Here is a 72,089-nt window from a genome sequence, read left to right as displayed (position 1 = left end):
GAATTATTTTGTAAAAAAAAACAAAAAAACAATTTAAGCTGTCGTTTGTTACAGTTTGCACTGTATGTACACTGAACTATTAAAGCTGATTTATATGTAAATGAGCATCCTCTCAATTCAAGCTACTGTCAAATAAGTTCACAAAATGCAAATTAAGCACATCACCAGGTCAGCCTCCCTCTTTACAGTATTTGTGTGTATTCTCACTCATCCAGGTCGTCCTAATTCTCAGCAAGGATCAATACAGCCAACTGGATTCACCTCTTGTAGTGCTCTCATCCAAGAAGCTTCTTCGGTTCTAAATATCAGCTGGGAAGTATCAGGTACATCACCACCCAGGTGAGTGGTGGCAAAAAAAACAACAACAAAAGAACAAGTGGTCGTAAGGCCAGAACAGTAGCCTCGTTAGGTGGTCATGTGAGTCGTTGGCCTCTTTACATTTCACGCATTAAGGAGTCCTCCGATTTTTTTGTTCATAGCAACACAGAAAAATATAACTGTGTCTCTGCCATTACAAAAGCCTCAACACCAACTCTTTAACAGCTAAAAAACACCTCTACACGCCTGTCACCGGTGGACACGTTTCGATATTTCACCTGTGTCGATGCGGTTACTGTCAGTTCCAGAAGGGGGCGACAAAGAAACGCACTAAAGCTTTAAATGGAAGGACATAACTGTAATAACGTGAATGAGTAAGAGTCCGTGAGAACGTTGGTGAGGACACAGGGTCAGAGAACCGCCCAGCCCTAACCACCCGGAATGTGAGGGTTTTTAATTAATCATCGTAAACATTAAGAACATTGTTTGTCCTAATTTGTCACAAATCCTGTAAAAACCCGCAATTTCCAGAGGACAACAATTTTATATAAATATATTCTAGAAGAATTTTCATGCTTCTTGTTTCTGCATATTATGTGAATTTTGGATGTGATATTCAGATTTTCTTAAATTTACTCCCAAAACGTGCTTTCGTCATCAGCCTTTACTTTTCGTAGAAACGGTTTTAGAAAACTCCACACACAGGACCTCGGCTAATCTCATCTTCTGCTCCACCTGCTAATGTGCTGCTTTTGGTATGTATTTACTACTGCGTTTAACCTCCACTGAACCTCATATCAGCCTCCTTCTTCTCCTCATCTCCAGTCTTCTAACCTCCATCTTCCCTGCCCCTCCACTACCACCACCACCACCCGTACATCCATCAGGGGGCTGTCATGGTAGAGGGGCTTCGATGCTCCTTCCTGATGCGGCCATCAAGGCCCTCGATCTAACACAAGCCGACACATCATAATAACAGTAAGAGGCCTTTCCTGTCCACTGTCATGCTTGGAGAGATTAGTTCCCCTCCACAAAACCCAGGTAATTTGCTTTTGCTGAAGCACATTTGTAGATGGTATTCTTTCAGGTTAACTAGTTCGCGAGAGGAGATGAGGCACTTGCTGCGCAGTGTTTGCTTTTTTTATGCCATTATTCCTCTTGAATGCAAACCAGACAGATTCTCTTACATATGAGATCAGCATCCGCGTGGAGGTGAACGCAGACATGTAAGAAATGCATTATTACTTCTGACTGGCATCCATGCATTTTATATTTGAATAGTGCACAGAAAAGCACTCAGTAACTTTCTGTAGCGTCCTTTTATGCAAGCGTGTTATGGCATCAGAAACTTGGGCTGCAGAGCTACACAACATGTTTTATGTGAAATCACACACAGCAGAGAAGATGACCACAGAGGGACAAATCAGTGAAGCGTACTTGTTTTACGAGTGTCATTATCTCCCACTGAATTATTGGGCAGGTGGGTTACGGACAGGTAAGAGTCCGAATATGTCTCAGACTTAAACGGCCGTTAATCCACCGAAAAATCTGACATCATGTCACATTTGATTACCTGTTGTTTTTTTTGTTTTGTTTTTTTAATTGGTAAAAATATGTGTAAAAACACTGCAATAAACAGTGAGATGCTGTAAAAGTCTTTGAGCAGGAGTTAATTTCTGTAGGTCTAATGTCTGTCTCATCCTTTATTAATCACAGAGGGGTGCTCCAGTCCCCTCAGTGTATGAATGGGCTGTGTGCTCTGTGTCTTCTCACATTTGCTGCATGATCATATTTCATAAACTCTGCATTTGAATTTTTATGTACAGAGCATGCAATATTCATGATAAACTGAATATGTAAATAGGTAACCTTTATTTATGAGTCCCTGCCAGATTTCGTACTCTTAAGTATTACTGTGGACGATAAGATTGATCGACAAAAATGTTAGTTAAGGAAAGGCTGGTGGGGCTGAGGGTGATTGATAATTAACACCTCATAATTCCTCTGCCCTCTTCTTTTTTTTCCCCAGGAATGAAACATTATATTTGTAATTCTAAACAATGACAAAAATACTTTTAGTAATCCTACTTAAAATTATGTCTTTATGCTGCTTGATGACTTCCATCAGGATTTATTGTGCTGCTGCACTGAGCTGAAATAATCTATTTTGAATATATCACCCAAGAAAAGAGCCTCGAACTAGTCAAGTCTGCATCTTTTAGTCACACATTTATTCCTAATGCTACATTCCATTACATTTCCAGCCAGTAAGTGCCTTGGAATTACCTGTCCCATCCTGAAGGAGTCCTTTTTCTTATTGTTTAGAGAGCGGTTAGCATGCCGGAGATGCCCCAAATACGATTTTACATCCACTTATGGAAATCCATTGTTCCTTGAACATTTCCATATACAAACCAATATATGCTTTTCTAAGAGGTCCAAGACCTCAATTACATCAAAGGCAGTTTGTCCTGCTGCTGCTGGGCTGCCTGCTAAAGGGCTTAAACAACTGTGTCAATGCTACCCCCTTGTGACCACACTGCAGCAGGAGAAGAATTTCCAAACAGACGTCTTTCATTGCAAGGACTGGTCCACTTCACTAGCATGAAAGACAATCTACATACACCACTTTAGCTCAAATGATATATATATATATATATATATATATATATATATATATATATATATATATATATATATATATATATATATATATATATAAGATTTATATCTTAAGAACAATTTCATCTATAATGTCCTTTATTCTCCTCATTTTAATTACAGTAGATCTGCAGTCCCTGCCGTGTGCCTCATGTGAAGGGCAATTGTCTGATGTCTTCATTGTACTTTCGGCTGTGAAGTAAATAATAAAGATTAGAATAAAGTCTGAGAGATTCTATTTGCACAGTGGAAGTGAAATGTGTCACCGCAGGACCTATTGCATGTGTAGCTCCCAGATCTCGTTCATTAAAAGCGAAGATGTCTACAGACTTGCTACACTGACATGTAGACAGATGTGCATGTCAGAGGCTTGAGAGAGAATATTTTGGAGGGCACTCCTCCTGCTGTCCTAACCCTGGCAAGAGGAACGCATGAAGTCTTTTATTGTATGGACTTGAAAAGAAATAATTAGACACACAGATATATAATTCTGCAAAGCTGCATGGCTCACTTGTCACATGTGGCAGAAAGAAAAAGGGGTTGGATTCTCTGAAGTGCAGTTTGCCTTCAGCTGCCACTTTTATTCCCCAAGTTTGTTCTACCTTCAAAGACGCAGAGGAAGCTTGGGAAGTTGGAACGCTGGATTCTTCTTGTTTATTGTTGTGGTGGAGCTGGTGATGATTTTACAGATATTAGTTATTAATTTCACAATCAAATAGAGGAACTATTGAAATTAGATCAAAACCTCAGAAGTGAATAATACATTGGATTACACCACTGTCATGTATGCGCATGCAAAGTGTATGTTTGGATTGTAAAAAGCACCTTTGTGCTTTAAAAGTATGATCATGCTATGGGCTGAGGGGGAAGAGCGGCGTCTACCAGTCGATCTGCCACATTTTATTCATGTAGCATTTTTCACACATTGTGTGCTGCTCAATGGGCTTCACATTTCAAAAAAAGATGAAAAGGAAGATTAAAAGGAATAAGTTAAGTCACTTCTATTCATGTAGCGATAAATCCAAACAAAAATCGCCACACACGAGCTCGTCCAGAGCCACACTCTTTAAATTAATGACATTTAAAGAGACCCAACAGTTTTGTGACAGCAGACCCTGGTCCTATGTGGCCGGCCATCTGCCTCGACCGGCTGGTGTGGAAGAGAGAGAGAAGCAGATGAGGACAGAGGGAGGGAGGGAGACGGGGGGGGGGGGGGGCGTGAATACACAACAAACAACAAATAATACCAACAAAGAAAATGCAGCTAAAAATAATATCTACCAACTGGCACAACAACATTAACCAGTGTAACATCAGCATTAAGATAATATTAACACAGGACCAATACTGATACTAATACAGAAACAATACCAGCTATGCTAATAATAATAATATATGAGAATAATAATAATATCAACATTATTAATATAGATTTTAATGCTACTAATAATAATAAAAATAGAAACAGTAGTAGTTGTAACAGCAGCAGCAGTGCAAGATCGTATACTTAGGGGTTTTTTCGTAGTAAAAACATCAAACCATGTTGCTTCATTGTGCTCTAAAACTATAATAATCATATGAGAGTCAAAATAAAATTGGAGTATATTTTTAGTTTCTGTGCAATGTGACATCATCAATCAGAAGGGATACACGCATGGGCGGTTCTGTTGAAGTCTTGAAAGCGTGTCACCATATAGATATACTCAGCTCCACGTGGAAGTCCTGTAGACTGCGTTTGAAAGACCCTCATGTTGGATCACGTGTTCTCTCTGTAGTGAGACGACGTCAGCTGGGCCGCACTAGAGGGGCAGCGCCGTGCAGGTTAGGCCATGTCAGTCACGGGGTCCGGCGATGGCAGGATGGCCTGCCCTCTCATCGACACCTCACATTGACTTCCCTTCATGCACGTAAGTGAGCCTAAACCGTTTCACTGAGGCTAACCGTCGTCCCCCGCCGTGGCTGGACAGGTTGATTAGTGCCTCGCTGGTCACCGTCAACACTGCTGCGACTTTTATCCGCTCAAGTTTGCAGACTGCAGCTAGTTTGATCTCTCATTAATACTCAGCCCACATGGAAACATGGCTGCAAGCAGGATGTAGGTACCCAAACAATGTTCACCTCAAAAGAGGAAAATTAATGTTTGATTTTCTCTGACCTTAGCTCCATATATGTAAACATGTGACCCAATACTGCGCTGCAGCACTGTTATATATGTCATATAATCTTTTCAACCCCCTCGGGATGCAGTCGACACACAAACATGACCAAAATACATATTTAGATTTATTTGTCTGCAACTGTCCAATAAAACATATCCTTTGCATTTCCATCTCCGGGCTCTGGTCCCAGTGGGAGTAGCTGGCTGAGAAATGTTATGCTTTCAAGCTTCAGGGAACAGCGATGTGAGCAATGTTCAGGGTGGGGGGAAAAAAGTGGTACACTGCCTAAGTGTTGTACTATAAAGAGAGAAGAAGTAGGTTTTCACAAAGCGAAAGCCTCCGAGGGTTCTAGCTCTGCAGTGGAATGTGGCTGCAATTATCATACTCATCTCAGGAGAGACTCCACCGTCTTCGTCTCATTTTCATTTTATTTCTCTGTCTGGAGCAGAATTTCCATGAGCCCTTTTGTTTGTCCATCCCTAAACTAAAAGGAGCCATTTGATTAGGGTTTTCTATCAATCTTCAAATGAGCTGTGGTTGTGTCATTCCTGAGTATAAAAACTTTATAATGAAACAAGTTGATGGTAAAAGAGGAATGACATATTTTATGGTGTGCTTATGAAGAAAAAAAGAGGCCTTGATGAAAGCGGTGCCCTTCAGTGCATTGTGGATTTCATCCCCATGCCATCCGCACATGTTTTAGGGTGTTTGTGGCGGGCGAGGCATCCCCTCTGTGACCAGAGTCATAAATGCATTACTATAAAAAGGGTTACCCGAGGGCTTGATGGCTTTTATGTAATTGTGCGGTGGTGAAAGGGGGCAGGGGTCTTTCCATAAAATTTCAATAAATTGTGCATTTTCTCAATGACTTGTTGCCCCGTGACTGCATGCTAAGACAGCCTGACATGAAGGAATGAGGTGAAAATGTCTACAAAGGTCATTGAAATGGGAACTTTATTTATTTTTATTTTTCTAACATGCGTGTTTTTCGTATTCTTTTCTGATACATCAGACGTCGTCGTTGGTCAGCTGCTCAGGTGATGTCTTTACATCTGCATCAGCTGTTAGTGCAGCTCATGCTCACAACATTACAGTGTGAAATTAAATTCATGACAGGCCCGGCTTTTCTCCCGTGGGCAATACAATAGCCTTTCCTATTTAACAAGCCTTTAATATAACACCAAGTTAACTAAGTTACAATATAATACATCTGGTGCTAAACGCTCCCATCCATCCATCCATCCACTCTCTGTACAGCTTGTCCTCCAAAGGGGTGACTGGGGGCTGCAGCCAATCCTGGTTGGTGAGAGGCAGGTTATAACCTGGACAGGCTGCCTGTCAATCACAGGGCTGACGCGTAGAGAAAGACGAGCAGTCTCACTCGCAGTCACTATCATAACCTAACCTGCTGATTTTTGATGTGTGTGTGTGTGTGTGTGTGTGTACGTGTGTGTGTGTGTGTGTGTGTGTGTGTGTGTGTGTGAGAGAGAGAGAGAGAGAGAGAGAGAGAGAGAGAGAGAGAGAGAGAGAGAGAGGGGAAAACCCTGGAGGAAACATGCATGCGTACGTGTGGAGAACATTCACATCCTTTACTGAAGTAAAAGTACTGTTACACTATTAAAGTACTCTGTTACAAATAAAGTGCAGCACTATTTAAGCATAATCAGGAAAATCTACTTCAAGTCTTGAAAGAGAAAGTATCCAACGCAGAGAACATTTTCCCTCTACTATTATTTCCTATCATTAGATTAGCACTGTGCACAACTATTAAAGCAGATTAACAAGTTTGTGGAGGATTACAACCAATAATTGACCTACTTTACCATGGATTATTATAAATTACATATTCTAAAAATAGTGATGTCATAATTGGCCAAAGCCCAAAGTGGCACTTTCACAATGTTTGTATTTTCTTTAATTGAAAATAAATGAAATAATCGCAGTCATTAAAATTACTGGATCAAAATGTTTTCGCGTGCTTTTTGACTACCTGATAAATCCTCCAAACATTTTAGCTGCACTCGTGTAAGGTGCTGGGTACTTCAATTTATAAGAAAAACAAAATCCTATTTGAGATCATTAACAGGATGTGAAAACAGAAACACAGAATCTACTCAACATTTGTCAGAAACATACAGTGAACCAAAAAGTACATTTTCTCTGCAAGCATTGCTCAAATAAAACAAGAACAAAACAAAAGTATCTTGAAGTCACATCCAAGTTGTGTGTAAATGTATGAATGTGCAAAAGCTGCATGTTTGTGAGGCTCAAGCCTGCTCGCTGGTAGTACCACACGGCTCCTCCGCCTTCCCTAATGTCTCACGTTTGCCACAGAATTAAAGCAAATGAAATCAAATGATTTTAAAGCAGGCTGTCTAGACAGGAAGTCTCACAATATAATGCGACTCCTTAAAGCAGTGCCTTTATATAATACATATCATTCTTTAAACCAAATGATCTACCTCTTTGGAACGCCAGGCAGCAGCTCTCTCTCTCTCTCTCTCTCTGTCTATCTGGAATATTGGTTTCTCCCACTTTCTGTAATTAGCAATGATCAAGAGGAATTATAAGCGGCGGCTAACAACACTGGACTCCTCAATGACCCTGATAGATGGTCAATTATAGTGATCAGGTCGTGGCGTTTATTGGATTTAAAGTGGCAGTGATGGGCCCTTTTGGCCTAGTGTGGGTAATTATCACGTTTATGCTTGATTTAAGACGACAGTGCATAACGAGAAAGACTTGACTTAAATTTAATCATTTTCTTATCTATGTATTTATGCAGGAGTTAACAATGGACGGCCATGAGTGGAATACTGCGAAGATGCTTGGATTAGAGTGATATCCACGTAGCATGTAGCCGCCATGCAGGACACATCATATCTGGAGGAAAATGTGCTCCCAGGACATTTCTGGCAATGTCTTAGTTTGTCCATTTTGGTCATATATTTGTATAATTCATGTCAGGGTTTCAAAGATCAGTTTTACAGTACATTACACTCATATTGCAGCTCTAGTTTTTGTGATTTATTGTGAACTCCACGAGGAGCTACATTTTTAAAGAATGCTCAGACTAAAACATTTCACGGTCAACCGCCTCTAGTTTTGCTTGCAGCGTAAATATGCCAATAGAGAGCAGATGCTATACACACCAATCGCAGTTGTCAATAAAGTTTTCTAGGCCTTCCTGTTACAGCAGACAAAAAGCAGCTCACCACTGTTTCTTTGGCGGTTTGAATCCACCTGAATATGATCAACTCTGCCGCTCAGCTCCTCCAGTAAGCCAGGGAATACATCAGTGCCTTGCTTATTTACTTTTTTTCCACATGGCAGAAAAGGTCAGCGTCGGAGGATTACACTGCACGGCTCAAGTAGAACTCAATAAAGGCCCGCCAATGTAAACAATATCATTCATATTTTAAACAGCTGGCACCAAACAGAGGGGGCTTTACACCAGGGTGCCAATTATTCTACTTCTCAGGGTTTTTGCAGCAAATCACAGTAGCTTACATAGGTGGACTTCCCAAATACAATCCTTAGCTGATAACATAAAAAAAGTCTGAGATGAGGACGCAAATATGATTACGATGAATTTTAATTGTAAAATTAGCAAATGAAGTCATAATCTAATGATGCCCACCAGCACAAGGAAACAGATCCTGGTATTCTGGAGGAGTTGAGCATGTGATGCTCTTCTTGAGGTTATTTTAATCATAAACCACAAACTAATGCTTAAAGCTGGGGTTGGGGGTTGGGGGTGGGGGGTGGGTACAGATTTATTACTGCTTAAATGCAGATGTTTTTCAGGCAGCGAGTGTGCTTGTTTAATGTCTGGGTTTGTTTTCCCTCCACGGACTTATTAAAGTCAGCGCAGCACAGTCTGTGCTCTATAATCCTGTTGTATTATTAATCATGTCTTCTCATGCAACTCCTAAAAACTTCCCTTCTTGATTTGTGAAAATGCACTGATTTTCAAAATGAGCCGGGTTCAGGGTGACAGGAGGCTTTATTTTTCTTGCTGTTACAGAATCCAGAGTGAGTGCAGCGCGGCGTCTGTGCTGCTTGCTCCGTGGTTCAGTCTGAGCTCCGTCTGTGTGCAGTATCACACGTGTATCCAGCGTGGTGTTGCTACCATCTAGCAGTGTAAGCTCACCAGCGCTGTCATGCTATAGAGAGAGAGACGCTGACAGGTCAGAACACATAAACAAGACACGACATTCCTCTGGTTGTGTCAGGATTTTCTAGCATTATCTTAAATTGTCATGTAAACAAAAGTTCAGCTCCAGTAAGGCCTTTACTCATCACTGAGTCAAAGAACCAGTGCCAGTCTGAGCACGCGAGGTGCCCGAGGCAACCAGAACTAATTCTACATTCAAAGTGCTGCATTAGCACCAGGCAAATAAGCATATTAGCTAACAGTAGTAGATAAGCAATGAAAGATGTGCAAATTAATTCGATCAACAAATCATTCAATATATGTAGCAAAATAATCTTTTGTCCTGTGCTTCTATCATTTTTCCTTAATCATTATTTTATCTTTTGATTGCCTGGATAATTTTTTTGTGTAATTGGATCGTTGTTTTTTTTTTACATCATTTTTATATTTGTGGAGCACTACATAACCCATTCATTGAATGGTGCTCTTTTAATAAATTATTATTTTGAACTTTCAATCTTTTAGCATTTCCATCTGTGGAATCAAACTAAAGCTACTATCAGCGATGAGCGGCTCATGCAGCCCTGCAGCCATCCACGTGTTCGGCTGCTCTGTGCAGCAAAACCGAAGTGAAACTTGATAATATTTTGATTTGACATGAAGAACCGCACTAGTGCTGCACTGTGATGCAAATAGCACTTCCTGAATCCGCTAGGTGGTGCTAGAGAACACAAACTTCTTAAATGTGAGGTTGCAGTACATCATGTGAAGACAACACATCGATGTAAATCAACAGATGTCTTTGAGTGGTTAGCTTGCTATCTGGTACTACTACACTGCGCAATAAATGAAATTCAGTTCCGAGGCAGATTATTCATAGCGCCACCTGGTGCTGTGGTCAGAAGTGCCTTGGGGAACTGGGTGAAGAGTTACTGTGAGGAGGTTCATTGACTGGTGCAACGATGGTGACCAGAACACAAATTGGATCCCGCAAATTAAGATCTTTTCCAAACTTCAAGGGCTTGATGAGAGTCTGAAGGCACCTATAAGTCATATTTAAGTCGTAGCGCTACCGAGTGGTTACGGGACATACAGTAAACCCGATGTAACAAACATCATCTGATTTATCGTACATCAAAATTAAAAAGAGTTGTCTTCATGTGATGTAATTAGGCTGAGGTTGTCTGCACAGGTGTGTACTCTCCGACTGCCCTCCAGGTTCTTTTTGCACTGCGTCCCTGATGGCTCACTGTATTTCCTTCATATCTTGTCAAATATGTGGGGAGTTTTCTAAATACCGCCTCAACAAAACCCTTATAATAAATCTGTAAGCTTGGCAAATCATGTTCGTTTGAAGCTGCAGAAGCTGCTGAAGTTTTGTCAAAATAAATGAAAGCTTGATACATCTGACTTTAATTACTGCAAATGTTAAAATGATCTAAGAGATTTCTTTTTTTTAACCGCAGTAAAAAAACTACAGCTGTCAGAAATGCTGAAAGTGATAGCAGCTGTTCACCTGTCCTTGTTATTTTCATGTATTTAGTTATAAACAGGATAATGAGTGATAAATAGTTGGTCTACAACAGTGAGGCAGCCATGCTCACCCTCCACCCGGCCATCATGGCAGGTGCTCATGGCTTCTTTTTCTCACTTTTTTCTGCCTCACTTGGGTAAGATGATAATCCAAGCCTAGTCCACTGACAGACTGCAACATGATTCACTTGGACAGTGACTGACTGCACATCCAATTTGTTTCAACTCCGGAGCAGCAGCTTATTATCTGAAATGCATGAGATGTCTGTGCATGAGAGGCGTGATCAGCTGGGGCATGCGCCGGGGCTGCTGGGAAAGTAATCAATAAGGGATTGTCTCTTGTAGTTTAGGCCGACACATTATGACAGAGCTGAAAATTAAACAGGCAGATATTAATAATAATGGAAATCAGAGTCTCATGGGTGAGAGTGGGGGAGGGGTGAAGCTGAAAATATGTATCATGTTTGGCTGAGGGTGCAGGAGGTGGGTGGATGGGGGGGTATACTTGTTTTTTCTTTGCTGAAAACATGAAATATGAGACAGGAATGCAACAATAATGGCGTTGGGCTGTTGAAAATCATCCTACATGAGAAGAATTGCAAAATATCTCATAGATCCTTTTAGTTTGAAAATGCTCCTTTTTAACATAATGGAGCAGGTTTAATTAAAATTAGGTACCCCCACCCCCACCCCCCCCACACACACTTGTTTAAGTCACACAATTTTACTTTTTTCTCTTGTGTAAGAGGCCATTCAGATAGATGCTCATCAACAGCTGAAATAATACTGATTCATGCTGGAGAACTTGCTGTAATATTTTTAATATTTGAAATATTATGTATGCAGGTTTACTTAATATGTTTTATGTTGCATTTGTTCACCTCATCACTGCTGAGCAAATATGGTCATGTATCCTGTTCAGACCCACCCCCCCCCCCCCCCCACGCTTGAAATGTAGCAGCAGTCATGTGCAGTAGGAGAAACAGATTCCCCGGCCGTGTCAATTAGCCTCAGCAATCCTTTTCCATTGTTTGCAACAAACGCACCATCGTGAGCGGGGGTGGGGTGAAGTGGGGGAGTTAACAAACTGCATTACAGGCCATTATAGATGCAGTGTCATTGATTATTTATACCCTTATAAAATGCCTGGCTCCCCGGTGGACCAGGCGTGCTTGGCTAGCTCTGATAAAATGTTCCCTCTAAATCACCACACCAGGACAAACAACACATTCAAATACATGAGAGAGTTGAGTGACAAAGTCTGCTGGGTAATAGATGAGAAGATCCAGAAGACCATGGAAAATGCTGTGATAGATTAAGTTTATCGCTGGCTCTTATTAAACTAATAACTCTTTGTATTCAACCTCTTTTTTTTTTTTTTTTACATTCTCCTTGTGTTCAACAGCACGTGTCTGTCTGTTATATCTCCTAATCTCCTATCATCTAGAACTAATGCTCAGATTTCGATGAAAATCGGTGGAACAATCAGTAATCTTACAAGGAACACGTGATTAACTTCTGGAGACAATCTGGATGAAATTGCAAACCCCTGGATCCTGAAGCCTGAAGATGGAAATCACCTTGGTTGTATTCAGGATGCGTGATCCAGAACGCTGTGATTGGACATATTTGCGTGAAATCCTAAAAAGTATTCCGGTCTCATAGATGGTATAGATCATATTCTGGATCAGTGATCCGGCAGACTTATTTCAGTGTAGTTGGGATGAAAATTCATGAATGGATGTTGTTGCCTCACAGCAAAAAGGTTCCTGGTTCGAGCACGGGGTCTTTCTGTGTGGAGTCTCATGTTCTCCCTGTTCCTGCTGGGTTCTCTCCAGTGCTCCAGCTTCCTCCCACAGTCCAGAGACATCAAGAGGGGACGAGGCTGATTGATACTCTAAATTGACCATAGGTGTGGCTGTGAGAGCCAATGGTTGTCTGTCTATATGTGTTGAGCCCCGCCTCACGGCAAAAACTGCTGGGATAGACTCCAATCTGTGGTATCCTCTCCAAATTCGTCAAAAATAAACCAAAACACCCATATTCTGCAAAGACCCCCCCCTCCTCGTGCTCTCATTGGCTCTAATCCATCTCAGAAATGCACTACATAGCCAATCAGAGGCAGAGTAGGGCTGTGGGTGGGTCTCCAGGGGATGGGTATGTCCATGTCCTCCTGGGTTGGCAAAATAGGACCTGTCAGCACCGAAAATGTTGCCCAACTTGCTTAGACATGGGTTTGAGTCCTGTTGTCAAACCTGTCTGCTCTGGGGCTCTGGGTACTGTGTCAGGCAGACTTAGCATTAACATTAGCAGTACTAGCATAGCTACTGGTGTGGCTAGCGCCTCCTGCGGAGGGAGGGCAGGTTCACAGCAGAAATTTGGATGTTTCTGGGGTACAGGACTTTTATCCCGAGTGGAATCGTCTGCATTCTTCTGTTCTACTGTTATATATTTAGGTTTTGTGTTGATTTTGCTGTCATCGGTATTCATGATTTGATTAATTATAGATGAATAAAGCTCCTCCTCTTCCTCCAGGAATCTCTGCTGAAGATTTTTTCCCAGTTGTTATTTTGCATTAGTTAGCAGGGGAGCAGATGGCTGCTACTCGTGCGCTCACAGGGAAGTCAGCACTTTTTTGAACTTTGGTGTTATAGGTGTCTCCTCCGGAGCAGGACCTTCTCCATCCAGTCACCGCCCCCCGGGACTATTCCCACTCGGATATTAATGGCCCTGGTTGAGCCGGCCACCTCAGCATAAAGCCTGCAGGGGCACAGCAAGGCAGCCACACCTTTCAAAGCCTTGCCTCTTAATGACACTGACATTGTGCCGCCTTCAAAAAAGTACCTGAAAAACATATCAACTGCCTCGTCAACTAAAACACATGTGGCATTTTGACATGCTGCCCTCTGTATATTTGTTATTAGTAAGATATATTGCCACTCATTAAATGCATCCTTTATCATATGGGTTAAAGGTCCAAACGCCAGATGTCTGGTACAGCGCAGCACGCAGGGAAAAAAGAAAGAAATACATGTAGAGTCTGCATAGTGACAAACGCATGCCAACAGAATTGCAAAGAGGTAAAGTAAGTCCATATTGGACACACTTCCTAGAGCACGGAAAGTATGAAAGAGAGGACAACATCTTGCATCATCTATCTTCCTTAAATGCTGAAGCCGTGACAAAGTGGATGGAGAAATTATGATAAATGATAAGACGTATTTAGTCAATAACTGTAATTCTCTTTCTTCACTCTGCTGTGTTTTTATCCTCACATTGTTTAGTCGAAAAGACACCCAGTCATTTAAATAGCACTTTGAAGGCCAGATTGTGATCAAATTGAAATGGGCACCGTACATGTTAATATCAATATCTCCATCCAGGAGATGGATTGTCAAAGTGGCTTTTTATGAATTTAGATCTTATTTACACCGGGAGGGACCTGGATGCTGCAGAGGGTAGGTGTTTGATTTAACCTGCTTCCAAGGCAGCACAACCCTGCACTAGAATGCTTTTAAGGCTAAAAGAAAATGTGTTAAGTGATTAGCCAACCTAACACTAAGAAGAATCAATAAGATGTGTTCAAGCACAGTAAAAATGTAAACGTCCAAATCCTGGACCGACCAGAACACTTAAAGCCTTGATTGTCACATCATGGAGTTTTCCTATTCAAACGTATCACTTTTTTTATTTTAGTAAATTCTTAGACGTAAAATATTGCTGATCAAATGCTAACTTATACACAGATCTGGTTATGCAGGGTTTTGATTTTCTTTTATCCGTCACATGTGACACGTAAGACACCATGATTTGGATTTATGATCAAATTTAATTTTACTTTCTGTGCAGTTTATAATTCTGTTATTTCATGCGTCCAGGTTTCCAGAGGTGAAACATTGTTTCTTGTTTATGTATTCTCGACGTCAGACGATCAAACAGCTTTTCCCGAGCTTGGAGGGGCATTTCAAATTCTCGGTCAACAGTACAAAATCACGCTCTTTTTAAAAAAGGAGAAAGGAGACAGTTGATAGTCAGAAATCACCACACGTGCCAAATAAGGAGCAATGCATTCACAACCATGCACAGAACGTGAAATCTTTGAGGGGTTATTTTCTGTTGCAAAAAAATCAAACCCATTTTTTCAGGCAGGCTATAATAATAAAAATAATAATAATAATAATAAAAATAATAATAATAATAATAACTGTAGATCATGCATATAAGCTAATAATAATCTTGATAGCAAAACTAAACTTCATTTAAAGTATTTTCCCAAAGATTGCTACAGAATGCTTTAAAATAAGACAAATCAGCAGAAAACCTGGGTAAAAATACAAATATAGAGGTAAAAACTACGAATTCACCAAAAAGCAATAAAAATAGGTGTAACATTTTTATTAATTACTAATGTCAATACCAGGAGTTCTCAGGAGGTGAGATAAAGATGTTATTGATTCTTCTGGCCACAGAGCTTCAGGCCAGTGTGGAATTGATGGGTCTCAAATGCAAAAGCCTGGTCCCTGTTCAGAACCTGGACTTAGGAGGAGCCTGAGGAGTGCTTAGGGTCAGAGGATGCTCAGAGGGGAGCTAAATGCCCAAGAGCTGACTCAGAACACACTTTCAATGGGATAAATGTGATTGTTATTGCTGATTTATCTGATATTCCAGAGAAAACAATGCAAGGCATGTTAAACCTTCTCAAGATCAGTCTAGAGGAGGGGAAACCGGACCGCAGATGCACCGCATTTGTGAGAACTATGTTTTGAGGTGGTGCAGTGGTCAGCATTGTCACCTCACAGCAGGAAGGTTCTGGGCTCGAGCCCCGCCTGGAGCACGGGATCTTTCTGTGTGAGTCTCCATGTTCTCCCTGTTCCTGCTGGGTTCTCTCCGGTACTCCAGCTTCCTCCACAGTCCAAAAACATCAAGAGGGGACCAGTTTAATCCAGACTCTAAATTGACCGTAGGCGTGGCTGGGAGAGCCAATGGTTGTCTGTCTCTATGTGTTGGCCCTGCCATGGACTGGTGACCCGTTCAGGGTGAACCCCGCCTCTCACCTGAAAGCTGCAGGGATAGGCTCCACCCCCCACCACCCTTAACAGGATAAGAAGTAGAAAATGGACGGATGGATGGATGTTTCGAAGCCAAAAGGTCCTCACGGAAAATGATGCAGGTTTTCTCTTCAGTGGAGTGAGGAGGGATTTCATATACGTTTGATTTGTTTATGCTGGGTCTAACAGACTCAAATTAAATTGTTTATCTTCATATTCATAAACAAGATACGAAAACCTGGAAAAAGACGCAAAAACGAAGCTATGAGCATCATATAAGGGTCATGTAAGAACTCAGATATTTGAAGTGAAGTACCTACTCACTGGGCAGAAGAAGGATTTTTGTCTTCTTTCTGGAAAAGGACCAGTAGCCAGTTAAGCTGGTAAAGGATGATGCTCATTAAAATGTTAGCAACACTGTTCTGAATGTACTGGAGTTTGCTGAGAGTCCTGGCAAGGATCCCAAAAACAGGAACATTACTCCAGCATCGTTCAGCTCAGCACAAAGGCCTTCAAGCTTCTCTTTTCCTCAAAACTCTCCCCCAACTTTCAAATGGCCTCAAAGAATGCTTTGTTCCTCAAATGCGGTTTGTTAATTCTGAATGCAGAATTAACAACGTGAGCTCAAAGACCTTTTCATATTTTGATGTGTAATTATCTATATGTGTAATTATCTAATTCAGACGGCACTTGTGACTATGATGTAATGACCCTCCATGGCGGTCTCATCCATCCTGTAAGAGGATGCGTTCTCAACGCCGGCGAGGAACTGAGTGAGACGTGTGTCAGAGTGAGCAGCCCTGGGAACTGAGAACATGACAGGAAGATGAGTGAAAAGGAACATGCAACACAATGCTACATCCCCTCCAAGGAGGAAGACAGTGATTGTGGCTCATCATATGTAATGTCTTTTACACTGCGCACACACACACACACACACACACACACAAATGAAATTGAAATATACTGAATCCACAAAGAATTTCAATTTCCTAAGAAAGATATATCTAATTACATGACTGACGAATGATTGAGGGACGCAGTAATGGTGACGCTGAGAAACACCTCATTACAAACTGTTTCCCGCACGCCGTCGAGTGGAAATACAGCAGCAACAGGTGACTCTGCAGGGATCTCAACATCTCTGTGTGCTTTGACAAACAAAGTAGGAGAATCCAATGCTAAAGGATGAGGACAAGGATCATGGTGAAGGTCCAGGGGATCATACTGCCCAAAAACTGTTTGCAGAGTCGATATTGAACACCGTTGTTGAGGTTACTATTTATCTCATGCCAGCCAAGTTGGCACGCACATCTGGCACCGGGTACTTAGTGCAATTATTTATGATTTCCTCCAAGATTTAAAAGCTCTTCGCCCGGCCTTGTAATGCAGTAACTGATTGCACTGCTAATGTAATTAAGGGGAGATTATGATGTCCACGTGGCACACCAGATGGTGGCATTCACAGCAATGGGGGAAGGCACAACTGGCACACCGCTGCACAAGGGCAGTGAGGCGCAGTCAGTTGGAGCAGTCCAGACTCCCCACCAGACGGAGGCAAGTATATGTGTGTATGCATGCGTGCATGTGTGCGTGCATGCACGGATGCATGGGTGTAATGTTTGATGATAAGCTGAGCTATAAAGTTAAAGCTGCTACGATGAGGATGATCATCTTTTGATGCATGAACACGCTCGCAGAAATCTATCACGTTGGTCAACCAGCGAGCTCTTGATCTAGAGGTGCTAATATACGGAGCCCTGGAGGAGTGGCCTCAGAAAGATGTCGTTATGTTTTTTTTTGTTTTGTGGCAATAGCACAGAAAAATGTGTATTTGTGTAATTTGAGGCCACAGAATATCGCTGTTCTCTCAACTTAGGGTTTTTTTTTTTTTTTTTGGTAACAAAATATAAATTCCTCCAGTTTAATTAGTTTATATAATTGGAAAGATTTTAAATTTTGATTTAGATTTAAATTAATGAAATTTAGGGAACATATCTTGTGGCCTAAAATTAACTAAATTGAGGGAACAAGATGTATGTCATGACCTAAAACAACCCATGAGGAAATGCATCCTATCTTGTGGCCTCAGTTTATATGATTCTATTTTTTCTCTCTCGTCAGCCACTCCAGGGCTCCACAATGACATCGTGGGATTACATTTTAAACCATACATGAGCCAAGGTGACCCGTGTGCCTAAATGTGATGCTGCAACAAAAAATATCATTTTCAAAAGTTAGGGAGGGAAAAACACCATCAAAATTTTTGTGTACTTATTGCAACAACCGCACAGCTATTCATGATTCCACTCAGTTCAGTGTTTTTACCCATGCTGTACATTCGAGGGGGTTTGCTGTTTGTGCTGCAAAGGGTTAAGAAATCTCTTCTTTTTTTGGATGTGGTTTATTTTTAACCACAAATTTGATGGATTGCAGGAATAGCTAGGCACTTTTTTTTTTCATTTTAAACTTGTACAATTAAGTTCATTAGCCAAGAAAACAGATGGCACAAATGGAAATTAGATCACGTTTGGCAAAGCCATCATGTTGCGGGAGATTTTCTCAGAGAAAGCAACAATGAGACTAAACTGACCTTTAATTAGGAAAAAAAGCACAATATTATAAAGCCTTGCAAGGTTGTATCCTGTGGGGGCACTAAGGCTTCTTAAAGCATGTTATTATAAGCTATTCAGGAGACACTGGGGTGTTTTATGCGTAGACAGAAAAGAGAGGCGGGGGTGAGGGTCATATATGAAATGAGACCTGCAGATTTCCTCACAGCCTATAATGGGTTCATACAGGTGACAGGGACATTGGGGCGCAGTAGATTTCCCAAGCTGATATAGGGATATTATTACTCTCAGGGTGGCAACACAGAAATCTCCATCTTCAGTCCCTAGACTAGTGTCAGCAAATTACAAAACACAGGGAATGACCTTTACACATGAAAGGAAAACCTTTCCTGTTTCTTTTTAAATCATTTGGGCACAGAGTCATTCACAGCGGTATAATTTGGGTCCAGGGTCTCTTCGGTCATCCACTGATTACCTCTCACAACTATTCTTACCAGGATATTTTGCACATGTTAGGATGATCCAGTGTTTATGAGGTCGACATTAACCGAGCTGTGTCTGAACGTGAAATAAACTTAGAAAGTACAGTTTTAATGAACATTTTGGAAAGGTTCATTAAAACCACAGTTTTAATGAACCTTTGCGAAATGCCAGCTGTACTGTAAAGCTGCACGTCCCACATTGGCAGCTCCCCCCCTGCGGAAATCTGCCACGGCCATCATTCATCTTTCCCCTCAGCAAAACACTGTTGTAGCTGATGGCGCTCACAGTTAGCATGTGTTGCTGATAGCTCAAGACGCTCAATGAGTGTTTCATCACCTATTTCATAATTAAACCATTACTTTAGCAGGTGTCGCCCCCCCCCCCTCCCCCCAAACACAGGAGATTTTTTTTTTATCATATCAAGTCTGCCAGAAATTCTTCATAAAATGAGCAGAGCTGCTTCAGGAGGTTGTCAACACCTTGATGGGAAAGCATGTGTTTGGAGGATTGTGTGTGTTCGAGGTATGATGATGTTGGTGGTGATGTGTGTGTGTGTGTGTGTGTGTGTGGGGGGGGTGGTGGTGGTGTTGCAGCAGCAGAAGGAGCAGAGTGAAATTTCTCTTAAAAAACCCCAACTCTGTTGTCACTGATATAATGTGAAGAATGCAGCTGCAGTTCTTTGTGGCCATTGCAACTACAATTATTACAATCAATGTAATCAATCGTGTGAGTGATTGACGTACTGGACAACATCCATCCATTTTCTACCTCTTAGAGGTGGGGGGTGGGGGGTGGAGCCTATCCCAGAGCCTTCAGGTGAGAGGCGGGGTTCACCCTGGACGGGTCACCAGTCCATGGCAGGGCCAACACATATAGACAGACAACCATTGGCTCTCCCAGCCACGCCTACGGTCAATTTGGAGTCTGGATTAACCTGGTCCCTCTTGATGTCTTTGGACTGTGGAGGAAGCCGGAGTACCAGAGAGAACCCACGCAGGCACGGGGAGAACCAGCAGGAACAGGGAGAACATGGAGACTCACCCAGAAAGATCCTGTTCACTACGTCTATCTGAACCCATCATTTACTGGTTACCCTTACATTTTTGCATAGAAAGCACAGTCAAGCCTGATGAAGATTGTGTCCTTGACCATGACCTTTAGAGGTCAGTGGTTCAAGGGCTAAAACCCTCCCAAGCACTTGAAAACACATCAGAGTTCTTTGAAGAATGAGTAAAGTATATAATTGTTTTTCTTGATTCTTCAATAAACTTAAAAATTCTCTGCTTTTAATCAAGTAGAATTTAGAATGAAGGCTTTAGCGGAGTCCTACTTGTCTTGATGTGTCTTCTTTTACTGAAGTAAAGGAACTGTGCTCTTCCACTACTGTTTTTTCAAACTAGTTTGTCACAAAAAATTTTAATCTTGCTTTCAAAAATCAAAAAATATATTTTTTGATAGGTAATTTTGGTAGATACTGATGATACTCACTTTAACTATTATATATATTTATTAAACAACAACAAAAAAAGCTGCCTTCAGAACAGGTTTGACATTTTGGGAGATATTCTTGCAGAAGGTGAGATGAGGGGATTGGAAATGTGGGGAACAGCTAGACCGGCTCTGTTTGAGAGTCCGCCTACAAGCACCTCAAAAGCTCACAAATTATAATGTTTCAGCTGGTTTGTTTAAACTGAAAAGCCTCATTTTTGCCTCTTCAATTAACGCTGACAGGTAGTGTGGAGGTGGTGAGGGATGTGGTCTGGAATAACTACTCACAATAAAGAAAAAGGGACGCTTGTAACTTTTTGTGCAGGGTAAAAATACATTTAACTGTGCACATCCCCTATAGATTAAGACATACCCTACCAATATAAACAGGAGTCAGAATGTTATGATTTATCTATCTGGTATGATTGGGTTTGAAATAATAAACTTGGCAATGTGAAAGCATCTGTCACCTGATGATTTTTATTTCATTTTTTGGACAGTGCACAAAGAGGCTTTTAAGTTTTGTAATCTGGGAGATGTACACCCTAATGTTACAGCTCCATTGCTCTTTATCTACTTTTATTCGATTACAGTAATGAGATGTGATTATTAGAGAGACAACCGTCACAAGGCGTGACCCTTAGATAGATCCATATAATGATATATTTAGTGAAGCAAAACCTTAATTCAGTTACCAAGGGCTAAATTGGATCTAAAAAATTATTACAAAGAAATACACCCTCCCTGAGTCAATGTGGCGCAGTGGGCCTTGGCCTTTATTCTCCATGCATATGTACCCTGATGATGGTCACTGACATGTTCTCCAATGATGGTGCTTTCATGATCTGCTCTGGTTTGTAGAGTTGTGTCCCTCTGTGCTGCGTTCGCATACTCCGTTGGGTTGGACAGTTATTTATTTATTTATTTTTTTAAAACAGTCTCATGATTATGAAAAGAAAAGAAAAGAAAAGAAAAGCATGAAAAACAAGTGAGTGGTTTCACTCTGTTAGGATAAAATCAACTTCGCTTAAAGTTGTTCAGTCAGGTTGTATTTTCTTTCAACCCTGAAGAGAGGAATTATGTTGTGAATTTTTGGATTTTGAAGTAGTAGTAGTGAGTGAGGAGTTAATAGTACTTTTCCCCCTTGCCCCCTCCTCCCAGAAAATACTCAAAAAGGAAACCCGCCATTCATGGTAAAATGGGAAGTTGTTCTCGTGACTGTTGGGAAGGTTTAAGTTAATGATTTACCGTTTGTGGTACCGGAAGTGCTCACTTGATGCAGGTGGGCGTCGCGAGGTCCAAAGTTGAAAAGGTGAGCCAAAAACATGCGTCGACCAGGTAACCGACAACAAAACTATTACTTATTTAAGATTCACCTCTTAAGAGCTCAGTTGGTTTCGGGAAATCTACAATTAATTTCTCAGTGTATCCGTCAGCAGTGTACCAAAACAAAAACATATGTATATATGTTTCTTTTTTTTAAATAAGCAAGATGCAGCTAAAGTACTGTAACATGTGCCTTCAAAACAGATGAGACATTTTTAAAGGTATGAATTAAAATGTCACGAATTAACTGCTTATCAATAATTAAATTTGCGAGACGGTCAAAAAAAAAAACGGGGTCAATAAGCGAGTATGCTAATAAAGCAGGCTAGCGCGGTCCCTGTCAGGCTATTAGCTACAGTGCTAACGTTAGCTCATGTTAGCTGTATGACAGTGTTCTGTCACATTATGCGTCTTCCTGTCCACCTTCATGGATTTAAATGAAACTGCAGGACGTGACGGAGTATTATAAGACCTAAAAGTATGTGCTATCACAGTAATTACTCCAAACTCGAAATAGTATTGATGTAGCGAACACTGGACAACACAATGTACTGTATATTACACAGCCCTGCTACGTAGACGTGAGCTAAAGTCAATTTAAGTATGATAAACACAAATAAGATGGCAAATGTTTGTTTTCACTAGCAACATTTAGCCTCCTATGGTGGCAGCTGCTCTGCTTCCTCATTGAAATGTAAGTTCTGATAGTTAAATAAATCAGAAGTCGCCCAGCTATTTTCATTTAATCATTCATGTCTGGGTCTGTTTTAAAGTAACATTTTATTCTATGGATGATACATCGTAAATGACCAATTGAAAAATTCTCCTATGATGTAAAGTCAGTTGTACACAGCAAGTTAATGCGGTTGTACCCGTTCCTGGAAAGAATACCACTAATCTTATCTCCAAAAAAAATTGTTGATCATCAGTCAATGAATTGACAAATTCTTCTGGAGCAAATTTTTATTTTATTATCTTTTTTGGGGGGAGGGGGGGCAAAATTACAAGCGTTGTTCATTCTCAAATGTCATTTTTGAATGCTATTTTGTCTCAAAAGACAGTGAACTGAATTTGTGCGGATTTTTGATCGGACCACACACACATACGTACATTCAGTTATTTAATTCTGGAAATAAACAGAAGATGACAAGATAATGAAAATAATGAAAAGGACTGCAGCTTCAACCAATATGCAGATAAAGGAATACACAGCGACGTTTTCCTTGCAGACAGGAATAAATATGAGTGGATTTGGCTTTGGTCTTCCTGGATGAGGAGGAAGAAAGCTAATTTTGGACAAATTCATGTTCCAAATAGATCTTTCATTCTATTAGCTAATTTGCCCTCCTCTTTCATTTGAATAACTTCGGCTATCTAACATTTGTTAAAGAGACAGCTCTTTCTGGACTAAATCCCCTAATTTGATCAGCTTAATTGCAATAGATTTTGCAAACATCAAGATTGAATGCAGCAACTTTGTCAGTTAGTACAAGAATGCTTTAAAGTTAATCTAATAAAATTGCGTCAGGAACCTTTGCAAAGCCACTTACCCTGTAAAAGGGTTCCATAGCCATTAGGCCAAAATTCCCTTAGACAGGAATAGATAGCAATTGATTGGGACTTCCTTGAAAATATGTGATCCCTCCCTCTAATTTGTGATTTGGTGAAGTCATTTGGTGGTTTCCAAATGCTGTTTTGTCATTGGTCTCACTTGTCATTTGATCTGGGATTAGAGGGCCAATTTTTCTTCTGGATCCTAATAAGGCTCATCAAGAAGTCAATACTGTGGCGTGCTGGTCATTTCAGCCAAGAAAAACCTTGTCCATTCTCCATGTAATGACCCTTAAGGATGCTATCCTCTATTTGTTTGTTTGTGTATTTTGTCAACGTCAGATTGAAAATTGCAGTTTTAATTTTCTTTTATGTCCCAAAGCACACAAATGTTTCTGCACCACACTGTAACTATTGCAAGCAAATATCGCTTTGAATCTCATAATGTCTGTAAAGTTCATTTTCAGAGGAAATAAAACTGTGTGTTAAGGCTCCTCTGCTTTTTCAACAGAGCTTTAACATGTCTGAAGTGAGCATCCAGCTGCCCATGGAGCCGATCTCCGCAGTCGGAGTGCTCTCTTCAATCAACAAGGCTCCTGACGGCTACGTTGTTGTGAGTATTCATTCAGAGCTGTGGGAGACTGGAAACACAGGCAGGATTAAAACTATAAATTATTCTGCAGCTTTATTGTAAAAGCCACAGGTGAAATAGATAAATAATAATTTATTCACCCTTGTGAGACTCTTACCCAAAAATTTCAAAATGTTGTTTCCAGGATTATTGCATTGCCCAAGTCCAAAATCACTATCAGTGTCTTCTAATCCTTCTGTTGTCTCCTCCCCTCTTGGTCGCACATATGATTGGCGTAAGATGCTGGCAGTCGTCCAAGGTGATTTATGCTTTCTTTAGTCAAAACTGTTAGATGACTTATTCAGAAAGTTTACTTTGATGATTTGGAGGATTGGCTTCCTGATATGGTGGCGCCAGTATTACAGACACTCCAGAGGCTTAAAGATGATCACTACAATCGTTTTGAGTCTGTCGCCATGCTCTCGAAATAATGTTTTAGTCGTGAAGTGGTGCAAGACCTGCTACATATGTGGATCGGTTTAGTTTATGAAGGGATACTTGCAAAGAGAAAGAACAGAGTGAGTTTAACAAAGCACAAAACAAGCTTAAGGGCAAGTCTGTCTTCCTCTTACTCTCTTCCTATCCGCTCTTCTCAGTGTTGCTTTCACCCTGCACCCGCAAACCCTCCCTCCTCTTCCCCCGGTCTTTATCTCTTCCTGCTCCACCCTACACACCCATCTTGTTCTAATCTCTTGCAGATGATGGTAGGTTGGCATCCGAACGGAGCCACTGGCAGGGAAGCTGTGTACACACCACACGGTAGTGACAAAAAAAACCCCTATCAGACTTCCTCCTCTTCTGCTCCAGTGCGCCAGTACATTACTGATGATATGCAAATAGTCTGCGTGAACTGGAGGCCTAAAAGCCAGTCACTGGCAGTTAACTGCTTTGTAGTGCACCAGCAGAATTACCGTTTGGTTCCGAAAAATGTTTTTAAGAAGTGTAGAGCTTCTAAGAAACACCATTTAACCAGACTTCCACAAGAACAAAGATTTTTATATCACCTCATGTCGCTGCACATGTTGGCTTTTGTAAAATTTCACATGTAAATTTAGGTAATGACACGATTAGGTCATAGTGTAAACTCACATTTGTGCGCTTCATGTATTAGGTAGTATTGTTTCAAATTCTGGCCTTCGTGCTGCTCTGCAAGTATTTCCTCCTCTCAGCATATGGATGAAGGGGGATTCTGGCTGCTTTACAGAGAAAAACGATTTTTAACTTGTTCTTCAAGTTGCAAATATGGTAGCTGGCGAGCTGCCATCTTTGATTGTTGAGAGTTGTAAACAAGCAACAGTCATAACCCCTCTCGTAGACACCCTAAAAAAGATGCGTGTTGTTGTTACCTCACGCTGGTTTTACAGTTTCAGTGGAGTTAAGTGTTTTTAAAATGTCTGATTCATTATTTTGGTTGGTTAGATCACCACTTCGGTTCAACAAGTGGGGGTGTAAATTGCAAGCTTCATTACCATAAAATATTATATTGACTGTGTGAACAACCTTGTGTGATATGACATGATTTATGTCCAGTAACAAGATAAAGTACATTTACATTATCAACTCACAGAAAACAAAAATTGGCTTTCACGTTTTATTCCTGAACTCAAAAACATGCCAATAAGGTCATGAACATGAAATTAAAAAAACACAATATTCTTTTAAAAAAAAGAATGATTTAAGTCCGACGGCAGATGCCACCCAATGCACTGTAACTTCTCTCCCAACAAGTATACCAAACAAGCAAATGCCTTGGTCCAAGGTTTTGGATTGGGACAAAATTTTGTAGTGGATGGATTGCATCATGTCCCCTCAGGTTGAACTGTTCCACATTTTGTTCCTGAGTCATTCTTTAATTTTTTATCAGATCACATGAAAGGCATACCCTTGGAGAAAGTACAAGTACAAGTCTGCTTCCATGATGTAATTCAAGGCCTTTCAGACTGTCCCATCTTCAGGAGCATCCCTTGAATGCCACTGTTTGGTCTTTCGTCAGTCCAGTCAAAGTACAAGCACAAATACCAACACTCCAACTCAGTGTATTAATGCAGTACTGAAACGGGGGAGTCTCAGGATATTCCACTGTATTGATTTGTTTTACCCTGCTACGTTTCAGAATCCTCCTTAATACTGACTGCTTACCACACTTATCACACTGTTCATAGAGCAGATCAAAGGGCTGATTAACTCTTTTGCTCTCTGATGCGGTGTGTTCACATCTCTGAACTTGAGCAGGTTGTACCAACAGAAGAGAGCACAGGCCCAGATCAAACAGCATTCCACTGGGATCAGCAGCTTTGCTGAAGCACCAGCAGCCACCCCACATCAAACGCCAGGCATATTCACGCGCACTTAGACTCCCGGCAGCGCGAGCAAGGTGTGTGTGTGTGTGTGTGTGTGTGTGTGTGTGTGTGTGTGTAATTCAAACTCGCATGACATGTTACCCTCATAAACCCCTCGCTGGAATGTAAGTTTATTTGAAGAAACATCGTTCTAGCTTCTGATTGGACTGGCTTCTTGTCAGTTAGAAGGAAGCATTTGCACTTAAAAGGAGTAGTTTATGAAAATATCCGGATTTATCTCTTGCCAAGAGTTACAGAAGATAGATGCCCCCCTCATGTCATTGCATTGAGCATGGAGCTAAGACCAGATGGCAATTAGCTTAGTTTAGCTTAGCGTAGCTTAGCTGAGAAGAAACACTGGAGGGAGAAAAGCTAGCCAAGCAATATAAATTGCTGCAGTAATAGAGCTCTAGAGTGAGGTAGTGAAAGTCCCATCCCCATTCTCCAAAGAGGAGTTAATTATTAGTCATTATGTTGTAACCATCCGAGTTTGACACCCCCCCCCCCCCCCCCCAACGATGGTACCTGCTCCTTTAGAAGCCATAGTTTTGCTGAGCTGGAACCCTGTTTTACAAAAACCCAGGTGTTTTACCAGCAATCTCATGGTATCTATGTGGCTCCCCACAATTCTGAAGAAAAACAGGGCGGTTACCATGGAAATGTTTAGCAAACTTGTGACTGTCATCCATTTCAACTTTCCTGAATTCCCACTTTTGAGAGGAACCTGGCTGCAGATACAAAATTTCTCTTCTGTTAATTATTTTGATATTGTATTCAGTTGAGATCGGTGACAAGTTACCTACCAAAACCAAGATGGTCAGTTGGTCACGAAATGTAGGTAGTTTAAACAGCACTGGGTCTGAGTATTGTTTCCAATTATTATTATTATCATTCAATCTGTTATTGCTTGGTTTTCTGGAATCTTGGGGAAATTTTTACCCCTTGATTGCTGTTATTAGGGGAATTCTGAGAATTTCTAAGTGCATTTTTGGCCTTGAATTATCATGATCACCAACTTGCATCGAAGTAATGACGAGAGAAAAAAAATCACTCCTTTTGCGTAAATAATTAGATTTTTATCATTCTAAACAGGAGGAACAATTTTTATTTCTTTTAAGTAAGAAACAAAAACGTGATCCTCATGAAACAGATTTGTTGTAAGGCTGTTATCTACTTGGTAGAAAACTGACCTGTGGTTCTATTGCTTTGGCTGATTGGTGTATGATTTCTGCAAGATATCAATGGTCACAAACTGGATGTTTCAGAGGAGAAGCCCACAAACCAAGCGCTGTCATGCTGGCTACGTCCACTCATTTTGTACAGGCTGTGCTTTGACACAGCAGAGTTTTGTCTCCATTTCCAAGAGTTTACATTGTGACTCTGGCTGCCTGCTAGCTACTGTCAATCAAACATTGACGTGTCGCTTCAACTGGGTGAGACAAAAACTAACATTTCTGATATTGCCCTGCAGATATTAGACTGCTATCTTCATGTTTAGATAATGTGTGTGATTGAAAGGTTTATGATTAACAGTGATTTAATTTCTTCAAATGTGAATCAACAGCCAGGACAGTGACGTCCCATAGTCGTGACTGCGGTATTTATGCGGAACTAAGCTAAGCTAATTGTCCTCTGGCTCTCATTCCTAATACAGCGACATGAGAGTTTAATCAATCTTCCAAGGTAGCGAAGCTCTTACTGGAAGCCAAAGGTTTGGCACTTTTAGTTCTATGATTTCTTGTCAGAAGTCGGTTGAGAGATAAAATCCAATGAAGAATTCTCTTTCCAGTTGTTCAGTTCTTTGAAGAAATGGGTTTGTTTCCCTGTGCTTCTCTTATGTATTCCCCAGGTGGTTTCCCTCTCTAGAGATTCTTGATTGTATGCCTTTATGCTCTTTTATTTACAGCTGTGCTTCACACTAAGACGTTGTGTGTCTCAAGAGATCCTTCACAAAAATATTCCTCAGCGTGCGTGTGCTTTCAGATCACTCCACCTGAGAGTTTAGGAAGTGGCAGTTGAATCTGTCATTGTGTTTTAAATCTAGGGATTTCAACACCACAGCTATGACATCTGTTATCATTGATTGAATTTTTGGAATAATAGAGCCTTGCAATAGGAGAGAGTCTTAGGGAAGCGCGACTAAGGCTTTACATGCCTTTTCCACTTTGGCTCAGCAGTTGGCGTTTCACATTCAAGCTGCGTCGCATCCTTGCTGCCGGCGGCTGTTGTGGCAGGATGATGCCTGAGGTGCCTCCTAAGAGGACCATGCCCTCGTTACTCCTCAACTTGACTTTGGGTTTCACAAAGCGAGCCCTTTGTTTACGCTGACAGGATGCGCTGGCTACTGACCTGGAAAAAGTGGCCGAGACGGGTTGTCTTGTAAAGAAGAGGGAGGCTGGTGATGTATAGGCTCCTTCTGGGACCTTTCATGGAACTGCTGTTGGTGACACCCAGCCATCCCTCTCCCTGCTCATCTGATGCTCTTCCTATCTCCCTCACCCCACTATTTATCTCTGCCCCCCCCAGTCTCCACTCTCATCCCATCTAGTCAGTGGTGGTTTTGCATGAATCTCCTCATGCCACGTTCCCCCCACCCAGTCACCGGGGTCATTCATCATTATTGTCAAGGGGGTAATGTGTGTGGGTGGGTGCAGAGATCTATGACTTCTTCATTTGAATGAACCTCATTAGATTGACTCCTCTTTGTAAGGGATCCCTTTAGAAAATAACACTGGCAGTTATTTAGGTGATTCTCACATGATGGCCAATGGAACATGACGCTTCAGCCAAGCATATTTGCTCGAACGATAGAGTAGTTCGCAGGTGATATTTTGCTTTATCACTCTGCACAGCACACCTACATCTACATAGCAATGGAGTGTAGGACCTTGAGCCTCCGATATGATACTATCTATTTTTTGACTGTTGATCTTTTAAAGCTACGAATGAGCTTATATACAAGGATTTAGACCTATTTTGGCACACCCATGAAATTGCATTTGATCCTCAGTCATTTATTCTCAGAAGACTTGTCTCATTTAATACTGGAATGAATCACAGGATGTGGAGCAGTCGACGTACATGTGCAGTGTTCTCACTTTACTGGCGTTTCACTCAGGGGATGCTGCAGCAGATTTTTAAAATGATACGTTCAACTCCGCCAACCCCCCCCCCCCCACACCCCCCCCCCCCCCAAAAAAAATATAATCCCTGCTTCCCCTCAGAAGCACGCTGAAGTTTGGCTTCCCTATTACAGCAGATCGTTGTCAGGACATCTTTAATCAGCCTGGTCTCGAGGGATGATATTTTTAGCCACCTTTTTGGAGGCTAAGACTCCTTTACCCACGCAGAGCACTAATGAGATGGAGTGCTAGTGTAGGCAAGCGTTAATTAAGGCTAGTATGCAAGGGAAGAGGCAAAAGCAACACGCTCATGGCATACATACATTAACTTTATCCCACCTCCTGCATTTTTTTTCTCTCCCTGTGTTTTTTTCCTCTTTCTTTTTTCACGTAGGTTGCACAAACAACAGATGGCTCTGACGCCGACCTGTGGAAGGACGGCTTATTCAAATCCAAGGTCACTCGCTACCTCTGTTTCACCAGAAAAACTGTAAGTGTGAATGTAAACTTCTCCCTTCCCCTATGCATCCTGCACCAATACCTCCTCTGCAGCACCTTTTTGTTTGCCTGCGGTTGTTTAAGCAGATTTCTGTTGCCAGAATATCTTAATGCTCTTTGCACTTTGATCAGTGAAAATCCCATTTAAAAAAAAGGCGAGCGTTGGCAGTGTAGCTCTGAACTTTTACATATAATGGATTTGCATGCATATTCAAGATGAATAATACCTCAGTGAGATATTTTTCATGTTGTTGGTCCTCCAGAGGATATTATTGATGTTTATTCATGAAACAACAATGAGCTGCATTTGAACTATTCCTAATTATTAAATCAACAGCGTCCCTGCAGAGAACAGTGATTCTTGAGAGTGACGCACTTATAACAGCAGAAACTTTGTTTTTAGAGCACCTTTCATAACATAGGATTCAGCTCCAAGTGCCTCACAACAGAAATCACAGAGAGGCATAGCAGGAGAATGTTAATGTGAAATAAAATTCCAAAGAATCCTAAAATGCTAAAAAGACGGACAACTTCAAATGTAACAAAAATATAAATCTAGTAAAATGAGACAGGATAAGGTCTGTTGTCTTGTGAAACTCTCACCTGAAGTTACCTGTCTGATGGGAGTTTGTTGAATTTGTTTCACCGCATCTTTTGTAAGTCAAGGTTGGTAGACTGAGCAAACCCCTGCTTGATGACCCAAGTGAACGGTTCGGAACTCATTAGGTCTGAAAAGTGCTTCAAAACAAAGGTGATTAATTTGAAATCAATGCTCAACAATACAAACAGCCCATTTAGTACTGGTATAATATGTTTTCTGCTCTTGGTATTTCTTGCTCCTATACTCCAGAAAATGGCACCACAGTAGACGCTGTCAGACTGGTTGTTCAGAAAGCTCTTATATCAGCAAGTCAATGTTCTTTCCATCTCTGCTGGCTTGCCGGTCAGTGGCCATAAATTCAGCTGCTTATATCCGCTGTCTATCCTGAACACAGACTGGATCAGACTGAAATGTGATCAGGTGATCAGGACGCCTGAATGCTGGTGCCGATTCACATACTGATCCAGATTCTGTTGTTTAGTATCAGCAGAACTTCTTTTAAATGCATCTGTGTTTATTTTTTACACACATTGCATCACTCACATTAAAAAAGATTTGCACCTCTGGATCTCCACTATTTGTCTATCAATCAGTCCGTGTGTAACTGTGAGATAATGCAGCTAGTATTGTAAACAATGTCTGCATTTTTGTTATGAAATTATAAGTGTTGTCATTCGTCCCTACAGTATGTCCTCTAAAATCCAGGCAACTTGGCAGCGGCTGCTCTGTGCCTGAGCTCAATCTGGACAGTAGCTTAGCATATAGAATACAAATAGGCTCCCGCTAGTTCCTGTATATTATCTTAAAATGTGTGTCCACATTGTTTTAAAGACTTTGACACAAATAAAACATGACAGACCCATCAACAAAGGCTATTTTGTCTGCCAGTCAATGGAGCTCCCACTCTAATTGTCTATGACAAAAACAGATTCTGTAAAATTAGCCCCTGAATTATGTGGAGGGAAGTAAATAGTTTGTGATTTATCATACTCTAGGTAGGAGGTAGATAGCCCATTTTGTCAGGACCTGATGGGGAAAAAAAATCATCCCCAGCAAAAGGGGATAGTGCTAAAAAAGGTTCCATGCATAGTAATAACATTCATCCATATTCCTCCTTAAGTTGGTATAAAAACTATGAATAAAAAATGTCTCTAATGGTAATGACTGTCGAGCAACTATAGCAGTGGAATCCAGGTTTTCGGACGCATCAAGTCACGCCTGGCTCGGCCCACTCTCTGCTGCCACTGTGTATTATTGCAATTTATTATGGCAAAAAATGAAAATGTAATGGGAGGCAGGGAAGAGTCATGCTTGAAAATGTCAACTACACAGTCCCTGATTGTTTTTAAGCGTCCCCATTCTGTTGATCAGCCTGCCTCCTCTGTCTCCCATCATCCCACCGCTCCTCACCAAAAGGTTGAGAATGATTACAAGTTCACAGATGTGTTCTCGCACCGAGAAAAAAAAAGCTGTTAGAGAGTAATTACTTCAGCTATTTTGTCAACCCTTGTCTTTAGAGACTTCACGAGCTTTTACTAAATCATTGACTCTATTATCTCTACATTTTCTGACTAACCTTTTGCTTTTCTTGTTCTCTTTCTGTTTCAGAAGTTGAATTTGAATAAATGTTTGGGCTGTTTTCTCTCTTTTAGGGGCCTGACGTTGTTGTGGACATGAAACTGACTGACATTAAGGACGCGTTGCCGGAGGGCTTCACACCTGTACTTGACACAATAGACACAAGTAAGTAAAGAGTCAAGGCTCCCCCTCTTCTTGTTTTTTTCCCTCTTCGACCAGCTCACGCGGAGGTCCTTGGGGGCAGCTTTGCTTGAGATAGTGAATGTATTATGGGTGCAGGTTAGCTTAATTTATGGTAGACTGTGGGAATAAAATAAACATTTTGCCCCGGAGGTACAAGAGAAGAGAATCATGAGTCATTGTTTATCTCAGCTGGAGCTGTGCTTTTCTTTATGAGGGGCTTATTTATTTATGTATTTATTTGGGGAGAGGGCGAGTGGATGGGGGTTATCTAATATTAATGAAATGCATTCCCCAATGCTTTAGTGCTTTTTGAGTGCTATGTATTTCCCTTTCACTATCCATGCCATGGAAATGTAATAATATTTTGGTGTGGGGAGTGAGGACAGCTTGTTTATTATTTTTATTATCATTGCATTTATGCTGCACTTTCAAGTGTTGCTGGGGAAATAAATGAGCAAGGCACAGATGCAATATAGGAAAGCATTGCAATGCTTTTTTCTTTTCTTTTTTTTTTTTTGCCAGAATGAAGAAAAGAGATTATGTTTTGTTTGGCTGTTGTGTAATTTAATGTTTTATTACTTTATGTGCATCCATGTTTAATCCAGCCAACACATGACATTATGTATGCGTTTCAACCGAGAGTATCTGGTTTAAATCCCTGTTGAACACTAAAGTTGATGGAAGATTCACTTGCCTTTGTCATTTTATCCACTAAAATCATAAAAATTATAATAATGCATGTGGATTTCATGGCTTTCTATTGACAAATTATTTCCGTAGAGTTCAGCAAGCCACTCTCTAATCTATATGAGCGGTCTTATTTTGAGGGAAGTGGACACTTAACCTGTGAATAGGTAGTTCTAGGGCAGGTTTGAAATGTCAGCTGAAATGGTTATAGCTTGAAACTTAAAGAAGACAAATTTTGAAAACATGACCACCAATTTTTGCTGTCATCTGTATCTTACTCAGAGGAAACTGCCATGAGGAAGAGGAGGCTCTGTGTGAAGGTCAGCCCTCGTGCGGCAGCTGAGGTGGCTGTATTTGACGTTCAGATTGTAGCAAAGTCCAAGTACCATCTCATTAACTACACCTGTATAGGGTGAGATATTTGACACGGGAAATATTACTGTAATGATGATATTTTGATACAATATGAAATGACACATTTTCTCACGACTGTCACTTTGTCATCTTTGCACAGAGAGATTAATAACATGGGGATATGGTATCGATTGGGAGATGTTCCTCGGCTTCAGGCACCCCAGGAGCCATCCAGCACAGTTAACACTGACGCCCCATCTGACATAGCAAGGTAATGTCAAATTATTACATCCAACAAGGAGGCCATGTTTTCAGTGGCATTTGTCTGACTGTCAGCAAGACCACGCAAAAACTATGTGGTTGTTTTTCACCAAAATAGGAGAAGGGGTGTAGTATTGGCCAAGGACGAACCTGTACACTTGTCATACCTGGACGTGTCTTTTTTTTTTTTTTTTCATACTTTGATGCTCTCCTCCAAGTGGATCGACCAGATCTACCTCTTGGCCAGAAACACCTTCAGAACGGCTTTACTGTGATTAGGTGGCCAGTTTTGATATCCATCGTCCATCCATCCATTTGCTATACCGCTTATCCGTTAAGGATCGCAGGGGGGCTGGAGCCTATCCCAGCTGACATTGGGCGAGAGGTGGGGTTCACCAGTAGAGGAGCTATTAGGGGTTCAGTATCTTGCTCAAGGACACTTCGACATGGTCACCAGGGGACGTGAGGATCAAACCAGCGACCCTTCGCCTGCTCGATGGCCATGCTACCTCAAAGCCATGCCCCAGTTTTGATATTTCAACATAAAACACAAAATTGTAGTAACTGTGCTCCACATGGTCAGATCTTTTCCAAACTTCACACACTTGATGAGAGTCTCAGTCCGAAGATCTTGACAAGTTGAGGTGGCATCATAGTCATAGTGCCAACTAGTGGAAATGAGTCGGATGCAACAAACATCTGATTGAACTCAATATTACACTGTTTTGTCTTTATCTGATGTACAACTCCGTAGCAGATGTGAACATAGATTGACGGCAAGCCAGCCCCTTTTCATTAAAGAGATACTAGTCAGGAACTTGGTGTCTCTGCAGTTTAATGACTTCTTTGACACTGAAAAGAGTGAAACTACAGAGAATTAAGGAACACTAACTATTAACTTGTATGGAACCAGAGCTGACTTTTCTTTCATTTTCATAATGTATATGATAAACAAATGAATTAAGAGAGGATTAATCACATATTAATATTACAGTGGATGCATTGGGCAACCTATACAGTAACATAACTGGGCTTCTCAAGTGTCTCTGTAAATCCTATTAAATGAAATAATCTGTGCTATAACAAAACTTCCTATTTGTTAATGAACAAAATCAGACCTCGTACAGCAAAACTAAACTAGTTTAATCATAGATTAAAGTAAATTACTGTCAGCCATTGCTTCCTTAAGTGTAACAAGCCAAGACTGCATAGATTACTTCTGGAGTTGGCTAATGTTAAACAAAGGGCAGTGTTTTCAACACAAGTACATACAAAGTCCAACAGATGGCGCCATAGCAATTGAATTACATCAGACTCAGAGGGCAGAATATACCGTAAGTGCCTGCTAGTGCTATCCTAGTGAATTCTGGAAGTGATATTTGCAGGCATTGGTCTGCAAGGTTTCACGTCCCTCTTGGAAGAACTACATGCAGCAATGTGCTGGAAGAGTGCGGGAGCTGCCCATCACCGCTTCCAGCTTTAATTATGGTCTGACTTAGCCTTCTTGAAGCGATACGCTGAGTACTTCATAGGTTTATCATGTCTTCCTACTTTCTTTTGTGTTTTATTGACCCTGGAGTTGGTTGTATGCTCTACAGTAAAAACACAATCAGCTGATCACTCCTCAGGAACCTGCTGTTTCAGCTGGACAGCAGGGTAGCAAGGGTGAACCTGGGAGACAAGCTAACTGGAGAGGAAACCCCTGATCAAGAACACGAGTTCACTGAGAGCTGAGGTCCTGCTCGTTGTGGTGTGTCTCGGGAGACAGAGGCAGGTCGCTCTCTGACTCTGGTGACAGGAGCGCTGCACGGTGCAGACAAAGCGAGGGAGATGTCGCCTGGAGAGGGAGCAACAGCTGCAGAGGAAGGGAGGAGAACTCCAAGATCTCTGCCATGCTGGGGTGTGTGTGTCCCCTCTCTGCTGGTGCTTCTCGGGCATCCTCCGCCCCAGGCCTCGCACAGAACTCAACAGCAGAACAGCTCAATTATTTATCGCAATGAAGAACTGGGGATTTCCACAGCAAATTCTAAGTAAACAATTGAGACCATTTCAGAATGGCGGTGGTGTGTTGAGGGAGCCTTGGCACAGGGTGCTGGTGGGTCTGCCAGCCGGAAGTGCCTTGCTTTGCCGTTCTTTGCTGAGCCGAGTAAATGCCACTTAAAAGCCACAACGGGCCGCAGCCGTGGATGTCAGTCAGAGTAGAACTTCTGTTCAAACTGAAGAGAGCTCTATGAATTGCCCATATTTTGGAAGTGGATGGTCAGTGATCTTTGATGTGTTGAAGTGATGAGAGCTCAGGCCCATGTGCGCCTTTTCTCAACTCTTACCGGTAATCCTCAGTTCTTTTGAAGCCCACTTTCAAGTTGGTGCGGCTCAGAGGTTGGAATAAATTGCACCTCGAAGCAACTCACACCCCCTCCCGATGCCTGCTGAGATCACAGGCTGCTGTTTTTGTATTAACATTAAAATTCATTCCACAGTTCGAGAGTCTTCTTTTGAGAGTATTTCCATCCATAATGCACTGACACATAAGGACAGGGCTGTGGGCAATTTAGACACTGGCAGGTCTTTGACTATTTATCTGGCATCTGTGTAGTTACATGTGCGTTAGACACACAGCTACAAATATTTCTGTAGTAATTTTAATGTCACAGATTAGGTGGTTTGACACAGAGATTTATAAATAGCTCTTCAAGACTCGTGATTGCTCAAACAGTACTGCAGTGTAACTGTCTAGTATCACTCCACTCTACTTTATTCATATTCAGCAAGAAAATACTCTCTCCTCCATCCCTCCTTCGGGCTATCCATAACAACTTTATGGCCTTTGGAGAATAGCACCTCTTAAATTTAAGTGCTCTTTACAGTCAGTGGAAAAGATGTTTTAAATACAGTCAATAATGTGTAAATTTTTAATGACCCTTGATAATGATAATTTTGAAAGCCGCAGTGATCCCTCTCAAATGTTAAGTTGCCTCGGGCAGCAAGAGTGTGTTGTAGTTGTGTACCGGCGTAAACTGCAAATCAGATTTTTCAGCAGCACTGAGCTTCAGTACACAGTAACCGCAGGGTGTTGCATCATGATGTGATGCACACAGTTTTTACATCAAGGCTGAGGTATTTGTTGCTTTATTTGCCCACTAAAAATTAAATCAAATGTGTTTTTCTTAGCAATTAGTGAAAGAAGTACAACTGAAATAGTTGTTTGTTATTGGCTCAGGCTGTCATGCCATATTGAGCCACTAAAACTAAGTGTGTTTGAATGCATCTGAACTGTAATGTCTCTTGATCAAGTTTGTAAGAAGCATCTTAACCAGCGACGGCGGTGCGTCGTGATTCATAGCTGCAGCCTGATGTCAACTACTTGGGCTTGTTCCCTGTCAAGAGTGGCCGTATCAGCCACTCCCTGACTTCATAATGTGAAAAACCTGCAGCATCCGCGCAGTCTTTAAATGTGTCCAGCAAAGTGTCCCCCTCCTTCCTTCCTTCTCCTGGCCACCGTGTGCCATTTGTTCTCCTGATAAATCTGTCATTGCTGAGGCTGATATCTGACCTCTACGCTGACTGCTGGCATAAATTAGCCCTGTCCTAATATTGCAGTTTCTTGTGCTTCACTCAGAATCAAGGTTTTTGGCATTTCTCTTAGAATAATAGCTTTTAGTATGTACAGAGACATTTTAAATCAAACTGCATCGTGATAAAAATGTCATGACCAAATATCCTTCTGTCAACTCAAAGCTGTTTTTTTTTGTTTTTTTCCTCAACATGTGAAACCTAGAGAGTCGTCATTGTCAGATTTGGCGTTCATATCAATACATTTTGGATTGCCGTGTCTTCTACCTGTGACAGTTTGCAGCTCTGTAGGAGTATTGTATCAGCTTACATTGCTGGCTGGTTAACCAAGACTTCCCACCGCACACGACTCTTGAGAGAAAGAGACGGTGACTGTCGGTGTGTCGCCTGACAGATCTCCCATCTGAAGTGTTGGAAGAACAATCCTTTCCAGCTCAATGTTACTCATTACTTTGTTGTGTTCAAGAAAGTTGCAAAAAGTAGCTCAGATCAAGGGAAAGGATTGGGAGCTGTGCCAGGAATGATCGAATGATCAGCTAAGATCTGATGGGCTCAGACTGTTCCGTGATTTGCCACCAAATTCAGAGAAATCCTCTTTTCAACACCTGACACTGAGCTTAAAGGAGGATAATGATGGGTGAGAAAGCAGCTCCCACAAAGCAGCACTGTCAGCACATAGAGGAAGGTGTGGGGATGTTGTCACGGGAAAGGCTGGATATGTGTCAAAACAAGAGCTTGCAGCTCTCTGTATCGCAGCTCTGGCTCTTCACTGATATTACCCTCATCCTCATCTTACCTCTCCACTGACTACGGCTTGTCTGTCCCCACTGTCTCTCCCGGTTGCTCTTCTCCGTCTCGATCCTTCTTTTTTTTAACTCTCTCCTTATTCCACATGGTACAACATAAAGAACACCCTAAAAAAAAAAATCTGTTGAACCGTAATTCATGTTGTCAAGTAATCCTCGGTGCTGCGGTTCGCTTTGCCACACTAACATGATTTTAACTCGGACAGATTTCATGGGAACATAAGACTCTTGATCTGTGTTGTAATTGCGTAAATCTTTCAGGCCGCGTTCCCAGTTTTACTATAATTTGATGAGGAACTACACTATAATTGAATATTCAAATTAGGAATATGTGTCAATATGGCTCTCCTTGCCTGAAATGAGGATTAATTGTTGTCAAAACTCCAGTGGCCACCGTAATGCGAGCCCCAACACTGCTGTTGATTAGCAAATGCACTTGCCATGTTTTTGTTTTAAGAATTAGCCGTCTAATTGATTTGCCATATGTTAGCCTCTCCAATGTAGCTAAAATTGTATTTAGAAATCACCAATTTGGACTGAGACAGTTTTGTGTTTCGAGCAGATGGGAAAAGAAACCCTAGAGGTTTCCTTTACAAAAACATTTTAACGACACATTTTACGGCGGGTGTTTAAGTACCACCTACACTTCTTCAGATAAATAGATAACTGAAGTTAATGCTTGTTTTCGTTGTTCTCTTTCTTGATGGTTCCTCTGGGTATTAATTGATCAGACACCTGAAGAGACATTTCCCGCCACTTTATCAATCCCTGAGAGATGTATGTATACCTTTCTCTCAGCAGTGGAATCAACCTTTGCAAGGTAAAAGAAGTCGGCATTGAATATGGCAATCGTTCCCACAAGATTGATGCCAACCTTTTAAAAATTCACCATTGGCCTGGATTTAACATGGCCAAATGCTAATGTAAATGAGGAAGGAGGAAAGTCGACCCTTTCATTGCAAATAAATCTGAGTTGCAGACTTCAGCTCATAAATACCACAGCCAGTCAGAAGTTTTATTTTATTGCTCCTGCTGGAAATTAATGCATTTATTTATCTCATTTGACGAGACGAGGCTTCAAAAGCTTGTACGGTCTCACCTTCGGAATATGTTCATAGCCTCAAATATCTTAAATAATTATGTTACATCTCCCAAAGCTATAATTGATGATCTTGGTAAGACTACCAAATACTGATACACAAGCAAAACACACTTCATTACTTGCAACCTGACACCTGCTTGCTTCAAAAATCCTTCTGGGCTGTTTATAGTATAGTGGGATTCTGCAGCATCCTGCCTACCTGCGCTTAAACACAAAAACTCATTGCGTCTGTTTGTCCTCTAATCATAGCAATCCCCCTGTTAATGATATCACCAGCTACTTTGCATACTCATTATAAGCCCATTTGTTTTATTCTGCCATTCTCCCGCTCATTCTTCCTTCGGAGCATGTCATGTTATGCAGCTCTCATGAAGCTGTGATTTTTTTTTCTCCTTCCTTTCTTTCGCTTGCTTGCTGTGGATTTATCGATCCGTAGGGGTGAGTCACAGGGTGTAATTCATGATAGCTTGATTGATGAGGATTTCAATCTTATATGGTTTGTTAACTTCAACTGCCCACAAAGTGCATTCTGTGCTGTTTTCTGTAATACAAGGCCATGGAATGGTAAAGGGAAAAAAAACAAAAAAAAAACAGACTTCCCTTGAATAATGGAATCTCGCAGTTCCTCCAGACTTAACAAGATCCTGCTCCAAACCCCTGTTAAAGGTCTGTGCAAGCCCCCGGGCGGTTGATGCACGGTTTAACTTTTACCATATTTTTCCTCTTTAGACTCAGCCTTTTATTTGAGAGCTCTGTTTTGCCTTTAGATAAAAAGCCTTTGTATAAGCGAAGAGTCTCGATGCTGCTATGCTAAATATTAACATATGCCAGTATATGCTGTCGGAATGTAAATGAGGTATGCGAAAACACATGGCAACTTTTAATATGATGCGCAACAAAAGACAGTTGTATTGATTGATCGATTGACAGCTTATTTTTTGTCTTTGTTCCAGCAGGGGGACCATCAGAAGGCTGGACTACGAGTGCCAGAGAAGTTTCAGCTACACCAGGACAGGTACATCGTCTCACAAGTGCAAGTCAATAACCACTCTTTTTCATTCCTCTATAAACAAATGAGCTGCTAAACTGAGTTGGAGCCAATTTCAAGGTTACAGACCCCTGACTTTTGCTTTCTGTTTGTTTTTACAAACTGTTTTTGCGCACCTTCTCTGGTACTCAATCTACAAACATCTAGATCTCATCACTACTGTACAGAGCTTTCCTTATCTGAGCAAACGTGACTTCCCAAAGGAGCTCTGCATTACACTCAAGAACATTTAACAGCTGTCAGAGGTGATCCATCACGTCGTACTTACATATGTAGCATGCTTGCACTGGGCGATTCCCTTCTCTTTGTCAAGGAGCAAGTCAACTTACAGTACAGCGACTCCATGACTAAAACAGAAGAAAGGCTAATTCGTTTAGAAGCAGAGCTTAAGCTATGACAGCCTCAGAGCCACCAAGTCAGGGACTCTGCCGAGGCGCTCCAGCCTGCAAGAGCACGAGAGCTGCATGAGGTTGAATCAGGCAGCCGGGTTTTTATTCAGCTGGAGAGAGACACCATGTGGTGAGGATTCCTCCTGCTGCTCCAGCAGAGAGCAACACCCAAGCTAAAGATGCCCTGCCTTTACAAGACAGCCTTCTAGGTGAATAGTGATGATGATGAGTCATAAGAAATATTTACATACATAAATTCATCTGGATTTTAAAGCGTTTTTTTTGTGCACCACTACCCTTTTAAAGTTACAAACTATAAAAAGTATTAATATATCATTGTGTAGCCATGACAGTGATATTGTAAGTTAGTCAGGACAAGTGTGGCCTTGAAGGAGCAGACATTAACGCATAGCTGGATAGTTTGTGGCATTTGGTGTGCGACTCCTCCGTCGGGACGGTGCGTGAGTGACAGCCAAGCACATGCATATACTGTACGCTGTATGCAGCGTTACACGCCAGCAGTCATCATTTATCTCCAGAAAAATGTCCTCTGAAAGTACACAGAAGCCCTCTTCCTTCTGCCTTCATGAGGTTTTAAAGAAAAGAAGATAATGGCCTGAGATTGTTCTCCAGTTATTGCTTGCGACTTTGTACTCGTCAGCTTTACAGTGTCACACTGTGAATGTGAGATAAGGCAACTCCCCTTCATTAACAACGCAATCGCCTGCAGACCAAGTGTGAGGTCGTAGCCAGCAGCCTATTTGTGTTAATTGTTAGTGTAGTGGTGGCTCTGGTGTGTGTGTCCTCGTGTGTGTTTGTGTGGGCTGACAGCTGGCCAGGTTCGAGTTGGTCTAAAACCATGTGCGCTCTGTCAGGGTTGTACAGGCGCCTTCTTTAGGATTGATGAATTGCCTGCTTTCTTGATTAAACCCTCCGTCACTTCCCAACAAAACAAAAAGCCCAACACAAAAAAAGAGCGAGTTGAGGGGAGGAGAGGTAACATGTCAGGGAAATCTGTCATCTGCAGTCACATCATGTACAGATGTGATGTGCGGGTGCTTTGACATTTATTACCAGAATATTAAAACCTAATTCACATTTATTTTTCATCCCTCTTTCACTTGACAGTTCAAGCTCATTTGAAGAGTTATCAAGTTTTCATAGCAGCCTCAACCTTTTGCTGTTCTTCACCAGCATTGCTTTGATCCACGCCAAGTCCCTTTGCCAATTAGCTCTGTCATATATTGACAAAAAAAAAAGAGACAAGGAAAAAAACAGTATAGTTTAAAGATACTGAAACTTGCATCCATGAAATGTGTCTTAAAGATTATACGTATAGAAAGGTTGTAAAAAAAAACAGAATAATAGTCTAAAATAAAGGGATGAGACATTAATTCTGTCGTGTATAGTTTTCACCTGATAAACCTGATAAAAACGTAAACCTAATAAAAGGTAATACATTTACATATCTATCGCATTAATCAAAAATAAATCCTGACATTGGCCCTGATCTAACGTAATATGGAGAGCAATTATTTCCCGATCCATTAGAGGAACCTCAATTAACAGACACGAGACAATTCATCCTTCGCAAGAGGAGGAGGAGGAAGAAAATAGAAGGCTCAAAATTAACTTGGGTTTGCAAAATATCTTGGCAGGATGACAGTGATTTTTGATTTTCAGGAAACAATATTAGAATTCTTATTAAACTATGTGCATCTGCTTTTAATTTGCTGCAAATAATTGGAAAATGCAATGGAGCTTTCCAATTAAAGCTCTACTTTATGCTGTTTAATAATGCCCTCATAATATTATAGTTTATGAAATGACAGGTGAGTTGGTGTATGAATAAAACATAAAGCCCCGTAATAAGAGACAGAAAAAAAAAAAAAACGAGACGGTTGTTGGGGGGCTTTTAAATGCTCCACATAATTTGCATATATTAATCTCCTCTTTTCAGCCTTATCAAGTATTCCACTGTATTTGAAGTTAAAATAGTCATGACAGGCAGGGGTACGCTTCGTTTTTCCAAGGATTTATTACTTGTATAATTCTGGATCTTTAATAAGCCAATATGACTGATCCTCTGAGTTCTGTGGAATTTGGTTAATTGTTCCAGATGGTGCTCACTGATTATGCAAAATTACTTTCTTTCTCCTCTTTTTTTCCCCCCCAACTACACCATTTCTTGATTGACTAACATGGAGAAAAAAGATTATTTTTGGCGCCGCACTTTCATTAAGAGGGTTCTCATCAGGTTTCAAACAAAAGTTCCATCTTATCTTCCTGTGTAGTTCTGGGCGAGGCGTTGCAGAGGAGGAGGAGATCAGTCCACTCTTATCTCAAACCGTGATGGATCTCAACTGCTTCTGCACCGCCGGGGTTATATTTTAGAATAACACAATTCTTTAGGCTGAGGGATTAAAAAGCGCAACCTCTGGATAGTGACACAAAAGTTATTATTAGTGTATGCTGTTCTCTTCTTTCTCTTTTCTCTTCTCTTTCTGTCCCAGAGATTAATGATATTACTAAGCAGCAGGGTTGGTCCTCCACTTGCAGCTCAGCTCCATCCACAACTCACTACGATTCTGTTTTGCATCAGCTAAACTGAGCTGAATGAATCATTTATGGAAGTGTTATGGGGGAGGTATGGGCAGATTTACTGCCCCGCTTTTAGTAGAGATGGAATGGGATTTCTATGAAACAGATCTTGATGTCTGAAGTAATGCCAAAGCTTACATCAAGACATGAAAGGAGCGCTCTTAAAATCCACATTTTGCCTCTTAATTCCCCTGGTCAGCAAAAGACAAAACAGAGAGAGAAGTTCAGCTGGAGAATCGTATTTTCACCTAACGTCAACTCACATGCACATGTTCACTGACGTTCTAATTTGAAGCTTTGTACATTTTTCAGTGTCAAACGTTTGCTTTAATTCAGCTCTTTGCTTAATCTATTCCAGCAATTATCTTATTGAAATCAAGGCGTGTAGTTCAGAAACTGTTCGAAAATTAAACGTACCATTTTACAGCTATTTCACTTTGCTAAGTAATACCTCCAAGATTTATTCTCTGTGAAAGTTTTAATTTAAATATCACTGTTAGCAAGCATTTCTAGTTTGCCAAGATGATCCATCTCTTGCGTCAGTGCAGACTATTAAAACGCTGATTAAAAGCAGGATCACCATACAGGTGTTTGTTATGATGACGCCAGTGAAAGGCTGAAGAGGGCAGATGATGAGGAAAAAAGATCACGTGTTCGATCCCACAACGCTCGGTGTCAAGGAGATTTTGGAAATGGCAAGTAGGTAGTTCACAAGCTGGCTAATGTTAGCTTTCTGTGCTAGCTTCATGTTTTAGAAAACTCTCTCGAGGAAAGTTACTAAATATCTTTTGAACTTCAAATCCACTTGTTTTTGTGTATACATGAGCTAGCTGGTGATAACCTAGTTGACATATTTGAATGCTAGTTAGCCTGCTATTCAAGTTAATGTGCCAAATAGTAATTGAGAGATTTGTGCTGCTGTGGAAGTTTAGAAAACTACGTATCGGCTTCCATGGTGACTGCTTAATCCAAATCTCTTAACGGATTATTATTTCTTCATATTACTTGGTTTTCAGAACTAGTTTTAATGAGTGTTTTCATAATAACAGATAAGAAATTGGATTATTACATTTACAGAAGGTGTGTACTATATCAATATACAACAGTTATTATGGTTATTATGGTGGTCCTAAACCCCAAATTTGACTCAGGGCCCCACAGTGGCTTGGGACGGCACTGGCTAAAGCATGGAAGCATTCATTGAAGTCTTGTACATTGGAGAAGCGATGAAAAACCATTTTTGTTGACTGTGTTTGTGGACTGTGAGCATTTTTCTGATGTGAATGCTTTCTGCAGAGTGACCTAATATCCCGGGGGATTATAGTCTGGTTTATATATGTCATAGACATCAGACACAGCTGCAGATCATCCCAAGGAATATAAATGCTGTTCGATACCAGGATGAGGCTCTTGTTTTCTTTATTTTTTTAGCCTGATAACACTCGTCGCTAGGTTGTGCTCACAGTCTCTGGTAGCTAAAAACACCCCTGTTGTCATGTCCCTTACTGAGCATCTGTGGGATGTTCTGGACCACCGGTACAGCAAAGTGTTCCTGTTTCTGGGAATATCCTTGAATGAGGCAACATTCCGCAAGTCTCAGTCAGTCATCTCATTCATTCTGTGTGAAAGAAGTGTACCACATTACAAAATGCATGGTGGTGACATTTCATGTTCCTGTGTTAATATTCTTATATTTATGAAAGAAACTTTACCTTCCCTGTGCTGTATATATGGAGAACATTGGTAGCATTGATAACATTTATTTTGGGGATTTTTTTGTTTTTGTTTTAGACTTTTTTTTTTTCCCCCTCCAAAATCATATTAGTTGTGACCATATACCAGAATGTGGCTGGAGGCAGGTGGACACAAACACAGAATACAGCAGCTGGCAAGCAGGTATTTTAACATGAAAATTTACTGCAAGAACAGGAAATACCGGCGGGGAATCCAGGAACAAAACAAAATTGAATGTGTGACACAAAAGGTGTTGACAAAATAAGCAGATGGAACCGAGGAGCAGACAATAACTAAAACACGCTAAAATGCAGCAGTGCTAAAGAAACGTGAGAGAACACAAGGGAAGGCAGGAAATAGTGGGACCAAGGCAGGAAATAGTGGGACCAGGGCCCAGGCCGACAAGGATGGGTGAACCTGGTGAAGACGATAAACAGGTAGGATGTAAGAGCAAAGAGAAACAGAAGAAGAATGGGGACTCAAGACAGGAAGTAACTACAAGAAAGAAACTATTTCCAACATGCAGAAAAACTACTTGTCCAAAGAGGACTGTGGGTCTGCAAATGTCTTCAATCACAAAGTTCTTCTGGACTCTTACAGAAGAAAGACTCTTTTCTCAGAAAAGAAAAGTTGGTGTCAAAAATCCTTCGGGATTATCAAGGTTTGGTTGCAAATCATGAACAATCCCAGTGTGATGGTTCCAGTAATTATTTTGGGATCAATTCTGAATGAATCGTAATGGAATTTTTGGCCGCAGCCGAGAGGCCCTCCGGCATTTTGAACCTTTATTACAGTCAAATGTGAGACTTTTAAATGGCTTTACATTTGCAGACCATACTGGACTCTGGAGTCTCATCCCTCATTGCTTTCCCTCCATCCCTGAGATAGAAGCAGTGCTCCATTAGTTCCAGTGTCCAGACGTGGACAGCCTCAATGGATGGGCCTGTCACAGCTCCCTCATTTGCCCCATGTACAGCAGGGTTTGTTATCATACATCTAATTAGAACTTGATAAAAAATATTTCACAAAAATTCAGTCATTAAATATAGTTTAAGGAGATTTATGGTCAAATATGCCTTAAAGATCTTTTAATGGCTCTGCTGACTTGTTAAGTTTGTAATTAATGATCTTCTAATACATAGTGTGGTGTGATTTAGAAAGCACAATGAGATTCTGGGAATGAAGTCGCTTTGGAAAAGGGCATCTGGGGCTCCCAGAAGTTATATTAAACAGTTCTGCTCAGCCTGATTCGTTTAGAGCCATGAAGTCTGCTTTGAAAAAGTTGAAACATATCAGCTTTTTTTTTCTTTTTTCTTTTTTACATGGATGGGGCCGTGTGTGTGTGTGTGTGTGTGTGTGTGTGTGTGTGTGAGATAGGGTGAAGGGAACAGAATGTGGTTTTAGAAACGGTCCTTTTATTGTTTCATAATGGTCAATTAGTGTGTACAGAGAAGTCCTGCGCTGTATTCTAGAGTGGGTGTTTTAAAGTCCATTGTATAGAAGCTTGAGAGGGAATGGAAAATATCTTTTTCTTTTTTTAAATAATACCCAGTAAAACTAATGGCAAATGCATATGCATCAAACTGTAAATGCATTATACTAATAACTGTCGGCTGTTTCACCAGGAGAGTAATGGTGTCCTTATTAGCATAATTAATGACAAATGGCAGCGCAGCATTGGTGGATTGGTTCTAGGGGATGATAAATTGGTGGATGCCCAGGTTAGTGGCTGCCAAGGAGGCCTCTTTGGCTGTCATCCCTCCTGCTTCTGCTCTGGCACAGTTCATTACTCACCATGTGAGATGCCACTTTACATTGCCTGGTACTGTGAGCATGGAGAACTTAATAATGCCACCCGCAACCACGCAGGTCCCACTGCTTTACAGTGCACAGTTCAGAGGGCAAGTAGCACAGTGAGGGCTCGGGGTGGTGGGCAGCATGGGAATCGACTCCTGTAGCCGCGCTGACCAAAAAGGATCCCGCAGTCGTCAATAAAGCAGGGCATCCAGGGCCATATGATCCAGTCTCCAGTGCTGGTGAGTGTTTCTTGTTAGGATTTCTGAGGTTCGCCACATCCATCGCATCATTACGGGTTAGTTTGCCCACAGAACCGCTAATTAAGAGGGGATTTGTGTAATTGTGCCTTCTGCTGTGTCCCATCCGGCACATGCAATTTACTGTCAGCCCTCTGCCAGCTTTAACACTTGTCCAGAGAGGCGCACCCCATTTATACACACATTCTGCTGCACATTTACCAGCAGCCACAGCTGGGGATCAATGCTGGGGATCAACGCCGGTGCCATGGCAGTGTCTTAAAAGACACCGTGAGGCTGATTGCTGATTAAAGTCTGATTGTGCATTTAATTTCATGAGATTTCTCAATCTCAGCGCTTCCCCAGTACTGCTAGAAAAGCCAAATGGGCAAAGAATTTTACACTTAATAGCCCTTTAATATAAACACAATCTGACCCGTCTTGTAGTGCCTGCATTGGGAAGTTATCACGCTACACACACCTCCTCGGAGCACTGTGTGTTATGCAGCAGTGTTTGCGGCCAACTCACCATAGGTGTTACTGGCTCTGCCCACTTTCTGGAAGATTGATGGACCAGAGCCCGACTGGGACTGCCTCCTGGCTCCCTTCCTACTACCAGATTTTAAGGACTGCTTGTCACAGATGGAAAAGTAAGTGGGTCATTCTACATAAGCTTGCCATTTGCATCCTACTGGTTATAAAAAGTTTTAATATCGTGAATCTGCCAGCTAAATACACCGACGTTATGGCATTGGAATAGTTGTATATAGAAAGGCTATGATCTTGTGGCAGTTTGACTTTTAATTTTTATTTGAAATTACTTTGAGGTGCCTGCCAGGTCGCTCCCCTGGCATTTAAACGAGTGAGTTTGTCTTATTGATCGTTGTTATAATTCAGTCAAACCGCACAAAGAGTGTAAATTCTAAACTCTCACACACTTCATACTAAATGAGAACAAAACGCCAAAATACAAGTTTTCAGTCAACACTAAATTTAAGCAAGTTGTTTTTTTTTTGTCAAAGCAACCATCAAACACATATGCAGCTTTAATCCCCAAACAGAAAAAAGTACTGGCATCAAATACCCGGACTTAAAAACTCCTCTATGGGTTTCTCTATTTAGTTCAGTTCATTTCATGAATTTGTTACAGTTCAATGTGTAATTAAGTTGGAGTCCTGGCTTTTGTATGATATTCTTTCAAAATGAGTGAACATATCCAAAGGAAAGCCAACACACCTTTTTATTACAAATTATAATAATATTTTATTTCGGATTGAAGAAGGAAGTTTGTGTCGAACGACCGATCTCTTCTCTTCAGCTCTACTTTCTCCTCTTAAACCTGAGTGGAGCAGCACCGTGCAGCCTCTCAGCTTGTAGGAAAAAAAAAAACACGTTCATCCAGCAGATGCCAGGCGCACTCTCTTACAGTAGCATTAAAAAAACATTTAAATTAGTTTACATTTTTGAGCACTCGGGTAAGATGGGATTAATATTTTAGTACGGTGTAACTGACTTGCTGTCATGAGAATTGCAGCAGAAGCTTGGGTACACTAGACTGGGGAAACACGCTGTAAATGGTAGGCAGAAACAAAAATAGATTTCAGAAACCCTCAACATCATTTGGGTGTGTGTGATCTATTTTAGAACCAATGCTATACGCTTTCTAAAATGTTAATTGACTCCCCAGTAAACAGTTAAATAATTCAAAAGTTACACTTCCACTTTTGCAAGTAGGATTTTTAACACATTGAAATTTTTTTCTATCCTCGTCTGTCAAGAGGCTTGAAAAAAACGGGGAAAAGATAAAAAGGAAAAGAATGGGTTTCATAGAGCCGTAGTCATTAAAAGAATCTGAAAATAGCAACCCGCTATCATCTGTTCTCATAGCACGGGTCAGGAGCTCTGACACCTCCAAAATTCCTCCTGTCAGGGTAGGGGGCCATTTGTATTCTCTCTCATTAGGCAATTTGACTAATGACCTGCCGTGGCTGCAGAGCTACTGAGGGACCCGAAGCCTCGCACCCTCTCTCTCACAGCAGCCTGAACACACACCCTCTATTGGAATGGCACAGATGGCATGCCCGGGCGACAAAATAAACTACAATATGTCTCCGAGATGCTGTCAGGCCTGGGCACCATTTCTCATGTCAAGAGTGCGGCTAAGGGCTGTGAGTGGGCATACGGGGGTCCTCCTCCAGCTCTCTGTTCATCTACTCACCATTATCTGCAGAGGTGACAGAGCGCTGGGTCTGCAACCAGAATAGCATTTCCATGGTCTGCATAAAGAATCCGCCTAAAATTGTGAGTCTCAAAGACAGGAAAGGTACGGCGGTGTCTAGCCTGGCTGCGCAGGGAGAAAAGGCAACATCCTTTTGTTTGGAATGTGAAATCTCAGCGCTTCCAGATGAAGTTCCAACCTATTTTTGAGCTTATTAGTTTGTCTTATTTAAGGATGCCTAACAATACATTAATCACACGTAAGAAAGTGTAATAGATGCTCATTCGCACTTGCAGCTCATTTCCTCGACTAGCGACTTCTCACCTAATTCAGGTGCTAGACGGATTCGCTCAAGTAATCGTACCAGACAGAGATCAATGCAATTCTGCTGAATTAGTGAAGTGTAAAATAAAAGTTCATCAACATTCCTAAAGTGTTACCTTTGAGTCTTGGTTCAGGTAATATGGGGTATGCTCGATCACCCACGCATATTTTTCCATCAGTCAGTGTCGGAACACAACTCGGTGTGGTTTATGCGTGTGTGTAGGTGCGTCTGCATGCACGGCCGTGTCTGTTAGAACCACAGTAATGCAATGTATGGCACTGCTGAAGTCCTGGGTGACAGTGCATCCAACAATGGAAGAGTGAGGGATTAGTGCTCAGCCCAGCGTACGAGGGAGCCCTTCCCGCCCTGAAACAGCCATTCATCTGTGCCCAGGGGCTGGAGATGACAATGCAGCCATTGCTCATCGCACCTGACGGAGCCATTAATAAGGCAATGATCCACACGGGGCCTGTGCTGACTCTGTTCTTTACACTACAATCACTCAAGCCACAGGGTCCTCCTTACTTAACGCCACCTCTGTGCTCACCACCACCACCATCATCATCATCACCATCATCATCATCATGGTCATCGTAGCAAAGATCCTGGTTGACGTTTTCATATTGACTGCTCTCATACACTCCGAATGCCAAATAAGTACCTCACACTGCAATACACTGGTGAGTTAATGGACTGTAGCCTGGCCGTTTGAGCTGCTACAACATGCCTCATAATGGGATTCCTGGTCAGAAGATTGTATTTACATTATCTTTGCCCTTTGCACCTTTGGATTTCTCTGCGCTGGGTTATCCATTTCTTACCACCAAGTCATCTCCAGCACCGTTCCATTTGTCTGGATGTGAGATAGTCGCTCTAGTATAGATGGCGGAGGAATACAGAGTGAGATCTGCTTTTAAATGTAATCCTTGAGCTATAAAGAAACTCTCCGGCCTTCAGCGATGCACATTCATCTGTCGGTGCAGCACAGATCCATCAGCAGCTACAGTCCCTGCGTCCAGTTCCTGGCTGTTGTTTCAAATGTGTTCTCACTACTGAACTCTGTAGAAACGCAGTAGCATGTTAGTGTTCACTGGTTGTTATGAGCTTAAACAAGCAATCATGCTCACCTGGTGCTCTTGGCTCTGCTGGTCCGCATAGTAATGCAGGAATGGCGTGATTATTGGCTACCTCGATTGCTCGCCATTATAAGGAACTCCAAGACTTAAATAAGAAAAATTCATTAACGGTTTATGATTTATTTTAGATTTTAGTGATCTTGTCTTCAAAATAAAAACAGCAAAGCTATATTTCTATTTTATGGAGTATCTCAGTCTCCTTTCTCATCTTTTCCGGTGTAGAAGCAGCTAAGCTCGCAGAACCTTTCTTATTTTCAGGGTTGAATAGAGTAATTGATGTTTAGCTTGTACTGTATATGCCTACAGTATTTAAGCCAACTGGAATGCTGGTAAATACTTAAATGTTGACACATCGACTGGTAGAACCAGTGAAGGAAACTGAGAGCATATCTCCTCGTTGCTATATAGGCTGAATTGATGTTCTTATGAATATATTGCCTTTTGTGATTATCTCTTAGTTGTGAGTAATGGTTACTGTGATTGGATATCTGAAGTATACTGTCAATCAAATCAAAGACACGATGAGGCGGGGTCAAAGCAGGTATGAAGGGCCTTTGGTCGATAGAAACTAGTGAGGTCCAGGAGCTGGCAGCTTTTTATTGCTACATTTTTACTGTGGTAGATGATGAGAAGCCAAGAAACAAAATAAGCTCTCTTGTGGTTGTACGGGTGAGGGTCATGCTTTGATTACAAAGATCACATTGTACTACACACACGTATGGAAAGGCGCCCAAGCGTGGATCTGTGCAATAACCAAGAAAGGAGAGCGAGTCCGTGAAGTGTCAAAGTGAAGGATATTTCACAATTTCATACTTTGAAATATTTCTATGTACGGGAAGGACCAAAAGGAGCCTCGGCTCCAAATCGATGACTCATCAACAGCTTGCATTTATGATTTCCTTTTCCTGTGCCAGCAGCCCTGATGGACTGTGGGTAAAAGAACACCAGTTGCAAGTTTGGCCTCCTGATATTTGGGGCTGCTGTCGAAGCCAGCGGCAGCAAGTTTTGCACCTCCAGATTTTGGAGTTTCATAATGAAGTTGAGCAGCTGCAGTTTTCCCTTCAGTCTGTAAATGAGGGGCTTTGTGTCCCCTGTCACCCTGTGTTAATTTGGGCCCTAATGTATTTTATAAACAAAGGGCTGCTCTCTAGCCTGACAGTCGTGACACCTTGATTCCAGTGCAGGATGCATGCAGTACAGGGTTACACCATTAATAATCAACTGGCAGCCATCACACCATTTTAACCACGATCATTATGATAAAGGGCATACACTTAATTACAGGCCTGCTTAATTATAGCTCTGTTGAAGCTCGTTTGTTTGGTCAAATGCTAATTATACCACCACGCTCTTGGCAAGTCCTCATTTCAATCCACTTTTTGCCAGCTGAACAGTGCGGCTTATTTTCATGCAAATTTGATATCTGGTGAACGTTTTGTCTCTCTTCTTTCCATTTTTCTGTGCCTAGTATGAGTGTGTCTTTGTTTGTGAGGTGAACATCTCGGAGACAAGACGGAATCGGGAATAATCAAGCGTAATTAAACTGGAAGAGGGTTGGGAAGGGCTTGCTTGGAGGAGAGAGTGTGGAGGTGTTCAAATACAACACGGAATAAAAAAAAAAAAAAAGCCTTTCATCTGCTCTCCAAAGACGGAAGGAGGGGAGGTGCCGGAGAGCCTGGGGATGTTGATAGCGCCACTGTTCTACATTTAGTCTTGTTGAAAGACTTAAGAAAAAGGAGTTGTGCTCTTTTGTATAAAAGTCATATTGTGTTTTTTCCTCATTTTTTTCCAGCCCTGGATGATGTGCCCTTTATGATCTCCCAGAAGTTCTGTGATGAACCCAAAGAGGTAAAAAAAAATAAAAAATACTAGCTATTGCAAAATTACATTTAGTATAAAGAGGGTCAGACCAGATACTTGTCCTGCCACCAAAGGCTGCATCACACTCATGATATTTGGTCCTTTCCTTTCCTTTCTTCTCATTTCCTTCCCTTCCTTACTTGTCATTTCTTTCCTTTCCTCTCCTCTCCTTTCCTTTCGCCTGCTCTGGTCCAGACTGAGTGATGAATGCGTGCAGTCAGGCAGAGCTGGCTCAATGCAGTCCATTTGGCTGGCTGGCGGCGGTTGTCACTATAGCCCCGTTTGTATTGACACAGAGGGAGAGGATTAAAGATTTTAAGCATGCTTACTTAGCCATGAGCCTAACCGCCATGTTTCTTGTGTGTGTGTGTGTGTTTTTTTTCTTCTCTTCTCCCTCCTCTCCATGCTTTTGATTTCAGATGCAGCAAGTCAATTTAATGGGCATTACGATCAAATCCCTGGCAGAGATCGAGGAGGAAGTGAGTAGAGGCTGCAACGCTCGGCTGCCGCTGCCGCCGCTGGCCCAGAATGCAAAGCAAACAGTCTTGGGGTTGTAATTAAGTGTCTGAGACAGCGAGGCCCTGTTGGCTCCACTAAGCCCCAATTGAATAAAAGCATGGCCTGGCTAGGCAGCCATTCTCTCTTAAAAGCTTCGTCTCCTGTTCCAAAACACTTGACTTTTATTCCCCAAGCCTCCTCTCGAACAGCTCAATCTAGCATCTCTCCCGAGTGGTTCTGGAGCTCCTCTGTTCAAAATGATGGCCGTATTCTGAGCGTTTAGCTTTCTTAAGTTTCTAATCAGCTGCACTGAAAAAGTTTGATCGTGTGGAGGAAGTGGAAGCGCTCCAATTTCCTCCCCATTTCTGATGAAACACTGTAGCCTGCAGGCATTCATAGGAAGAAAATCCTGCGTGCAGCTCCTTCTTAAGAGCCCATGTGTTTGTGAGAGCCAGCAAAAGAGAGCAAGTCTGTGTGTGTGTGTGTGTGTGTGTGTGTGTGTGTGTGTGTGCGTGCGCTTTAAAGAGAGTGACAACCCCCCTTCTCTCTCATTAGCACGGTATCTTGGTATCAGAACTGCCAGGAAGTGACAGACCACTGTAAAAGAACAGGTGCTGTTGGGTTTGAGATGTGTTACAGAGCAAACACTCCCTCATCAAACCGGGTGTCTGTTCTGCTCTCTGCCTCTGTCTTCTGTCACATACGATCCAAATCACACGGAGTCGCCATCTTGTCATATGGTCATCTGATTGAAGCTCATTGTCAGCGCAGGTATTAATTGTGTGTATGTGTGTGTGTGTGTGTGTCCAGGGTGGAGGGAGCCTGGCAGCTTTCCTCCTCTCCTCTCTCCTCTTTGCCTAGCCTCCTTCCTTCTTTCTTTCCTTCTTTCCTTCCTTCCTTACTCCCTTCCTTTCCAGAGAGTGTGATTAGCAGGAGGACACATGGTGAGCTGAGCTGGGGAAGGGAAGGGAAGGGCATGAGAAATCATTAATTACAGCCGCGCTGGAGCTGATGAAGTAAATGTGAGATAGTGTAACACACAGGATTTAGTGAAGTGGACGACAGCACAAGATTAATGGCGGGGCCAGGCTGATGAGGATGAAGTCACAGCTTAGCTTGATAATTAGTTTCCAAGTGGAAACATCCCTCACCATTGTGTTATTTTTACTTCTCTACACTTATTATTATCCCACGGTGATATCTGGTGAAGAAGGGGAGAAATATGCTTTGATTTTCTCGTTAACACGGTGAACATAAGCGCTTTTTATAAAAAAGAAATTGCATGCCGTTTCTTTGTGTAATGTGCACTGCTTTTAAATCATTATTGCACCATAAATTGAGTTTTCCAGGCAGCTCGTTCTGATGTGATAATTTAAAAAGAAAAAAGAAAAAAAACACAACACTGAGGTTTAAGAAAACCAGCCTTAGTGTGCAAGCACCAGTCTCTAAATCATCTCCTCCTGTTGTCCAGGAGGGGTCACTGTCCGTGCAATGACTTTTTCTCTCTCGTCTCTTTAGGAAGCAAGGAGCGCTCTCAGCAGAGTCTTAATTGCCTCATTTCTAAACCCATTAAAAATATAGATTCATGAAAGAGATGTACTTTCTAGAATTCTACATATGCACATGTAATTGAGGAAAACTGTTGTAATCACAGCCACAGTTGTAGATAAGAGCATTTCCTAACAGGCATCACTTAAACCATGTCTCCGATGATGTTGGTTCCAGCAATTAGGCATTCTTTTCATTTCCCAAATGACTCGCAAAACTTGCGGATATTATAATTGCTTTTAGCCACGCATATCTAATTTGTGTCTTTTTAAGTGTTAATTAGTAAGCGATTTAAAGTGACGTCTTTATGTAGTTTGCTCTGCTGAAAAATGTTGTTGGCGGCTGGCTAATGATTTTCAGAGGGAGAACGCTCGGGTGGAGGGAAGTGTGTACGCACACATGACAAGATTTTCATTAGCACCTACGTATGATGGGTTTTCAGTATTTGTAGCGAGCTATCAGTGTGTTTGTGTGGTTCCATGTGAATGTATGCAGGGAGAGTAGTGTACAGGGGTAGGTGTGAGAGGGAGAACTCCAAATAGAGGTGGAATTAATGAAGACAACATGTCACATATTTTTGGCAGTGGAGCAGGGACAGGAAATGAAGCTGGGCTCGTCTGGGTGACTGCCGCCCATGTTCTAGTGTGTCACTGTCCTGTCAGCCTGTGTGTAAAACTGGCAGACATTGATACATGCTCTCCCTGATAACACCCCATTCCCCCATCCATCATCCACACACACACACACACACACACACACACACACACACACCCTCACTCTCACTCTCATACACACAGTCATATATACATTCATATATATAGATATATATCTATATCTATATATATAGATAGATATATCGATATATAGATAGATCTATAGATATATAGATACAGATATTTATATATACATACACAGCAGTATTTATTTGATGTGCCAGATGTTGAGGCTGAATCTTTGTGTTGTGGAGCTGAATCTCATCACTGCTCGCAGGCTCCTGATGAGATGTGGCAGGTTTTGGGGGACTTGGAGTTTCCCATTGAGTGGACGAACATCAGGGTAGTTGGTATTTTGATGGAGAGGAGTCGGCTTCAGGCAGAGTTGCATCGTGGCTTTTGTTGGAGGTTTGGAAACTTATTTCAGTGATCATACAGCATCACCTAGTGATGTGTTGCAGTAATACAACTAATTTGAATTCTGAATGGCTTAACCTCAAATTAAAAGCTGCCATTTGTACAGCTGCAAAAATGATTCGGTTTCTTTACAAAGAGAATAATTGCTCACCATGTTGATAATCAGTTGTTTTTCAAGGAAGAAATTTAAATATTTGCTGGTTCCAACTCCTAAATATCTGAATGCTCTTCTTATTTGTCATATTATGTCATAAATTAATAGACTTTGAACTGCTGAATGGATAAAAAGAAGCAGGATGAACTCGTCACTTTGGGCTCTGGGAAATTGTGATGTTAAGTTTTCGATTGCTGATGAAAATACTTCTAGTTTCAGCCCAAAATATTTGTTATGATTGCATTTTGTTTTTATTTCTTGCCATTTTCTGTATGTAAAGCACTTTGGAACTTGTTTTTGAAAAGTGCTCTATAAAAAAAAAAAAATTATCCTGAATTATATAGATTTATAGAATAGAATTTAGAAAAATGGGATTACCTGTCTTGATTTCTAAGTTTGGTTTTGCAGAAAAATTAGTCAAATATTTATTTTGTCTACATGATGGTTTATTTAAATTTGTGATATGAGTCAAATATTAGTTTAGAATCAGTATATTTAAGCAGAAAATACAGACTTTCTGCCTTTAATGCAATAAAAGCGCAGCATGTGTGACGTCCTTCCCTGTGATGAACAGTGATGGCGGTGTTGTGCCAGAGGGGGGCAGTGTAGGTTCATTTCCCCTCATCACCCCACTCTAAACAACCGTGTCAGGGGCCACTTGAGTATTTCAAGCCACCAAAAGAAAGAATAACGGTGCAATTTTTTAAAAATCCGTTGTTCAATTATAAAAAGATATGGCAATCAAATAACTGGTAATATTTATACAGTTTTGATCCCCCAGCTAATGCAGTCCGGTGATGTTCTCGTCTTTAACAGTACGTTCTCACTCATGTATTTCTTCTTCCTGTGTAGTTTCACTACAACTTCAGCACGGAGCGAAGCATCGTTGCGTAACTTCCCTCCAAACTCCCAGAAGATGTCGGAGGACAAGGCAAGAAATAAACTGATGGACAAGAGAAGAAGGAACTGGCTGAAGTAACACAAACTGTGTTTTAATTTAAGAACAAGGAATTCTTGTACGATGATGGATTCCAGGTCAATGACTTGAATTATTGTTGTAAATGCACAGATATTTACACTACGTGCTGTGGGATTTTCTGACTTAATTATCCTGTACGATTTTTTTTGAAACCATTCTTATCTGAGTTATTTAAAGCACTGAAGATAAAACTAATGTATATCTTAAAACAGATCCGTTTGTGAAGTTGGCTCATATTTTACTCATCAGTCAGTAGCAGTCAGGGGACAGCAGAGGAACCTGAAGGAGCCTCGACTCAAACAAACACCTCTGATGTCAGCGGGACTATCTCTCAGTCTCAGAGTTCATCATGAGCAGCGTGCAGCAAGACTGAGCAGCGCCCTGGGACACTGGAGCCTTTACCCCACACGCCAGCCACCTCAGCAGGTCCTGGAGAGGGGACGTTAGATAGCGTGAAATATCTCTCTGTTCCCCAGTCCTACAGTGAATTTTCACATTCATTTAGGAAAACGTGTAGAACGACTGACTGGAAATCTGTCTCTGTAACGTGAAATTTATTACAAAGTTAATATCGACTCTGATTCTACGGTCATTCTCTTAGTGTGTGTCTAGTTGTGGTTTAAAGACTGAGTTGTTTGTTGTCTGTTGGTATTTTATGTGACTAAACACAAGAGACGAGTTTGGTTTTTTTTTTTCCTCTTTAACAGACACAGACGTGCAACTTTTCCGCCGTAGAATCAGAGGCAGAGTCTACACTTGGATACCAGAACGTCTTCTCACTCCTATTCACATGTGTCATTTGCAACTAATTAACTTGTCAGAATCCATTTGCGCCTTTTTTCCGTTGTAATTAGTATTAGAAACTTGTTACTGGATGAATGTCCCTGTTGTTAATTAGACTCTCCCCCTGCTAAGTTTGTATCGATTCTGCTAACAGCGCAGGTATCTACCCTTCCTAACCAGAATCCCTCGTGACTTTTGGTATTCACAGGTGTTAAATGAAGCGCACAGCAGATGACAACCCTCTACGAGGGCACGCGTTAACTCCTCTGTTCTGCCGCTGGGATCAGAGCGACGGTCTGAGGAATCTTCTGCAGAGGGAACAGCTTTCACGCTCCTTTGTGAAGGTGACATTCGTGTCAGTGATGCCCTGCAGCACAGTGACAGGCTCCGACAACCTTCCTCCCCACTGTGGATAAAACACACGCTGCATGCCATCTGTACCCAGAGTCACACGGTAGTGCTAACTCTGCATCATCCACTAGCGCACTCTCGCTGTGTACAAAAATACATAAGAGAAGTTGAGGGAGATGAGAATGATTATTTATTTAAGGTAACTGTGTCACTTCTCTCAGTCTTGTGTATTGGTTCCAGGTAATATGTACTGTAATAGTAAAACAATACTCAGAAATACTACAAAACTGGATCCTAAATGACAAAGCCAATGATGATCTATTATAATATTATTATTATTATTAGCAGCAGCAGCAACTCCTGAAAAAAGACCTAAAGTAACACAGAAAATGTAAAATACTTCAGTCACAATGAAATTGCCCAAAAATGATTAATAACAGACAAAAGGGCAACACCACCACATAAGGGGTTGAGGGATTCCTGTTTGTGTATTCGTATTTGCATCATTTATGTTGAGTCGGAGCCACAGAAACATTTACGTTAAACAACAGTAAGTTAGCCTTATTTAGAATAAAAGTATGCTCTTGGTTCTTAGGTGGGCTGTAGCCTGGAACTGCTGGAGCAGAGCTTTTATTTGTAACCTGACATATTTTCACTTGAACCCACCAAAACAAAGCTCTTTCGCAGTTTGTGTATCTGAGATGATGCACACCATGGTAGAACGATCATTCACACCCAGAAAGTGTGTTTGATGGCTTCAGTGTGTGTTTTTTTTTTAGGATATTTGATTTGTAACTATAACCTACTTTAGTTGATATTTACAGATAAAACAAGTTAAAATGATGTTCAAAATTTGTAAATTCCGAAAAATACATTCAAACCCTGCGAATCTGAAGAGGTCTTGAGTTATTTTACACAGCATTTTGAAAAGCCCATGAATCTCACCGCAGTCATGCAAAGACATTAAACTGCTGGCAGATTTGGTTTTGGCTGTCATGAGGATTATTGTTTCTGTAAAATATTTAAAAGAGGAGTTGATGTATTTAAACGGTTGTTTTGTAGGCTGCTGTTCGTGGTGCTGTTGGACTAAACTGGGTTTTACTGGTAGTTTATCTTATCTTAATATTTGTCCATCACATTCATTAAATGAATTTGACAAAACATTAGCAAACAGTCTCACAAGACAGCCTCCAAACTAACAGTTAAAATGATTAACAGAAGTCTCAGAAACAGAATCAGTAAATACTAAGCGTTATAATTCTCATTATTTGTTTCGTTTATTATTCTCTTCACAAACCCTGTCAGCAGTATGATACGTATTTATTGTTGTTTCCTGGACGACCAAAGAAGGAGAAACGTAAGCAAAACTGGGTTGATCTAAATATTGACCGCTGGACAAATATGGATGTAGTGCTGTATCTGCTGATACCTCTTGGTGATGGGCCGATATTATCGTGCCTCCCTAAGTTGTTTCCTTTGAGACCTGAAAAGTAACTCGAATGCAATTTGTGTGTTTTGAATTGAGTTGTGTTTGAACTGTTATCGAATTGAGAATTGATATCAAAATTATGAGATTTTCACAGTTGCGTGTCTCTGATCAGCAGCAGGCTGAGCCAGCGTGACGTTTCATCGGCAGGTCAGACGTGTGGTGTTTAGGGTGAAGTCGATCACCAGTTTGTGTTAATGGTGAGAAGTAAACGGGGAAGTCACACTGTCCAGATAAGAAAGACAGAAGAAGCACACCTCCTCACACCCAACACTTGGTTTCACTGTTCCACTCACTCTTCCATATAATAGACTTGACATTCAGAGGCCACATTTTAAAGTTTAAATGGATTTGGGTGGGTGTGGGTGGGTGTGTGTGTGTGTGTGTGTGTGTGTGTGTGAGGAGGGGGGGATTTCAAGAAGCCATTTAAGGCTGTTGGGAGTTTCACATCTGGCAGATCTGTTTCAAGGCATCTTTTAAATTCCCTCACTATCTCCAACCTACCAGGCCAACTTTTGGCTCGCTCGCTGCCGCGGTGTTGCTCACAGGATTTGGCTCACTGAAGCTGAGCTGAACTGCAGAGCAGCACATCAAAGCCCCACCCTTTGCAAGCCTGCCAGATGTCCCGTGGTCATTTTTAAACTCACACCCTGGTGCATGACATGGAGCGGTGTGTAAGCATGTAGACAGAGGTGGATGGGCCGCTTGGAAATTGGAAAAGGAAGCCTGTATTTATGAGGTGGTTGGAGGTGCTGTGTTAAGACGGGCTTAGCCTGCCACTCTCCCTCTGACAGCCCTGTTTCCCCTGAGCTGGGGTGACCAGAGACAGATAGAGGTGAGGGAGTGAAGGCAGGAGGCCTGTCAAAGCAGGTCCAGACCAGACCTGGACCCTCAGTCAGCACAGGTGATGCAGGAGATGACACATTAATGTTTGTGTGATTGGTGTTTTATCAGCAAGAAGACGCATGAAACATAGATATTGTTCATCCAAACGAGATGCCTTCCACCCAATGCATGCTGGGACAGGCTCGAGCTCATTAGCCTGGAAAGGAGAAGCTTGTGAGAAACATGAACTCACGTCTTCCAGGAAACCCACAGATAAAAGGCAGTGGAGTCATTACTGTACCAGTGAAATCCAGCGGTCCCTCCTTTCTTCGCTGCGTGCTGACGTCATCAAACGTCCCGCTGAGACTCCAGGAGATTAGATGTGTGGCCTTCTCCACACTGCCACCTTAACAAGCCCCCGGGCTGCACTCAGAGGGGAGCAGCACATCAAATCTATCTTCCCCAGCTAGAGGTAACATGAGTGATCTCCCAGAGCAGGGATCCCCTCTCCTCCCCCACGCGGCGTCTCCCCTCCCCTCCCCTTGCTCCCTCTGCCATGGCGGCCAGCCCATGTGAGTCAAATTATTGTAATTGAGCAGGGATGTAGTCGGGTGTGAGGTGATCTCTCTCTTCATCCCCTCCCTCCTGCTCTCTCTGAGATATTTCGGCACATGTTGTGAAATGACCAGCAAACATCTTTTCTTTTTTTTTCTTCCCTTTCTTCCACCTAACACTGCCTGTAACACAGAAATCAATTAACTCCTTTCAAGTCAGATCAAAGGCCCTAATCGCCATCCAGGTCTCTCCACAACCTGAGGGACAATTAGGTCTCTTTGGACAGCGACAGGCTGGACAGATGAAGGGAGGCCGCTGCCGCTATCGCCACCGCCGCTCATATAAACAGTACCTGTGAGGGAGACAAACAGGACGGGATTGGCTGGAATTTCCACCAGATTCACCGGACTAAAACGACAGGATAGTAGTTTAAACCATTACCATCTAAAAGTTGATTCACCTCTGTGTATATTTTAGAGGATGCTGGCACTCCAAAGTCAAACATAAGTGCCGCTGCGGTGATACAAGAGAGATCTGTTTGGGCTTTGGGGGGCAAGTGGAGCTTTCGTCCACAGACAGGTGCACTGACCCTGTCCACCCCTGAAGGTGCCACTTGCATTTTATATGACATTAATGGCTGGCTAGCATTTTTTAACAGCCACCTGGATGCAATAAAGGGGCAGCTCCTGAGCTCTGGCTGCCCAGAGGATTTCCCAGCAGCTCCCGCGGGACCTCTGGCTAGTTAAGATGTTTATTAAGCTGAAAGTGGTCCAGTGGGAAAACACAGCACTTCTGAGAGATTCGGGCCAGCAGTTTTCTTGTTAGTCGGAGCGCTCCCCTGAGAATTGGGTTTCTTTTCCTTTCAAACCTCAGAGGGAGGACGGGGTCAGTTCACGGGGCCGTGAGGTTGACCGACTGGTAGTTACCAGACGCATGAACCCAGGAATTGAAATATCCAGAGACATTCCTCATCTGAGCATGTTAAGCAAACATAGTTAGCTTGAAGTGCAGTTGTGTAGCCATTTTAAAAATGTGGGAGCAGCTAAAGGAAGTGGGATTCTGTGAGGACGTTTGCTCTCGTTACAAGACGTGAATCTCCAAGCTCTTTCACAAATGGAGATGGCTGTAGTTTAAATGTATTTAAACAGAAGTCATCTCATGAGAAGGTTTGGGGATCCAACTGTTGCCTCAGTGCAGATCTTGGTGATGTTAGTTCTACTTTGACCTCAGTAAGCTCTGCTGGACCTCTAGTTCAAAGCCCCGGCCTGTAGCCCGAGGCGCTGGGCCCTAATAACTTCAGCTAGCCTGTTAGCCCTCGCCTTGTTTCCTTATCCCCCGCTTTCTGCTGAAAGGAGTTTGGGAGAGGAATCCTCCAGTTAAAATAATATCTGTAGAGGTGATACTTTTTTCTTTCGTGTCCTCGTTTTGGTCTGAGAGCCAGCGGGGAAGCACATTGTGAAGCGAGCAGCAGCACGTGCAGCCAGTGATGGGTTTTTAGTGCTCTCTGCCTAATGTTCAGGACAGATTAGAAATGCTCGCCTGTGACAGATGCTGTCTAGATCTTCACTACCAGATCCAAGCAGCTGCAAAACATATGGTGGATTTCTACCTTTCCCTCTGAAGTGCAGCCTATTAATGACAAACTCGCAATCATGCATGCGCGCGCACATACGCTCACAAACCAAATCAAGCATGTCTGATTGAAACCGAGAAAAAAAAAAACACTTGTGGCTGAAACCCAGTGATGTTTTATAGCTGCTGCCACATTTTCCGTATCATTCATCTGAAATTGTTCACCTCTGTTTATGTTTTGTCATCATCTTACATCCAACGGCTGATTCCAGATATCAGACCCTGATTCTGTAGTTGCATCTGCGGTATCTTTCACTACTTCAGCCACAAAGACTGCAAGCACATTCAATTTATTCAGCCGACAGAATTCCACATGAGGAGCGGGCAGCGGAGGTCCACGCTTGTTGTTCCTGGCACTCGTCCTAAAATCATGCTCCCGGCCTCCTGCAGCCTCCACTTTTTCCCTCTTTTTTTGTCTGAGGAAACATTATTTTTGTGCAGACAAATCCACTAAATAACATGATCATCTGACGAAAGGGGCTGCAAATCTTGCACCAGCTGAGGCGCTTTTGCTTGCATACATGGGAGGTTTCCTGCTGCGACCGGGTAAATAATGCTTCCATCAGATCTTTTTTTTTTTTTTTTTTCTCCAAGTTTGTAACAAGTTTTTGTTTTTCTTTCTGTGTGACCCGTCCGCTCAGCACCTCTGTGGTGGATATTAAATAATCCTCATTGAAGAAAGTTAGAAATACATGGGTTTTTTTTTTTTCTCACGGGAGACCTTTGGGTCCTTTTTGTTTGAAATTACACCGAGCAGATTTAACTGGCATTGAGTTTTGACTGGCTGTCACTATCAGGGAAAAACAAATACATTGTATTAAAATAATTACTTTAATTGTAATTGTCTTTAATTTGTTTTTTAATACATTTTAATAACAGTCTATTAAGAAATAAAATTTTAATGACTTCAGTGCCCTATGAATGACAGAAAACCCATTATGGGACCATATTGTAGTACACAAAAAAATGTAGGACTTCTGGTAGGACTACAGTTGTGTTACTTAAAAACAATGTTGATAAAGATGTAATTTATGCAACGCTTTTTGTTGTCGTGTAATCATACAGTAGGTGATACATATTTGCACGTCTTTTTTTATCCAAAAAAAGTTGCCGAAAAGGAATTATATGAAAGTAGAAAACTAACTCAGCATTTTAAATCACCGACACTGAAGTAGGAATGATAAATATACCATAAAGACCTCCTTTATAATAATAATTATCTCAGTGTGCACTAAATAACAGGAGGTTTGATGTTGAATTTACAGCTGCATCAATATTGGTGGTCACAGTTGTGTTTTCTGTTTACAGGAGCAATGAATCTCTGAAGGAGTAGCAGCTCTTTAGAGTTCATGCTCATAGAAACTCTCATGGTCAGTGAGTTTTTTTAATGAATAGAAAATTTAAGGCAATAATAGAAAATAAGTCCGTAGGTTCCTGTATTGTTACCTAAAACATCACAATTATTAAGAGGTAATGAAATAGAAAAATGTAATAAATATGAAATTGAAGTCTACCAGTAAATGCTTTTAAATTACATCATTCGCCCAAAACAATATTGAAAGGCAAGCTGATTATCTAATAAATACTATAACAACTTTAAAATTAATATTTTTTTAAGCAAACAAAATAAAATCACTGTTGACCTCAATTTAAATTCTTTAAATAATACAGTTTTATTTTCGTGCGACTCGATTTTATACAACTTGTTTTGAAACAGTTTTGTCTGTTTCCAACCCCGTTACTGGCAATTTGTGTGTGTGAGTGTGTGTGTGTGTTGTATGTGCGTGCGTGCGTGTGTAAAATGGATGAGCAGAATGAGTTGTACTGCCTGCCTCTGCCCAGCAGGGGGCGGCGTTGTAGTTCGGATGGAGCAGCGGGTCCTGGGGGGTCTCGGGTGTCATCATCACGCATCCGTGAGGTAATTTGTGTTTGGCCTGTCAGGTGACACGTGACTGTGTCCTGTATCCGTGACATCAGCAGGAGCGCTCCCCGGTGAGGAGCTGAGCTCAGGAGGATGAGGGACCTCCTCACATTTACCGGACTGTTGTTGTCGCGACGGTGTGATGTCACTATCCCGTTATAGCCTCATTTCATTTTATCTTCTTGTTCGATCGGCTTCTGATGTTTGTGGGGGTTTTTTTTCTCTTGGAAATGTATCGGTGCCTTATCTAAATAATCAATGAGAAATAAAAGAAAATCTGAGGCGACTGGAAAACTTCGATGTAGAATATTTTCCTCTCCCGGCCGCAGAAAAGCGTTTAACTTGGTTTCTCTTGAAGCGAAACATGGAAACGATATTTAATATTTATGGAACTTTCGTCCTATAAAGGCTGTGTTTCTATAATTTAGTCCAAGCAGAGATTTGTCATTTTCAAAAATGAGTCGGGGTGTTTTGTTTTTTTTATTTTATAATGTGTCTGTTAGCAGTTTCTATCGTAGGCTCGATAATTGTATTATTGTCCGTGTGAGTTCTTTAAATTTAAAATAATTTTAATGTTTATTTCATCACAGTTTGCAGTAACTAACAGTTTTCCTACGTGTATCAACTCATGTCTGTCAGATACTTCCGTTCAGCACTCAACACACACACACACACACACACACACACACACTAAAAAACCCGCTGAATCCAATAAATGATAACATAAACAAATGTAGGCCCGTCTGGAGGGACAGTGCTGTGTTCTAATCCCCGGGGAGTCGGGATTGTCCCGCGCCATCGTTCCTCTGGCAGTCGAATAAAAGGGCCCGGACGCATAAAAACCAGAAATATGAATAACTTCACTACTGCACCTGTGAATTTCGACTCTACCAAAATAAAGCCTGTATACATGCGAGCTTTCTCAGCGTCAGATGGAGTCCAGTTGTCGGCTGAATATTTTTTAATCAAAGCGAGTTGTTAAATGTGTGTGGAGGAGCCCTGCGGCCTGCGGGGCCCGGAATCTCATCACCCGCTTGTTATGAGGACACGACAGTGGCCCTCGGTGCAGTCACAGTGCATCACAATATTAAAAACACACGCACACACGCACACACACGTCCAGTTACAGTAGATTCGGCATGAAAACACTCCGTTTGACCGAAGAAAAAAAAATTATATGAGAAGTGGAGAAAAAAAAAAGTTCTGCTGGAATGCCTGTGTTTTCCAGCTTCTTTTTTTTTTAAGTAAAAACAGGAAGAAGTAGCACGATGGCGACTTGAGAAAGGCTCATTGCAGATCAAAGTGGCGTAGGCCTACAATTTGGGGGCTCCACTCTGTCCTCACCGGCGGCGCTGCCGCTGCTGCTGCCGGCCTGAAGCGGCGCTTTGTTCCAGGGAGGACCGGAGTACCTCTCGCCGCCGCCGTGCGGATCACCGCGGAGGTACACGGGACGCCTGCTCATCTGAATAGGTTTCTGACTTTGGAGATGATTGCTTTTCTCGGCTTGTGGGTGTCGTAGCCTCCGGGTTTTGCAGCTATAGGGAGCAGGTCTGACATGTGCCGGGTTATTGGAGCCCGTGAGCCTTCAAAACGGACACGTATAATTACCTGTAATAATATAGTCCGCGTTAACAACTGTACTTTACCTTAATTGAAGTGTTACGCCAGGCGCTTAAATAATTAAATTTAGTCAACTCGTGTCTGTCGCTTGTCTCTTTGAACCTCCAGGTATGATCAACATGTTGACTTCAATGATTACTTAGGAACATTTTAACGACTATTTCTTTCATTTGTAACGCTCATGTTCATTAAGGATTTTTGCTTCATTGCACATTTCAACTATTGAAGGCCTCTCGTTTTATTTATTTTTTTCTTTTCTCTCTCTCCCTGTCTCTCCTTGATAACTAGACTCACCGTGATAACTGCCACGAAGGAACCTGCCTCATTCTGGTGTCTCTTACCTTCTGATTCCACTGGATGCAACAGCTCTGGATGCGTTAGAGTAGTAAAATAAATGCCAAACTTTAGGCACCAGGGGTTTGTGAGCTACACGCACGCACACACACACACACACACACACACACACACACACACACACACCTGCCGCAGCCTTGTTTCTATAAAGTGAGGGAGGGCCTGTCATGTAGGGGCTCATTAAAACACCGCCGGCTAAAGTTGCTGGATTGATTTATTGAATGAATGGTTGATGCTCTCATTCACATAAGTGACCCTGCTGATAATTACCGCTCAATGAATGGAGGGGGGGGGGGGTGCAGGTTCTGTAGTCTAGATATAATTGTTGTTTAAAATGTATTGACTGTATGATATCGATGCTGCTGCTCGGTGAGATAATCTAATAGGCTACATGGATAGGAAGGAGTGACTGCGTCCGTGCTGATGGAAGTGTTCATTACGGGCACACATGAGTCACTTTATGGGAATATTTGATGAAAAAAATATAAAATTACTCCCCCACGGCAGTCCTGTGTGTTTTAAACGCTCCCAAGTTTGTAAAAAAACAAAACAAAACAAAAAAAACTTAATATGTCAACCGCTTGAGAGACCCTCTGATATCTGGTGCAGTTCCCCCAGTGGCCACCAGAGGTCAACACCAACAATCTGCTCTCTGTTCGCTAAACTGGGCTACAGGTCATCATCGCCTTGATGCTCCACAAAAACCATCAGAGGCAGGCAGGCAGGCAGGCAGGCCGGCCGGCCGGCCAGGCGCCGGGGGTGCAGGCCGCCCGTAGTCAGTGTATGATTCTGATCAGGCTGATGTACGGGCGGAGCTGCTCACCTTTAATGTCCCTCCTGCAAGAAATTGTTTTTGCAGAGGAAATGTCCAAAATGTATTATTATTATTGTTATTATAATTGTTATTGTTATTATTATTATATAATTGCCATTATTAATGATTTTATTAATATAATAATAGTGATTTTTACTGAGGCATGCTCTCAGGTTTACATGCTCTCTACTATCTTCTCTTAAAAGCTGGATGGGGAACATATTGCATAAGACACATATATATGTATAAATATATATGTAAATATGTGGATGTGTATATATATATGTGTATATGTATATATGTGTGTGTGTATATATGTGTATATATATATGTATAAATATATGGATGTGTATATATATGTGTGTGTGTGTATGTTTATATATATATATATATATATATATATATATATATATACACATATACACACACACACACACACATTCCGTTGTTTGTTCTTATTTTTTATGCTTTGCCTTTTAGCTTTTTTTTCAATTGTATTTTTGTTGCGTTTCAAAGTTCATTCAAGTGATCTTCATCCTTGCTGCGTGACGTCGCAAGCAGCAGCAGTGTGATATCAGCCAGGCCTCAGCGCATCAACCCTCAACACGACACAAATGTCCACGGTTCTCGCTCAGTTATTCTGTATTTTCTGTTTGTTTGGCGGATTTAAAGAGGCTACCACACGTCTAAATCCACGGATCATTCCTCACTACTATAATGGATCTTTTAATCATATTATTTTTTTCTTTTTGAAATCATATGTGTGTGTGTGTGTGTGTGTGTGTGTGTGTGTATGTATATATATATATATATATATATATATATATATATATATATATATATATATATATATAATGTGTACATTTGTGTGTGTGTGTTTAAAAGTGTCTATTTTCCCAGTTATTGGAGGAAGGATTTTGTAGTTGTTGTTATCAATGTTGTCCCTGCCAGAGGTGAGCCGCTGGCCACGCCAGGCCGCTGTTATCGCCTCTGATGTCCAGGTGCATCAGCAGCTTCACAGGAAACGATAGACAATAGAGAGAGAAGGGGGGAAAAAGGTTACACACACGCACGCACACACACACACACACGCACACTCAGGCTGCCTGTCTGGTTTTAATTGCAGAGAGAAATGTAATAATTTGTCATCAAACCTTTTCAGTAGCTTTGTTTTTTCTTTTGTTTTTTGAAGTTGAAAAATCTTCACTGGATCTTTTTTTCATAAAACGGCGTTATTATCATTATTGTTGTCATTATTATTTGTATGATTGTTATTGTGTCGCTCACTGCGGTGCTCTTGTGTACGGCTTATGTGAGTGTGTGTGTGTGTGTTTTTTTATTGGACTGTATCTGCTCCAATAGCATCCCAATGGCGCTGAATGAAAAAAAGTGCAGCCATGCATGGCGGAGAGGAGTGGGAGGATCCACGGCTTCGCTCTCCAGCTCAGACTTCTGCAGCGACAGGGGCACAAGCAGCCAGCCAACCGTCTCTCTACTCCGAAGAGTTACTGCCGGGACACCTGCACTCTCCTTTCTTTGGATTTGTTGTCAACTCCTTCTTTTTTTTTCTCCTTCTCGTTGACAAAATCGTTATTTGGTGGAGAAGACGAAGTTGTCCCGCTTTCTCCCGTCGGTGTGTGAAGAGAGCTTCGTCAGTCCTGAGAATAGCAGGTGACTGTACAGAGACTCTGACTCTTGTCTTTCTGTCACTCCAGGCCTCCGGGTGCGTTTATACAGAGCTAAGAGCAGTTTCTCCTTCTGTCATAAGTTTATTTTCTCCCCCCCTCCTCCTCTCCTCCTCCTCCTCCTCTCCTCCTCCTTCTTCTCTCCCAAGCTGCAGACTCTTACTCGGAACGGTTTCAACAGGTTCCGAGCTCGTCCTCTCCCTCCAGCCCGCTCTGTGTTGGGGCTTTTCTTGCTCAGACTGACGCTATTCTTATGGATATCGCAACAGGTCTGGTGTTACTGGAGCGCCTCTCCGCGGGAGAACGGTCCGAGACGCGCGTCATGCTGGACGGAATAAAAATTGAAGATCATCCCCTGCGATCGGGACAAGCCACGCTGGGAGTCATGCTCGGTGAGTCTGTCAGCCTCACTCTCTCTCTCCCTCTCCCTCTCTCTCTCCCTCATACACACACTCTCACACACACCACACTGGCATTTATATCTGGATGCCTTTACCCTCTAGTTGGAATCCTCACACCTTGGGTCATAATTTTACACACGCAAATGGATTCATCGTGCAGATGTGTTCACTTTTATCACCGTGTAATTAACTCTTGACACGTAACGTGACACTTTACACACACCTTTTATTCTTAATTTAATAATCCACCTGAGCAGATGTTAGGCCCGTTAATCCCTCATCCCGGGCCCTTGTATTTCTGACGAGGCCCTGCCTGCTGTCGGTGGTGGTGGCGGTGTTGTTGTTGATCCAGGGGCCGAGTGTCACCACCCGTCCGTGTGTGAAGGCTGCCACCGTCCCATCTCCGACCGCTTCCTGATGAGGGTCAACGACTCGTCGTGGCACGAGGAGTGTTTGCAGTGCACGGTGTGTCAGCAGCCGCTCACCACCAGCTGCTACTTCAGGGACAGGAAACTTTACTGCAAACACGACTACCAACAGTAAGCGCCGTCCTGCTGGGGCTGGGGGTGGCGGGGGGGGGGGTGTCTTTATTTTTCATTTCACGATATGATTGTTGCACTTGAAATCAGGACGCTGCTGGCTGGGGCCTGCCTGGAGGCCGACTGATACACACACACACACACACACACACACACACACACACACACACGTCTCACTCCTTTTGTGGAACCATATTAGAATTTTACTTTTATAAACGTTTTAAAAATTTAGGGAATTTAATAATAATCCGTTCCCATCAAGTTCCGGGTTGGGGTTTTTTTTTGCAGCTGAATTGAGGCCTGATATTTACGACTACAAGTAAAATAATATTTAAAAAAAAGGGGGAGGGGGGTTGCAAAAGAAAGTAAATTAAATGTAGAATTTTACCTGAGAGAAGATTTATGAATGTGAAATATGGCGACGCTTTAGGGGCTTTCACGACCACATTAGTGCTCGTATTTTATGATATTGTCACGGGTTTGGTTTATTATTGTCACACTCGCCCGCGACATTTCCACCTGGGTGAAATATTATTATTTACAGCAAAATTCCGTGATCCTACCGAGGCCCGCTAATGTGCAGGATTAATCCCGGGTTTTTTAGTTTTTAGTTTTTAGTTTTGTTTTGATCGTATATTCCGGGTTTGGCCCTCCGCGTCACCGACTCAGTCGTGCAAAACGTTAAAAACTTGTCAGTTTGAAGTTTTTGTGCGCTGCGCAGTTTGGATCTCCCCTCCGGTCCAGCAGTGTTCAGTCTATGTCTCTACAGTCCCCATTTAAATTACCTTTAAATTCGGTTTCAGAATCTGTACGTCTCAATTTCATTTTATCATATTTAATTTTATTTCATTCTGATTTATTTATTGTCTAGTATTTTATTTTATTGCTTCAGGCATTCGGACACCGGTGTAACATTTTAACGGCTCGTTTCATTGTTATGAATTATGTCAACCAACCCGCAGCTGAAATATCATCAAAGGTTTTTTTTTTTTTAATTATTTTTCAAGCCAAAGAAAAAAAAAATGTAAACTCCATTCAATGGCGCGCGCGCTACACGCTAACACACCCACAAGAACGAACTGCACTCGCGTGCGCGCACGTTTTTATTGTCCTGAATAAATTGTTGTTAGATTAAAAACTGATTTAAAAAAAAAAATTTTTTTTCACCGAATTTGTTGTATAATTAGAACAGGGAACGACATATTGCTGATTTAATTTTACTTTTTTAAATTTAAAGCAACAAAATAACTACATAAACAGCCTTATTAATATAAAATTTACAAACATCCTGTTTGTAATTTATAAATATTCTATTTAATTAGGGATTGTCCACTTGTGGTTGTTGTATTACAGAAAAATATTAAAATGAATAAATTAAAACATTAAATAAAATTACATTGCAGTTGTTAAATTCTCCCATAGAAAGAAAAAAAAAAAAGATGACCACCCATTAGCCCCCAAGTGAGATGCATTAGTAAACGTAGACAGTAGATTACAACATGGAGGCTGAGCGGCGGCGGCGGCGGCGGTGCTGAAGCCTGCTGCCCGGCCTGGGAGGACCCTGGGGTGCCCTGTGATTCTCATTGCATGAGCACTTTTCATGCTTGTCACTACATTTTCAGCTTTTTGTGTGCAGCCTTTTTAACAATTCTCCTTCGATTACCGGGACATTATGGCTCTCTGCTAGATACCTTGCAAAGCAACAAAGAGTTACATCCACTGCCATGTGTGCCATTCTTCCCGCTCCGTGACAGGAGTGTAGGTCCTCGGATAACAATGGAAAAATCATAGCAGTTACTATGGGATACCAGAGTCATGGCGTCACGGCTCGGAGGTGGCTGGAGGCTGAGACACTCTCTTTCTCATGCCTGTTGTACTTCAGCTCATTTTAATGTGTGTGTGTGTGTGTGTGTGTGAGAGACAGAGAGAGAGAGAGAGAGAGAGAGAGAGAGCGTGTGTGTAAAGAAATGACGACAGAGATAACAAATACCATCCTCTGCTGACATTTATATTTTTGAAGCCATTTTTGGTCGGCAGCTGTCCACTTCCCCTTGTCTTTTTTTGCTATTTTGAAAGCTTTGAGCTTGTGTGGCGAGTCCTATCAGCCCAGCCAAAGACCACAACCTGCAGGGCGCTGTCCTGCTCACATACACTCTTATTCATCACATCTTTTAATTCTTCACACTCTCCCCCCACCACCACCCCCACCACCTCCAGCAGCAGCAGCAGCAGCACCACCCCTCCCTCCCTTTAGGTTAAAAGCTAACTGGAGGGTCCCACCGTTACACAGACACAAGGATCCCTTTTTCTCTGTTTATTTCATTTGCATTGCCGGGATATTTAAAGTTGTAATTGGCACCTTTTTGACTTTTATGACACCCATTTAAGATGCATTTGTCAGCCCACAAACTGCTTTGGGCTGTGAAGAGAGCTCCTCGC

General features: G+C 41.7%; 2 protein-coding genes and 1 long non-coding RNA gene across 8 annotated transcripts in view; all 3 read left to right on the top strand.

Annotated features, from left to right (window-relative positions):
- The first annotated feature begins 21,612 nt into the window (after nt 1–21,612).
- mvb12bb (multivesicular body subunit 12Bb) lies at nt 21,613–56,769 on the top strand. 5 transcript variants are annotated; one of them, XM_086205491.1, is made up of 10 exons: nt 21,613–21,731; nt 23,808–23,909; nt 29,783–29,878; nt 32,140–32,230; nt 33,218–33,347; nt 33,450–33,560; nt 39,988–40,046; nt 52,308–52,363; nt 52,795–52,854; nt 56,558–56,769. In XM_086205491.1, the coding sequence occupies exons 1-10, from the start codon at nt 21,696–21,698 to the stop codon at nt 56,597–56,599; spliced, it is 783 nt and encodes a 260-aa protein (XP_086061617.1). In that variant the 5' UTR covers nt 21,613–21,695; the 3' UTR covers nt 56,600–56,769. The 5 variants fall into 5 exon arrangements, with proteins under 5 accessions (XP_086061617.1, XP_086061616.1, XP_086061620.1 ...); XM_086205490.1 differs by having other exon boundaries at nt 39,985–40,046; XM_086205492.1 differs by having other exon boundaries at nt 21,708–21,757; nt 39,985–40,046.
- On the top strand, nt 24,667–26,297 carry LOC147260643 (uncharacterized). The gene is made up of 3 exons (XR_015116310.1): nt 24,667–24,686; nt 25,792–25,930; nt 26,160–26,297. It is a non-coding gene; the product is annotated as an uncharacterized LOC147260643 (long non-coding RNA).
- An 11,139-nt stretch (nt 56,770–67,908) lies between the features above and the next one.
- lmx1bb (LIM homeobox transcription factor 1, beta b) overlaps nt 67,909–72,089 on the top strand; it is a 45,077-nt gene continuing 40,896 nt past the window's right edge. Inside the window, exons 1-4 of one of the 2 annotated variants that reach the window (XM_086205489.1) lie at nt 67,909–68,083; nt 68,388–68,696; nt 68,980–69,102; nt 69,464–69,650. In XM_086205489.1, the coding sequence (XP_086061615.1) occupies nt 68,405–68,696; nt 68,980–69,102; nt 69,464–69,650 (602 nt within the window). In that variant the 5' untranslated portion in view covers nt 67,909–68,083; nt 68,388–68,404. Of the gene's footprint in view, nt 68,697–68,979; nt 69,103–69,463; nt 69,651–72,089 lie in introns of both variants that reach the window. The other variant, XM_086205488.1, reaches the window with a different exon arrangement.

The sequence above is a fragment of the Aulostomus chinensis genome, chromosome 6 (genome assembly GCF_037954235.1).
Source record: "Aulostomus chinensis isolate RoL2024-O1b breed Wild chromosome 6, RoL_Achi_v1.0, whole genome shotgun sequence".
NCBI lineage: Eukaryota > Metazoa > Chordata > Actinopteri > Syngnathiformes > Aulostomidae > Aulostomus > Aulostomus chinensis.
The sequence above is the reverse complement of the archived record's forward strand: the minus strand, read 5'-3'. Positions and strand labels throughout refer to the sequence as shown.

Excerpts from the sequence above, each read along its gene's own strand:
- mvb12bb (XM_086205490.1), top strand. The coding sequence starts at position 21,696 with ATGCAGGTGGGCGTCGCGAGGTCCAAAGTTGAAAAG. Across the intron at positions 33,348-33,449 it reads ATTAACTACACCTGTATAGG|AGAGATTAATAACATGGGGA; the intron begins GTGAGATATTTG and ends ATCTTTGCACAG. Across the intron at positions 52,364-52,794 it reads TCTGTGATGAACCCAAAGAG|ATGCAGCAAGTCAATTTAAT; the intron begins GTAAAAAAAAAT and ends TTTTGATTTCAG.